Raw genomic sequence first — 61,411 nt, forward strand, 5'->3', positions numbered from 1 at the left:
TTGAACAGTTTTTTTGGATACATTATTTTGAGGCTTTTGTGCAAAAATGTTAAGGAGTTAAAGTGATGTCATCAACATTAAGTAAGGACTAAATGAAGGTTAGGTAAGGTTGCTAATGCAGAATGGACACAGATAAGATGCAACATCAAATTTGAAACTAATCCAGTCATCAGCAGCTTTGACCAGTTCCCAGTGATATAGTCATTTCCCCATTTAATTGCAAAATTTTATAACTAACAGTTTCAGCTAAGCTATCTGTGCCACCATCAGCCCGCTGTCACAGTATTTGTAATCATGTTTCATCAATATACACACAGCTGTTTATTAGATATACAAACTGCAGCATAAAAAACAATCATAAAGTTGACTCAGCACCTTTCACAACAGTTCCAACACTAACTAAACTTTCATGAAGGGTTTATTGCAGGACTGCTGTTTTAGACTGCTTTCGTTTTAGCTAGGTGTTCCTAGTAAACCGACAACCAAGTGTATGTTGTAATATAGTGAGGGTTTTTTTGGAAGTTCAACTAAGAAACTGTGTCTAGAAAAACCAAGTAGAATGCACTTTTTCATATTTTTTCTATAATATGATAAAGTTTGGGTATGAAAACTGAATGAATGAACCCAACCCTAAACCAAATGCCACTGTTTGACTTTAATATCCCCCAAGCACCAATACTGAAACACCACTGTCCAAGTATATTACCCAACTAAATTAAAAACAACATATTTCTTGCAGAATTGAAAGGCAAGGTTTCCAACTATTTCAGCTGTGGTTTTCTAGGGAGAAACAAATCAGGTAAGGATCAAGTGTTAATGGCCAGGGGTGCCTGTCTAATCCCATTTGGTCTGGCAATGTCGGGAGGGTGGGGGAGGTCTTCACCAGTTTAAAACGATACCATCACCACAGGTATTCCAACTAGGCTCAGATTGGCCTTGACAGAACAAAACATCGCCGCAGCAAACGATTCAAGCACCTCCCACTACATCAAACTCAAGAGGACAAGGTCAGATCAGCAGCAACATAAAGTTTAATCTTAGAAAACAAACTTCTCTTCAAACTGCACCCTTAAACGCAGTGTATCGTAGCAGAGGAGAGCGTTGCTAATACACCAAGTGGTGCATGGAGAGCTTAAGTCAAAGGACTGCTGACTAATGTGCCGAAATGGTTGAAAATACTCTGTGGTATTGCAGATGGCAGAGGTATTTGTTATTCATATGGCCCTCAAGGTGCATCCACAAGGCTTGCGTGGAAGTGTGTGTCTGCATGTGCATGTGCAGATGTCTATGCGTGTATGCTTTGTGTGTGTAGGTGTGTGTGTCTTGTGCTGCATCCGCAGTGCTGAGGATGCCATTAATGCTTGCTGCTGATCGCCCTCCCACATTTAAATAACAATAGTGCAGTCAGAGAAAGCATCGGTGTGAATCCAACCCGCAAAACACCCAGGAGCTGCAGGCCCCTCTCCTGTTGTGTGTGTGTGTGTGTGTGTGTGTGTGTGTGTGTGTGTGTGTGTGTGTGTGTGTGTGTGTGTGTGTGTGTGAGTTTAGGTGCACTTGCTTCTGCTCAAACATCCACATACATGTGAGTCTGAGAAAAGGTAGTAAGAGAGAGAGACTGGGAGGAGAGCAAGAAAGACAGCAAGAGAGAGGGAGGCAGGCTGCAGCAGAGTCTAAAATACAGAGTCACTGTTTTGTGCAGATAGGTTGTGTGATGAGAAAATACAGGTCCAGGGAGTTGCCCCATTAGCATGTTCTGGTGGTCCTGGCTTCTTCTGAGCTGCTTATCTTTTACATTAATATAGCACTGGGCAAGAGGTGGACTGAGTACTGGCAGTAGGGCTTGAGTTACAATTTTCACCTCAGAAATAATAGATATTTCAACTTTTCCTCTTATTGTGAAGTGGCTTCATCAATGAGACTATACCAGGTGCAGAAAGTGACTGCAGGACTTTCATTCAGCATTTCTGTCATTATTAATTCATTTGGACAGCTGATTATGAACAACATCAAGCACACGAACATTTGTGCAGTGATCTCACACAAATTCAAAACAGAGATGATACCAAGAAACTTGGAACAGGAAATGTCAAATTCCTTATAAATTCCAATAAAACATCTGTAAACACATTTAAAAAAAAGCAGCACAAGACGAAGCCGACCTACTAATTACCAGTTTTATATTTTAGCCACAATAAACAAACAGTATTTAATCCATCCACCCTTTTATCCATTATCTATGCCTGCTTATCTTGTGCAAGGCAGCAGAGACTAGGGACTATTCCAGCTCACACTGGACACATCACCAGTCTATTGCAGGGCTGACACATTTTCATGCATATACACAAACAAACCATTCGGGCAACCTAGAGTGGCCACCCACACAGGAGGAAAATGCAATTCCATACACAAAGGCCTCAGCAAGGCCCCAGCCAGCTGGTGAAACTAACATCCGAGATCTCTAAAAATTAAGCTATAATCCATTTCAGTACGTCCCCAAAAACACAAACCTATCATTAGCCAAACACATTCTCAAGCTCCAAGTTATAATTAATAAGATGTCTTTGTCACCACAGACATTTAAGTTGTTGCAAGAAAAAGCACTAATAACATTCATGGCTCTATTCTTCTCAGTAAGTCATGACAGTGCGACAGTGAGCCAGCATGCACACACCTGTGCTTCTCCTGCTGTATCGTGTCCTGAACAGTGGGGAGCACTGATTGTGAAAACTCAGCAAACAACATGGCGGACACAGGGACAAGTTTTGAGGGGACTTACCAAAGATGCATCCTGTCGCCTGCTCATGGATGAATTTGCTCCATCTCTCCTTCAAGCGACTGTAGTGTTGATAACTGTCCACCTAATGGATAAAGTTGTTGTTAGCCTATGAAACCGTTAGCTGTTCTTGAACTCACCAGCTAACTTCACTATCCACCACGTCTGCAGGAGTTTACTGAAAATGGACTCAAACTCACCGGGGGTCAGTGTAGTTCACTTCACACCACTGGTTCCGTTGAATCCAGGTCTCATTTTTGGCAGGTGGAGAGCAGGTAGCGTTAAAGTAAAAGTCAGAGTATAACGCACCAAATGGTCGTTAAAGTAGCTAATTTTCACCCAGGAGACGGTTTGTTGTTGGGCTAACTCGAGCCTCCATTTTTTTTTAACCTACACTTGGAACTTCACATTTTGGAAAATATTAACGGTTACAAGATTTTTAAGTAGGGTTTATTTAGAGATAATTAGCGTACTTTACATTACTGCCGCCACGGGCTGCTAGTGCAACACCTGCTGCTGCTGCAACTGTCGATTGTGTTGATGGGCAGGTAAAAGTAACTCACTTCCTGTGGATTTTAGAGCACCTGAAATGATTCCCCTCTTACACATTTCGTAGGTGTAAACTGTTCTAATGGTACAAAAAGTAACCCAAGTCATAATAACCCGCCCCAGTCAGTTTTAACCTGCCCAATTAAAGAGAAAGGAGCCCAATTGCAGCCACGAATAGCTGGAGGATGGTGGGGTTTTCTCGAATGCGTTTTTTTAGCAGCAATTTTGAAATATTACCCTATACTATAAACATATTGCTACAAACAGCCTGATTTCCACCACCTGTATGAGTGAGAGCTATGTGCCAACTCTGCTCCCTCGGTAGTTTATATAGGGAGGCTTATCATATCATAATTGATGAATCATATTATAAAACATTGCTCATGTGCTCTTGTAAAAATAAGCAAAAATGTTTAATTGGGGGTCCTGCAATGTAACATACATTCTTATTTGTTTTTTATTGTTATGTGTATTGTATGCGATTATATGTTATACCTTTACATCCACATTTACATAACATCTGAATAATGAGTCTTTCTGACCTTTAGACAAACAATAGCTGCACCTCTCAGCCCAGTATATGTCATGCATATGCTGTACATATAGCTGACTCATTGTTTATAATGTGTTTGTGGCCAGGAAGGTGTACCTGATCAGATGAATTCTGAATGCACATGTAAGAAGTGCAAACATTTGTGTTTCTGTGCCAGTGCTTCCTGTATTTAATGTAATACTGATATGAATCCCATACAATCCACTGTAACTGCTCTCCCTTTATAATCAAAGACACCATTCTGCATCAGCATCCTTCCATCCATTTTTCACCTTTTTCCTCTCCATCCCACACATTTCTGACCCTGCAACCACTACCATCAGGAGCACAAGCGCACACACTCACGTAGACAAACACACACAAACACTGACGCAGATACAGCTGCAGGATGCAGTCCGCCTCTTCTTGCCTCTCTGTTACACTTTCTGAAAAAGTTGGATGTCACCAAACACCCACTCACTGGCATGTACTGTACATTCACACATAGAAATATACACACTGACATATATAATGTATTGTGCCTTTATGAGCTTATGCACGTAGCCTGACTGATCCCATTCAGATACTTTCAAGTAGAAGTCGCATCATTGTGAAATAAAAGATTAAAAGAAATTCAGTTCAAAAAAGATAAAGCAAGGAAATTCTCTGATGTCCCTTTAAGGGCAGTCAGCAAATAAATTAAGAATACATATCAACTTTCTTCTATGTGCATCTTCTTTTATTTCTCTTGAGATAGGCCGCAATTTGATGCCTAACAGTCACAAGTGCACAGCACACATGACAAGTAGAGGAGGGAAGTAAAGAGAGGAGGGAAGCAAAGTAAAAGTGGGATGTGTCAAGAGACTTCTGAAAAAAAAAAAAAACACGGAGACAAAAGACAGACAAAAAGAGTGAGAGGCTGAGTCTAATAAGAACCAAGAGACTGCGTGCTGGTATCTTGTGGTGCCATTTGAATACAGGGCAGCAGCAGCTGGAGTCTGTGTCGAACAGCTCTGCACTTCACACAGCATCACCATCAGGAGAGCATAGCGCTGGTAGTACTCTGCTGGAGTCTTGCGCTGCTTCACACACTCCCACAGACCAGCCTGTGTGAGCGTGTGTGTGTGCATGTGTGTGTGTGTCTGTGTGTGTGTCTGTGTGTGTGAATGACTTGGAGCTCCATGGTTCTCATTACTCAGCCACTGTAATGTACTCGCCTTTCTAGCTTACCGTATTGGGGCTGGTGTTCCCACTGTTGGCTTACAGAAAAGGAAAGGACCGGCCTCACCTCTGTTCTGAATGCATTAGCACACATCACATTTTCAATCTGGACCTCAGCATAGGTTCCCTACTGAATAGTAACAGAGTATATGCATGCAGCTGTGTGTGTGTATGTGAGAGAGAGAGAGTGAGAGAGTGTGTGTGTGTGTGCAAGAGAGAGAGAGAGAGGTTGCAGCAGAGTTTAAAAATACCCATACTCCTGTTCGGTGCTGATAAGTTGTGTTATGAGAAACTGCCGGGGCAGACAGCAGGGTCATTAGCATGACTGCCAGATTGAGAGGTAGAGAGGAAGGAAGCAGGGAAGGAAGGGAAGAGGAAAGAGAAGAAGGAGTTTCCAAAGTTTTTTTGAGGGAAACAAGTGAACATTCAGTAATGAGTCCACACATATAATATAAGGACAAATATCATCCTCTGACCTTTCACGCTGTCTTTCTCAGTCACTTCCAGACTTGATGATTGGCACCGTCTGTGACATCTGCCTGCTTTCATCATCTGCCACCACCAAGGTCCACTGATTCCTGATGCTCATAAAGGTAAACTTTCTTTACATTTTAGGATCCATATCTGTGTCAGTGGTGGAAGATACCTGACTTTACCTGAGTATTTCCATCGTGTGCTTAAGATTTAATATTATGAAACATACAATAAGCTTATAGAATAAAATTGTTAACGATTGAAATGCTTGTTCCCAACCTTGGTGACCCCTTGAAAAAATATTTGTCTAGACTGGGTCTAAAGAGACAAAATTATCCAATATTCCCCCAAAAGATACAAGGCCAAAAAAATGGACAGAAATTCAATTCATTTCACTTCCTCTGTGACTCTTTGAAGGGCCCTGACCACTAGTTTGGGAACCACTTGACTAAATTAGCTCGAGCTCAACTTGTGTATTGATGCATGAGTAATAATCAAATAATCTGATCAGTTACAGACACATTTAATTTCATTTTCCTCGCCCTAATCAATGTGGCAAAGTTGTATGTGACCTAAGGATCACTGTTTCTAATGTTCTTTTGCATTATAATCCCCCTCAAGTCCACTCCATCATCTTTAAGTCCACTTCTGCCCAAACATCCTCAGAGGCCTTTTTGACAGCTATTACAACACTAGTCTACTGCCCAGAAACGTTCAGCACCAAGGAGGCTGTTTATTGTTTTAATAGCAGCTGCTTCAGTATTCTTTGAGCTGCTGTTGCTCCCTTCAGGAACAACAAATCAAGAAAAATAAAACTCGCATGGCTAAAGGACATGCCTGGGCTGTAAAGAGAAAACATAAAAAAAAAAAGAAAAAAAACGCCAAACATTACTGGAAAGGCTAATAAACTCAGTGTGTCCCAAAGTGTTGTGAAGGACTTATTGCTGAAATATCATAAGCTGGTTAAGGATGCAAGAGCAAGTTTTCCTCAGATTTCATTTAGAAGAATTGTCAAGGGTCTTTCTCAGTAATATGTGCTCAGTTGTTTAACCCCACTTCTACTAATTGAACTAAATCCTCCCCTGAGAAGAGTGAAGAATTCTTAATATTCTTTGACCAAAAAACGTACAAGACTCAAGATTTCGGCTTCCACTGACAGGGACAGTCAAACAGATTACAGGAAACAACTTAGGAAACTTAGTGAATACAGATGCTGCCATGAGGGGCACAAATGGTCACTGTATAGTTTGATGAGTATTGAAATGATGCACTATGGTCTTCACGGTTCCCAGATGTCAACCCGGTTGAGAGCGTATGGGAGCTTGTTACCGAGCGCTCTCCAACACCATCGTCATTCGTCCAGTAGTGAATCCAGAGCCCGACAAGGAGCAGTGGTGGCTCGTGATGGACCAGCACCATAAGATGTTGATATGTTGTTTTCCTTTATTTTGTCACCCATTAGTAACAGTCTCTGTAATTTGTGGTTGTTGCAGCTGCACAACCTTTTCTTCAATTAAGAATTAGCATTACAACATGCTGAGATTTACACATCGCTGAACTAAAACAGGTTGCACCACAAAAACTAGTCCTCACGCAGAGATTAGTTGTTGCTATGCACACTCAGTAACAAGGTGTAAGTGGAGCTAACGGAACCAGCTGACAGCTAACATTCGCTTGCTGATTTATTTCTTGTTTAGACTGAAAGACTGAACTGACCTGCCACTTATTCAAAATTCTTTTCAGTAATCATATACTGTATAATGGCAGGATTTTAAATTTTATTTTCCCAAGAATGGTCCATGTTGTGTAAGATTAATAATGTTGTTAAATAGTCAGTTAGCTTAGCATGAATAGATATTTACCACTCATCCTAAAATGTATGAATACTATGAAACAAATACACACATTTCCGCATGTATACACCTATAAAAACATCATAAAATGTAAGAAGTCATACCAATATTTACAAAAAGCTTGGCAGTTAAGTTTAATAGGCTATATCACTCTACAAACTACGGCTGTTTCCTAGCAACCAATTTACACATTACATTACAGTCATTACTAATGAAGACATCCTCTAAGTTTTAATAATGCAATTCTACTTAATAAATCACTAGTGTGAAATCTAGTAGTTACAAAGAAGGATTAAACACATAAATGTAGTGATCAATGAAGAGCTGATACAATCCTCATCCACTCTCACTTTCACTTCTCCACCGCCACAGTCTCTCTAGCTACTGGTGAATGTGCACAGTTTTCCTGAGGCCTTGTCAACAGCAAACCACAGGCCTGCATCCAAACTGGCTCACAGCATTTAACCCAAGTTTTGTTAAAATTTGGACAAGTCCAATTGAGGTTATGAATCAAAATAACAGATTTTATTCCAAATTGGACTTTATTTCCTACCAAGTGAGTTCTTTAGTGACTGAATATTAATCAGAACATTATTAGCATTTTTTAAATTTTTTTATCAATCTTTGAAATCCTTGGTTAAGCACATTTTTGTGTGTGTTCTTTTTTTTTGTTGTTAAAACACAAGCTAATACTGCTTCTCATGCCATGTGAGGGAACCATTAGAAGTAGGACACTGACCTGTTTTCAAGCACTGTAAAAACTGGGACTTAACACTCAACTCAAAACTCAAGCTTCTCACACCGAACACGGGTACAACAGCAAGACACAACGTCATTACAACGTCACAACTGTCTGGTTTCCTCTATAACACTAATGAGCAAGCGGGAAGGAGAGAGAGAGTACCCTGATTAGTCTGGCAGCATCAGTGTCAGACACTCAGCGGGGCGTCCACAGCTCAGTGTGTTTTTCTGTGTCTGTGTGTAATGTGTATATTCAAGCATTGGTACGGCTGCCAGTCCTTGCTTTCTCTGTTGGTTTGTTTTTTTTTTGTTGTTTTTTTTCATGCCATCCCTCTATTTCTCACTTTCTTCATCTTTTCTCTCGTTCTCTAAGCTCCAAAAACTCTGATCCCTGCATTCGCTCAGTCTGGCAAATGACTGCAGGGGCTGACAATCCACTGTCAGCACGCGCCGCCACAGTCAATAACGCTGTCCCATGTCACCGCACTACACTGGCTAAAGCTCACATTTCTTATCCCTCCCAAAAAGTGCTGCTTAACAGCGCTTCTCTGCCTTTGCCAATCCTGCTAAACGCATCGCCATATCCCCCTAATATGCCCCTTCCAAAACCCCACCCTGACAAACCCCACCCTGACACGTTTTTGGTTCTCCAAATGACCAGAACATCCTTGGGTGAAGCGAATTCTGCATATTTTAAGGCCAAGAGTAGCACCCAGTGAAATTTGGGACCAAATGTGATGTGCTTTTCACGATGCCCCTGAATTCTAAGCAAGTGATGGGTGACTGATCTAGCTGTCTGTCTGTAACAAGACGGGGTCATGTAGGCTATACTCAAATACACACAGGAATTGCATACACGCATATACACACATGCATGCATGGGGTGCAGTGGAGCTCAGACAAGTGTTACCAAGAAATTGTAGTCTCCACGATAATCCACTTCTCCTCTATCGTGTTCCATTAACCTCACAGCTTACACACACACACTCCTTGTCTCAGCCCACATGGACTTACACACACACACACACACACACACTCACACACACACACACACACACACACACACACGCACACATGCACGCATGTCTGTCAGTGTCAGGGCCTGTGTCGTCCAGATCCATTGTATCTGCATGAGGCTGAGATAATGGCATCTGTCGCTGCTCCTTTTGTCAGCGCTGTCCCTGGCCCCTGCTCACTGCTGGTCCCCATTAGCTGGCTGCTGGCCCGCTGGCCCCTCCACTCCACGCTCTGCTGCCTGAGCGAGAAAATACAGGAGAAGCCTGTCCCCTCTTCTAACTCCCTCTTTCGTTATCCTTCTCCCCCTCTCCTGTCTTTACCCAGCTCCTCCCACTGCTGCGGATTAAAGGTAGTTAGTTTGGTAAACTGGAGAGGTGCAAACCTAAAAAGGAGAACATCTAATGTCAGATGCTGGTTTGATAATAGATTATCAATAGCAACAGAAGCCTGCTGTACTGTTTCTGGTACTGTATGAGCTATACGGTAAAATGTAGGTAGATTTTTTTGAAAACTAGGTTTTCTTAGGGTAAATAAATTGTTTTGATACCATAATATGTCTTGAAATTACCCACCCTTTTTTTCCTCTAGCATTTACCAACAAGTATTTAAAGTGTGCATCACAGATCAATCAACCAATATAGATTATTTTCATTTTCAACTGATGTGCCCATAATTCTTTCCAATTAATTATTTGGCGTATTATATGTCAGAAGATAGTCAAGTGAAATCACAGTTTATTAAAGCCCAAGATAATATCCAAACAACACTGCATAAGATTTTACATTTATTATCATGTTTAACAAAGACAAGCAGCAAATTCTCCTAACTGAGATGATGGAACGAAGGAGTTTTAAGTATTTTTGCTTTAAACTTGCTTTAAGTCATTAAGGTGATTCATTGATTATCAGAATAGTTGACAATTACTTTCCTGCCCATCAGCTTGATTAGACAAAAAAAAAGCATTTAGTTTAAGTAAAAAGCAAAATGGAGAAGGTTCATAAGAAGATGTGTCACAGAAATAACTCAAAAATCCATCAAAAAACATCAAAAACACAGAGGTTTGTCAGATAATACCTCATTATTTATGTAAGACTGACCAAGCTAAATTTGAATATCTATAGAATATCTACTTTTATTCAATTTCCACAACCCATACCTTCACCCTCAGGCACATCCCTGGGTATTTGTGTACCAAGGTTTTATTTTTTTTTTAAAGTTATTTTGTGGATCTCTTGCAACAGACTCACGATTTGTTTTATCATTGCATTTTGTCACTTTATGACTTACTGGGAACTTCATAACTTTTCAGACGTATGCTGTTGAGAGCTGTTGTGTTTGCAGAGCGTGGCACAGTAATGTCAGACAATCTCTAAACTGCCCATCTCAGCACCAACTCCCCTTGTCTATGCTGCATAATTGCACTCACTGGAGCTGCATTGCCTTACAATATAACAAATGAAGTCTGTATTACATTTGTCACCTATCCGAGACGTCTCACTTAGTCACATCATTTTCCCCTCGTCTCTCATAAGCATGGCTAATAAAATGTAAAGATGGGAGATAATACACCACTGACTGGGTTTTATTAAGAACGTAAAGGCAATATCATTGTAGTAATGATAGTAAGACATCTAAGATGAAGGGCGGGCCGGCGGACGGAAGTGAGCGTGACATCACAGGCAAAACTATGTTCTGCTCGCGTTATTTCATTATTGGTTAAGCTTCCTTATTAGGGACAGGGGGCGAAGCAGTGTTGCCTTTGATAAAGCAAGGCAATTTCAGGAGCTGCTACAGTGCCAAATTACAGTTGTACATCATGCAGCTCGCTCTCTACTGCTTCCTCAACTTCACCTCAGTCTTCCTTCTCTCCAGCATACTCTGTTTCTGGAAGTACTCTGTATTTGATGTTGATCTCCATGTTGCCTGCACTGTGAAGCAGAAAGACTGAAAGAAGAGTGATGAGCAACAGCTGAAGCAGCAGACAACAGCCCCATCTAGAGACTGTGCTCAGTCACTGTATGACTGAGTGGATGTCTGATGATCCAGGTGCACTAATAGTCGATATTGTCAATATTAAGATATGATGTTACTGATTTCTTGTTCAGAATTTTGGCTTAAATCAGTCTGGACATTTATTCTAACATGATTCGTGTGTTGTGTTTGTGTTATTTAAATTCAACATGGGTTGCTGATATGACTCATGCCATTAAGTGAACGCCTTCATCAAGAATGAACAGACAAAGATAAAAGATGCTCAGGATAAAAGCATCTATCTAGTAATTAGTTAGTCAAGATCAGCTGGAAGCCAAGTCTAACCTTTTGCACTGCTGTCTTACACTATAATGTACACACTGTACACACTTAACTGTTCTGTAGGTTGGTAACGCTGCTATCTGCAGACACAAGACACTTCAACTTTAAGTTTTGTATTCATCTTTTTTAACTGAAACTTAATTGGGTCCTCATTTTATTTGTTGCACTTTATAGTATTGCTATTTATGTTGCTGTATAGTCTTTGGTGCCTTCTATTTTAGTTTTTTCATCCTTTACTTATATATAGTAGATGTTCATAATTTATACCATATTGTAGTTTTGTTGGAAGTCTTTTAAAGTTATCTATTTATGCATTTGTTCTTGCATTTCCAAGGCTGTGACACTCGAATTTCCCTGTGTGGGATCAATAGAATTTATATTATTTATCTTATCTAAGTTAAAAGGACAATGGAAATTACCCTAGAATAGTCTGAGTAATTTCACCTGCATCTATCCTAAGGTCTGCCTTGCACTGAAGTCAAATGACCTTCAAAACATCATAAACATGACCTCTCTCCTTCTCTGAATATGAAGTGACTTGCGGATAAACAAACCATCAGGTTGACAGCCTAACCTATCTGCCATTAGCCCGTCGAGATATCACACTTTGCTTTAATTCACCATCTTTCAGAGTGTCACACTTTATATTCCTTGGCATGGGTAGGCTACATGCGGATGCATAATTTATCTCAAATTAGCGCCTATTTGAGTAAGCATCAAAGCAAGGCGGCTAAGGTTGGAGGAGAGCTTAAGGAACCGCAGGGAAACCATCACCAGGATTAATGCGGGAGATTTTTATAAGAAATTACTGGCTTAATGAAGTGGATAAAAAAGCTGTCAGTGTTTTATTGCATCTAAATTGTGTGGAAGTGGTGTTTAGCTGTCTCGCCTACTCCCCACATAATGGGTCGTGACAGTAGCTGTGAGGCTTATTTAACTTAACTGGTGAATAACTTGCATGGCGAAGCTATTCACAGAGTTGTTTTTATATGCACTAAACCAGAAAGGGGATTTTTTTTTTTTCCTTTTTTTTTTTCGCCTCCCCATTCTCACTCATTATAACGCCACGTAAACAACAGCAAAATCAAGAGAACTGACAGTTAACAGTCGATCTGGTTTCATATTAGCAAAGGTTAAAAAGGTCACTTAGACTGTTAACATATAGAAAATATCCAGTCGACATGAACTTGACTTCTTCATAAATTAGATGTGAGCTAAAGCCTATGTTTCGTCAATACTGAGTAATCCAATTTACCCTACGGTTATGCTCATACTGCAGGCCGTTAATCAAACAGTTCTTCTTTCTTCTTACTAAAGCTTCTGACATTTATAGTCCAACTTGAACAGGGTGTGTAATTCAGCATACAGGTTCAGCAAATGTTGCATGCTTACTGTAAATTTTACAAGCATCAAAACAGTCGCTGAGGTTGGAGAGGAGGCAAAAATGAATGACAATACAAGCGAGGGGAAACACTTGAGCAGTCCTCCAGCGCCATCTTGTGTTTGATTGTAGGTTTGCATCATATTAAATGGTAAGAAACAGACTGCTGAAGAGAATCTGAACATGTTTCTGCTCCTATAATACCAGTGGTAGATGATTTGGTTACTGAAATGACTTTTTGTTCCTTTGGACCAATTATTACAATAACAAAAACAAAATTTAAATTTTCATTTATTTCACACAGTATAGCTCACAATACATGAAGTCAATCATCCATCAAGCTTTGATGTGCAAGTGTTTATTTGCAGGTGACTGATAATGACAAGGTTGAGAAGATTTTGGGGCATGTCTGAAGGAGCTGAGTTATTTGAATACCTTTGCCGAGTAAAAACCAGAACGCCTTAAAATCTGGAACATGAACTGCTCAGTTTTACCCTGCTAAGTTATCATGATAACATTTACGAGTCAGGTTTCTAGACAGGATGCAGCCAGTCTGAGTTCTCACATCTCACCCCTGATATAAACAAACAGACCAATGCGGGCACGACTGTCTTATCTTGTCACCCTGATGGCAAAAAAGCAAATCTGGTCTTTTTCTTCTCCTTTGTATTTAACTGTCTTGATTAGTTTCACTTCCTTACTTTTAAATACAATGAGAAGTGTTATGGTTGAGAACAATAGAAGTTGACAACACACTGATGTATGCATGCTTGGAATGGGTACATTTTGTTTTTTTTGTGAATCCTACTGATTAGAGCCAAACTAAATACAAAACATGGATTAATAATTTTGGGCAGGGTTGGAACTGTAGGTGGAAAAACATGCAAGTTTTTAACCAGTTCATACCATCATCCCACACAGTCAATCTGGAGTGTGAACCCCTCCATCAGTCCGCACATCAGCCAGACCTAAGACATTTTTCTAAGATGGCAACAAATGAGGGTTTAATCATGGCATTTTTTAAAATAATTTCACTGTTTAGGAATCATTTATTCATCTTGGCAGTGCTTTTGTAAAGACCATTTCCAAATTTCCAGCAAAACTCGTCAGAAAGTCAATCAAAAGCTTGATTTTCAGTGGAGCACACACAGACAAGTTACTTTCACTGATTGAAGAGTTTTAATTACGCTAAGCTGCTGTTATTGAGAAGAAGGACATATAGCTTTCCATAAACATCCCTCTCCAGTACAGACAAGGAGCCTAGTCTGGGATCTCATCAAAACCTTTCGTTGACACACACGCACACATACACACAGGCGCACACATACCCACATACATACACACACACACACACACACACACACGACCGAGTTAGTTATCGACAGCACAATCCCTTTGTAGACTGCTCACAAAACCTTGTTTTCCCTTCACAAGTGAAACCAAAAAGCGAGTTTTGGGCAGCATTCAGGTAGGGTGAGGTGAGTGGTGGAGAGAGAAAGCTTGCACTGCAGTCAAGCTTTATCTACATAAGGCCATCTCTGAACATGTGTGGGTTAGGACTAGCAGTTCACATCCGCCATCTCTTTTTTTGTGTGTGTTTTTTTTTCTTTTTTTTTCTTCTTTTTAAATCAGCACAGAAGTGGTCAGGGTGGATTCATCACTAGACAGATTCCTGCAAACTGTCATCACAGCTCGTCCATAGCAAGAGGTTACAACAAGGGTTTGTTTTCCCTCCTCACATTGTTCATACAGAGAGACCAGCAGCTAAATATCACAGTCTTTGACCGCTTTAGGAAATCCCAAGAGAGAGACTGAACACCTTTTCCTGTCCAAGTGCAGTTGTACTCTCTTGACTTCCTCACAGTCAACACGGTGCTTTGCATTCGCCTGTAACGGATGCTTGAATTTCCCTTCCATCCCAGCTTGAGAAGCCTGACCCCCTCGGTGCTCCAGTGCTGCTCCTACACTCTCCAGCCATCTCTCAGTGCTTTAGGTGCTGGGAGCAAGGGATTGTGATTGGCGCACCAGAGAGCCCACAGTTTAGTAGTCTGTCCTCTACAGGCTCCCTGGCTCTTCTCTGTCTTTCCTTCCCTCTACCCTCTTTTTGCGTCTTTTTATTTTTTATTTGCATCAGTGTCTAGACAGTGTTGCGCGGCGTGCCATTCAATGCAACAGCCTTGTTGCAGGGTGAGCCCACAGCCTGGGAGCCCATTGGACGCTGGGTGGAAACGCCCACCTCGAATACTTCATGGATGGCCTTCCGGAAACAGTGGAAGTTGTAGTCTATCAATCCTAAGAAAGCAAGAAAGATAAGAGTAGTTAATACTTTATTATGACGTGAAATTTCCTCTCTGTAATAATATCTGCAAACAAAATCAGTCAAAAGTCTGGTAGATCTAATTATGTCATGACCAGAACAAAAACACATAACATTTAGTGAAAGTTAAGAATTTTTCAGACAAATTGCACCACTGATTTAACAGATGAAGATCAGTTTGTAGTAGTGCCAAGGTTGTGAAAACAGTTTCTTTGTGGCTTTTAAGGGAGTCAGGATATCTCGGCCTCTGTTACTTCACTTTTTACCAATCTTATCAAAATCTGTCTCTTGTAAATTGTAACTTCCTAAATCCCTGGATTTTCCCTTCAATGTACTTAATTGCAACACATTACAATGTATAGATGTTCTTGTTTGGACTTCACCCACTCTACATACATGTAGATGCGACGCTAGAATAACGTAGGAGAGAGAAAATATGAAAAACACTTGACTCAAGCCACAACATCATTAGCCAAATTAAGCCAAATGAGGTGCAGAGGATCACAGATTTCCCTGACAGCTAACCTTTGCGCTCAAAACTTTCTTCTCGCAGGATGCAGACAAGGGCCAGGAACTTGGTGACCTCTTTCAGGTACAGCACAGTGGTGTTGTTGAGCTTGATGATGGCCATGGACTCCTTGTCGTAGGCACTGCCGCTGCCATCCTCCCTCAGGCTAGTGTGGCACAACAAAACACCATAGCATTTAGGGGAAAATGGAAAATAAATTGCAGCTTGCCAATGATGTCATTAATTAAGCAAATAAATGCATAAATGAAGTTATGCTTCAATAAAAGCATCATCAGACAACACATGGGTGAACTCTATATCTTAAAGCATTAACAAATTAGAGGGAGAGTAAATTAAACATGCTTTTTTATTTGTTTCAGTAGTTAACATGCAAATTTATACAGAAAGTTAATAAATCTACTCTATAGATACTCTTCCCTATGTTTGCAACTCATTTATTATAGAGTTCACTGTTAAATTGAATGAGGTTGTATGGAAAGCATTGGCATAACCCAACTCTGACCTCTCTGATAAATTGCTAATGTACAAACAAGCAAACAAAACGCACTCACCCATAGATGCAGGAGACGTCAATGACCACATCGATCATATCACAGCACAGCTCATAGGACTGCATGTCTACAGGAGAGCTGTCTGTGGCGATGTAGATCTTACTGACCACATCAAACAGAAAGGCTTTCTCTATCCCTGAATTCTGCCAGCGACAAAAATGAGGTGAAGGCCGGAGAGGAAGAGAGATGAAAGAGTGAGAGACAAAGACGAAGGGGAGTATTAGGATATTACATTGTGGTAAAGAAACACAGGACTACTATCTGATGTGTTACATTGGACCTGATAATAAAACTGTAAGGGTGGGCGATATGATGACATATGCGGATAAAAAAATTTGGCAACTGTCAAGAGACATTTTTCATCAGAAAATTAGGAAATTGTTTTATCATCTTATTGTTTCATTTTCCTATAATCTTTACACCATGGTAGTTATCCCTTTCATATCTCTGGGTGTGCAGTATTTAGGTCACAAATCAATGACAACGACCGCTTTATGTTGATTTTGGATTCTCATACGATTTTGGATCAATGTGATAATGGAAACACTTTGATTTGACAGGTAGTCAATTAGCTCGATTAGACAAAGACAGACATTTCCTGTCATTGATTTCATCCATTATCTCAATTAACTTTCCAGAAGTTTTCAATACACATGGTGAAATGTGCCAAAAGCTGTGTGAGCATATGGAAGCCAAGTCAAATGACGTTTTGTCTTATCAGTGATCGGTAAGGGTCTCCATAGGAACCCTCCCCCACCTTTTGGCACATTTTACTGTGACACATGTAAAGATATTGATATTGTGATATAAGGTTATATAGTCAAACTCAGTGCTCTTTGAAGTATTTCTTCATTGCTTAACCATGAAATATATCATCTATACTATGTATGTATGTATGTATCTATAAAGTCTATAATAGTATATAATTTATATACAATGTTTTGGAGATGTATTGAATCAACTTGAAGGATGTAGTTTGTGGTGCTGTTGAGCTACATGATATTATACAGAGGTGTTTATGTTTAGCCTGCCCTCATTGATATAAATCGAGTGGACAAAATAACAGAAACACCTGTCGCAGCTATGTCAACTCTCTGGATACATTAAATCTTGACAAACTACATTAAAAAAAACATACAATTATTTGCAGATACTATGTGAGGAAGGACTGCTTGTTCTTCCTTCATCATGTCCTGAGATAAATCTCTGCCAGTGGTCTTTTGGGTGTTACGAAGAGTGACACAATTCAAAATATGTTGCTAACAATGTGCGTGTTAGAAATCCTCCGCCTCATAAAAAGATTAGTGTTACAATCATGGCATCAAAACACTGTAAGAGAATCAGAGGAACTGTTAACCATGAAGTGGCATCAATGCTTTCAGTGACTCACATTCAGTCTGTCACACATAAATCATGGTGTCAATGACAACGTTACTAAAAAAGGTTGGTTGACCAAGAGCTCATGGTTGTCTACTTACAGAAATAAAGATGTTTAGGAGGTTCTCCAGAGTGGGGAGTTGAGGGATGAGCTTCTGCACCACTTTGCTGAAGGCCTCAAAGATGGAGTGGTCATAAATACTCGTCAGGTAAAAGCTGAATGACATAAAGATAAAAAAAAAAAAGAAGAAGAGGTGAATAAGCCGTTACTAAGCTGTCACTTCTCACTTCCTCAAAAAGCATATGGAAGCAGGTAAAAATACAGAAAGTCACAAGATCACATGAGAAACAGATGCTGGATGGTAGAAAAAAAAAGGGTCTGAAGTAAAACATGTAAACCTGATTCAGACATAAAAACACAGGAATGAAAATAAAATTAGCAAAACTGATCTCATATGACTGCAGCAAAACCGGACACACATGATTTATGGACGTTGGTTACTGGGATATATAAATAAAAGGCCAGTGTCTGAGGAAACCAGTGGCTTGAGCCAAATGGAACTGTCTGCATACACTTGGCAGAAGAACAACTTTACAAAGTACCAAAGAGCCACAAGGCAGAGCAAAAAAAAAAAAAAAAAGCCCTCTCAGCTCCGCTGTATATCCAGGACCGCCATGGCTGTCTAACCGGAATAAACAACAATCTCACCCCACATAAAACACAGTGCAGTATGTGCCAACAGAGCCCTAACATCAACAGTAAAGCTGCTGCAGAGCTGACCGAGCTCAGCCAGGACAACCTGTTTTATGCGCTACACAACACATTTAGACTCTACACACAGTGTCAGGGCAAAGGCTGTAATTAACGATCATTTTTAGTTTTTGATCAGGGCTCCAACAATTTATTTTATTATCGAGCAACCTACAGAGTACTTTTTAATCAATTGATCTTTTTGTCTATTAAATGTCATGAAACAGTAAAAAAAATTAAAATAATAATGATTTTCCCAAAACAGATTTAATTTAAAAACTTGTGCAATTAAACTTATTATCAAAATTGCTACCCAACTAATTCTCTTTATATCAACTAATTGGTTATTCTTCCAGCTTTATTTTCAATTAACTTGGTGATGACTTGTACTTTACTTGAAAAACTTAAACAATTACTGTATTATCAATACAGTCATCAATTAGCTTTCTGTCTATTGACTAAGCCATTAACCAAGTAATCATGGCTTTTGATTGGACCATTTCCTCTGGTTATATGACGCAGTAAAAGTGTCAGTATTTTCCACACAAAACAACAAATCAAATCACTAAATCTCCTACAGCAGTTAATGGTGTGAATCACTGCAAGTGTACGTCAGCCTTATTTCTACATCTTACATTTGTCCGCCCTTTGGAGCCCGAATCATAACAGCTATGGTATCTGAAGAACGGGTCATTGATTCTTCATTAGGATGTCAGGGAGGAATCTCACAGTAACGCTCAAGAGTATGCAGACCATACACATGCACAGGCTACTGTGTATGTAACAGAGGAAATTAGCATGAACACTAAAGGCCTTTCACAGGGTTTCTGTAGGGTTCATCAAGTTAAATGTAAGACTTTTTTTCATACCACATGGAATGCAACACCTCAGTCATGGTCACACACATGGCCAAAGTATTAAAGTCAAATGGAAAGACAGAAGGAGCAATATGGTATAGAATTACTTACTATCATAGTATCAGATAATGTCAGAATAATCCCACCTTTAGTTTGTAACTGTAATGTAACATAATGTCTCTCGAGAGCCTGCAGTACGGATACATACTACATTACTGCCTATAGAAGGCATGAGAAAAATATTGAAGCCAATAATTCATTTCTGCTGTGGTAAAGCAATTGTGATGAATTCCAACAGGGGGATCAAATTGCAGGTGACATGCATCAGATGTGACGATGTCGCTCTACATGTGCAGATTCAGGTTTTTTTTTTTTTTTTTTTTTTTAAAAAAGCAACATTTTAGGATGCTCTGTCAATACAATCTAATTTTCACTTTCAAACTTGACACAGATTTGTTGGGGTGAGAGTTGTGACTGGCTGGACTCTGTGCTGACATGTTAACACCTACACGTGTTACAGTAGCACAAAGTTGTTGAAATCCAGAGAACTGCTGAGAAAAAAAAAAGCTGAATGAATGTATTTAACTTAGCAACACTTACAAATAACCAATCTGCTTCCTTGTATGTGTGACAACTTCTTTCTTTTTCTCTTTCATCTGCATAAAGTTCAGGGAAGCCACTTACGTCAAACAGGTAGAGACAGCTTGTCTCTCACAAAGGGAACACAAAGACTGTATCACGAGATGAGCTATATCAGAGAATTCAATTCTCATTTATTATTAACATTCTTGGATAAAAATGTACATCGTTCAAACATGCCAGAGAAAAAAAAACTTGCACATAATTTTAGCACCAACTTAAAAAACAATAATAATTTCATCTGTGTTTGTAAAAAAAAAAAAGAAAAAAAGTGAGTGCTAATCACTTTTACATTTACTGCTCCTGCTGTCGAATATGTGCTCACATTAGGTTGGTATCAGTTTCCTTCATAGAGAGCTGGACCATCATCACATTCAGATAATTTTTTTAATCTGACGTTGCTGAACAGACCACAGTCTCAAACTTACTCTGCACTGTCACTCAGGAGCATCGTTTGGTGGCCTATGAGCACTGTGTTAAATTGTTTTGAAGTTACCTGTGCTGAATTCAGGGCTCCGTTATTTAAACCGGCAGAAAGTGAGCTTGACCTGGTTGATCTTTCTCTGCCACTGTGTTGTTCACATGTTAAAAGGAAATCAAACCAGCTCTAAAAATAAATGCACTCTGCCACGTAGGATGTTTGATCCTCTTCACCCACTCCATCAAGTGGAAGAAATGTCATTACAGCTGAGGAGGTTTCTCTGGAGTTTAGTGACATTCAGCCAGAGAAGCTAAAGTGAAGTTAGCTTCGTAAACAGACTGAATCTGGAAATGCTTATTTAAAGGGGATTTAAGGTTTCTGTTCAGCTGCTGTACCAACCTGTTAGAGCTCATTTCTAAGCTGCAGCTGTGTTTTTGATAAGATTTAGAAAATGTGCTGAACAAAAAAGCAGCAGTACTGTAAAGCTTTAATTCACTGTTTGCTGCGACTTAAAGTCCTGCTGTGCAGGTCTGTATCTGGTGCATTACTCAGCTGTTTTTTTTCTGATGTATGAGTTGCCTCAGTTTATGTAAACATCCCCACAATGGTGAGTTAACTGGATTTGGACCAACTTTTGTGTTGGTCCATTGTTTTAAAGTTTAGCTTAACCTAATTCAACCTACCTCTTTCTTGCAGTGTTACTTTGTGTGTCTGTGCTTTTTTCAAAAAGTATTTTAAAATGAATAATGCAATACAGAAAATGTGCAAATAAACAATACTTTATTGTATTTGCATTATGTATCAGGCCCTTGTTTATTATTATTATTATTATTAGTAGTAGTAAAATATTGTTATTTTTACCATTAACTTGAGTTGCTACATCTTACCCATGATTGTAGAAATATTTTTCCCTCTTTCTTACAAAATGTATATAATTGTGTATAATTTTTATATTAAAAAGGACTTATAAGAAAAGGAGAAGGGCCTGCTCTCATGGAAATGCAGTAATGAGAACAGTGTGTTTGCATGCACTTGCATGTCAATACCAACGTCTGATTGCACAGGTAGCAGGGAAGAAATCATTTCTTCTTTAGCCTTGTACAAATGTAGTGAAGTAGAAAATGTAAAAAGTAAAATAATAAAATGTGAAATGAAAACGTACCTGAGATGCAGCTTCTCTAAGCTAGCGTCAGCCAGATCGTCATTGGCTCTCTGGTGGATGTCTCTCTGGGTCTCGATCTTGTGATCGTCTGACAGGCCGTCCACTTTGTGGATAAAAACCTCAAAGTTAATCTCTGGATTTACCCTGTAGGCCCGCGACACAGTGAGGTGGAGCCTGCCCAGAGCCTCCACATAGTCATCCTAAGAGGAAGAAAGTAATATGTTAATACACATGTGAATTATGTACATCTTTGCACAAACTGAATCATAAAACTGCCCATAAATGCATTACAAAAATCTACCCTACAGTCCTTATTTTAGATGACAATTATCTTCTATGACAGCATTCGTGCACATAATCACCATATCATTAATTAATCGCCTTTGTTGCTGCTAAACTGTCAGCATAGTTAAAACAATTGAGACCAAAACAATTAAGCCTCGTTAAACATTTAGATACCTCACATCTCTCAAAACTGCATATGACGATCTTCTGCTCGGATGAACCTTGATAACGGCCATTTAAAGTGATTCATTGCAGCTGCTGCTTATACAACAAAAAATTACAACAACAATGCCGCAGCAGATTCCCATGAATAAAATGAACAAGAAAATCAAGATGTGCTGCCTATTAAAAGGTGTTACAGTCACAACTTGCTCTTCTGTGAGCTGAGCCCAGGGCGATTATTGTCTGCTGCTCCAGGACAGAGTGATGTGTAAGTCCAGGTATGAGGAAACGCACCACTGCATTGTCTTCCAAAACAGCAAGCAAAACAGTGAAAACAACTCTGCTCAGATATTGCTGTGTGACCAACTGCTGAAACTAATTTAATCTGATGCACCTCCTTGAGTAGAAATAAACCCTGCGATCAGATCAGCTGTGGCTTACATCGTGGCTGAGATTACTTCTTGAAAGCACTTATGGTCATGTGGATAGCATTGGCATAAAAGCCGAGGCGGGTAATTGTCTTTTATTCTGGCTATTCCAGCTGCTCATCACTGAGTTCATTCCTCAGGGTTGAAAGGGGCTTCTACAGTACTTTGCCTTACAGTAACAGTCAGTGACCACTAAAATATGTTGTTTTCTTCTTGTATGCAGTTATAAAATGGAAAATATATACATGAAAGTGAGCCACAATAGTGTCAGATTTCCTATTTGTGAAATGAAATGCCTAGTAACTGCCCACAAGGCAAGAGGAAAAGCAAAGATCAATACCTTTAGTCAGCATATTTGAAACACGACTCTGTTTACTTCCTATGCTCAGAGCCAATTGAACAATACAGTGCGTTGCTGTGAAACAACACAGTCACTTCCTGTGTTTATGGCTATTTCAAATGAACCATTGTTTTTCTGTTCTTCACCTGAGCATCGATGACAAATATCAAAGCCCCGGTTCCTCTGAAGATCATCTCGTAGTCGAAGGTGGGGTCGAAGAAGTCAACTTGGCCTGGGAAGTCCCAGATCTGGAAATTGACGAATGAGCTGCTGGATATGTCGTCCTTGTAGATCTTGTTGGTGCTCTCCAGGAACAAGGTCTCATTGGGAGACATTTTGTGGAAAACCACCTAAAAATAAGAGATGGGTTTATCTTGAAGTAGAACAAATCCAAATGACTTGTCCCTGGGATTTTGTTGCAGGGAGTCCAGAGACCTAATACCAACTTAGAAAGTGTGACACAAAGTAACACTGCATATACATGAATACAATTTGTTCTTATTATACAGTGTCACACTCATCCTACAATCAATTTGTTATCTAATCCCCAGACAAAGCTTTAGCCAAGTGAACATGAAAACATCGGACAGGAAAGTAATGATAAAACAGCTGAGCTCCTTATCACACCTAACGAAATTAGAGTTCCCTACTGTAATCATACTGTGCTAAGGTGAAGATTGGAAATAACACAATTTATAACAATTACCTATACGTCATCTGTTAACGACACAAACAATGACTATATTTATTTTAACATGTATTTAAAGCTGAAACAATTACTCAATTAGCAGACAATCGCAGGGTTTGGAGTGAGAGACCTAACTTGGCTTTTCAGACACACTGTGCGATCCCTTCAATGTGTCATCTCTAGCCACCTTTTGCTTTTTTGATTTGTATTGATATCAGTTAAGTTACTGTTCAACATTTGTGTTAAAATGGCTGAAACTTTAAACATTTTGTTACACATGCTTTTGAGAATAGTGAGAAATTAGTAATACAGCAAATAACTTTAACAAATTATTTTATATATAGAATACAACTTTTTGAAGAAGTGTTTAAGGGTTTTCTTCAGAGTTACACAGATAGAGATATATTGTAAATTATCATTTTGTGTTATGTCACTGTCACGCGTTACTATATTTTGACTGGTGCTATGATTCCGGCACAAACACATCATCCGGATGTCACATGCAGAGCAAAAGGGAAAAGGGCAAAACTTTGCAGACTCAATGGTCTGATGCAACACGTCACTCTATATTCAGCATTTTGCAGTGGCATGCTTTCAAACAGCAGAAGGTAAGACTGTAGCTGTAAAGCCAAGAGTAGTTTAGGGTTGATCAAAGTCTTGCTCTACTGGATACAGTAAGAGGTAGAAAATAAATTGCACTGGGTAATGGTGGAGGACCTGGGAGCGTTCGCTTCACCACTGCCATGTTGAATCAGTGTGTGGGCCACTGAGGTCACAGGCCAATGAACCAGCAAAAAGCCAAATCACATGTTTTATCAGCCCATACTAGAGGATTACTGGGGAACATTAATCAGGGGCTTGAGGGTGTGTGGATTACTGAAAAACAGAACATGTGTGCATGTGCACTTCAGTACAGAGAAGTGCAGTTCTTTACTTTTATTTCCTCCAGGCATTGTCTTTAGGATAGGCTCCTGGCATGTCACGCTATATCTAGCCTGATTCTACTTCCCCCTTGTATTTTAACATGAATAATAAAATATCATAGGAGGGAACAACTGCATCTCATCTATTATTCAACCACGGTGCTAGTCTGGAAGTGGCAGAGTTGAAGGATATGACGGAGACAGCTAACTTTGCTGTACGAGTTCGTGTTCAAATCAAGGCAGTAGGCAACAACCTCTATGAGTCAGTTGGTTTTTCGTAATTTGACTAATTGGAAAATTGTTAAGGAATTTCCACGACTGAAGTGCAATATCAACTATGGCTAATTTTATGACCATGTCATACCATTTTTATTGTCTTCACATGATGTATATTTTCAATAAAATTGTATTTTATGAAACTGTGGAAAAGCTAACACTAATTCACTATGATTCTAGCATGGGAGTCCGATTTTCCTGCAATGTTTTATAACATCATAAAAAATTATTACACTTTTATGAAATAAAACATTAAGCTTCATCTACTAAGTAAATTGATTACAAGACAAGCTGCTCCAGGATCTGCGTGATTGACCACCTCAGGTAAACACTTACCTGGGAGGAGACCCTGGGAGTACTGGCTGCTCTGGACTAGAGCTGAAACAAAACTAATCTGCAACTACTTTGACAGTCAATTAATTGTTTCTGTCAATTTTTTTTAATCAAAAATGCCAAACATTTGATGGCTCCAGCTACACCAGTGTGAGGATTTACCACTTTTTCCAGTCATATGTTGCAGTAAACTGAATATCTTTGGGTAGTGAACTATTGGTTGAATGCAAAAAAGCTGTTTGAAGACATCACTCTGGGCTGTGGGACATTATTACACAGACCAGACCAAAACACTGAAGCAATTAATGAAATTATTGCAGCGCCACTCTGGACTTGGGAACCTGGGACACATAACATGTTTATGTAGGAGGGGGGACTGTGGGGGCCCAACAAATCTGGCCCCCCCCCCCCCAGCGAGTTAATCCGGCCATGATTTACATGCATTGCAGAGAGGATGTTGTCCAAACTGAGGGTGCTGTACTGATTTGAAACTAAGTGTTAGGTTTTGAGAATGGAAGGTGTGGTCGCTGTGCTGTCATGTGAGAGCCACACATCAGACCTGCCCTTTGCCTCACAGCTGGGTGGGACTAAGATATATTTGGCATGTTGGACAAGTTGTTAACTTAATAGTCACATGCTGTACATCCACATATCGGTACAGATACACCAAGCGTCTCTGTCCACCTGGTTAATAATTCACTGCTACAGCTAAACTAAGCTACCTCTGAAGGCTAACTTAGCCATTAGCTGCAGGGAGAACGGTTTTAATTGCACTTCTTTCCTTCTCGTGTGCCCAGACATGTTATCTGCTGGTAGATAGCTATCATCACTTGCGACATGCTAAACTAACTCGCTAGCTCTTCAGGCTAACCTCTCATTGACTTGCGTGAAGCAGAGGAAGGCGCCGCTCGCCTCGAAAGGCTAACACTTTAACGCCTCTTCCTACCTTCTGTATCGATGACTTGCCACTTCTTCTCAAACCCATGAGGAGGATTCTGGGTTTGCTGTCGGACGGAGCCGGGCTGTCCTCGATGTCGGCCTCCTCTTCACCGTAACCGAAATCTTTGGGGAACGAGTCCGCTACCCCGTAGCTGTCAGCCAGCTGTTCCACATCGTACTGAATCGACATTTTGACCCAACGACGGTCGCTTCCCCTATTCCCCCCCGTACTTGTCAGTCACCACACCCGTGTTTATATCAGACGATCGGTATGCAACATAAACTAACGCCAGACAATGAAAATACTTTGTCAATAATGCCCTGGCTACTCAGAAACACAGAGCGTGATCCCACACATTTCCTTAGGATTTCCTCTCCCCTGAAAAAAACTCGCCCTTTGGTCCCGCCCCTTGATTCTTATTCGCTGTCTGTGTTACAATTCGAAAAGTGATTGGTCAAACCACCTGCCACTCTACCGATGTTTGTCGCTGTCACCTGACTAGTACTCAGACTTGTTTTGTGACCTATCACCCGAATAAGAAGCAGATACGCACTCTTATCACTGCTTTTCAAAATCCACTCAAGTATGTAGCAATAACACATAATTTATACATTTGATTTCCTTGAAAAATTGAACATTTCATAAAGGTTGTTTAAAACAAACCAAATAGAAAGTGAATAGTAATGGTGTTACGCGATATCAACAGCAGATGGCGACAGGCACCCACTACAGTTAGGTTGAGGATTTCAAAGTCTTTCCAAAATGTCGGAATTTATACTTAACATCAGCAATAAGATGCAAATATGTATTATTCGTGACAAATGTTTGGCAAGGGCTGACTATTGAAAGATTTTTTTAAAGAGATAACATTAAAGTGTAGAATGGCGGGGATATGTAAGTCCCATGTGCAGTGACTCTTTCCAACCTAAGAAGATAGCATGTAATTTGTACTTTGTACCCTCTGTACAGTGTCGTTACCAGGATCTTAGAATTTTAGAAATAAGTCCAGTTTGAGTCTAACACTCCCAACAAATAAAACATAAAGACCGATAAGGATTTAGCTCTGGCTTGTGTTTGACATACCTTATATTTTTTACGAGGAACGCCTGAATGCATCACCGGTTGCTTGAAGGAAGGTGATAAACGAAACTTAACTTTTCCGGCCCGGCACTTTACCTGGTTTTCAAAATTAACCACTGCGATATCAAGTGAGGAAGAAAACATAGTATCTACAAGAGGAAAGTCAACCTTAAAACCTACATCATCATGGCACACTACAGAGTAAGTGTGTTCGCTTTTCGCTTTATCTTCTTACACTAGTGTTCTTAAGAATTTGTTTCTTGTGTAGTAACTATAGGTTAGCTAAGCTAACATTAGCAAGCTGGGAGGAGAAGGAGTTGATTAGTGATTAGACAGTCGACCTATGAACTAATGTTTTGGTTTTTACAATGATTTGGGTTTTATATCTTCGTTTATAGAGCTAAGTTGAGATCCCATAACATAATGCGAAAAAATAACTACAAACGTCTTTGACAACATTTCCTGCTGCAGGTCTTAATTCGACCATGTTTACTTACAAACCGAACCTTCGGGATGAGTGGATTGCTGGTGTCGGGAGGCCCTGGACCAGATCCTCTGTATGAACTGACTGTTAACATTTCTTGTTAGAAAGTAAATCAAACGACCACATAGAGACGCAAATTTACGACAAAGAGACTCAACTCGACGGCAAAGAGACGCAAAACAACTACACAGAGATGCAAAACAAGTACAAGAGATTCAAAAACACCACAAAGAAACAGAGCAACTAAAAAGAGATCCTTAATGATCACAGTGACATAACATGATTAAAATATAGATGCAAAACTACCATAATGAGATACAAAACAACAACAAAGAAATGCTGAACATGAATGACTAGACACAAATCGATGCAAAATCCTGTGGAAATACATATTAACCATGCTGTTTGCCACATAAATGTTTACGTTATTGTCATTATCTAGACCTTACAGTTGATAGTTTTGTGCTCAGTTGATAATAAAATGCCTGACTTTCCACAGGCTTCGGACACCAAAAGGGAGCAGTTTCGGAGATACTTGGAGAAAGCTGGTGTTGTTGACAGTCTTACTAGTGGTATGCCACATTTTTTTCTGTAGAAATAATTTCTCTCTGGGCTTGGGCGCTATTCACAAACTTCACACCAAATCACCTAATGAAAAGTAAATGGAGCAAACCAGGAGAGCTGCAGACAAGTTTACAACAGAAACTTGCTATTTGTACTGAATCACTGATTAGTAAACAACATCAAATCATCATCTAATATGAGATTTTGGAACCAAATAAATCATCTTAATAATTGAAAAAGAGCATCATTTGAAAAATTTCAACACCACTACTAATATTATACTTAAGTTTCTGTACTGACACCACAAAAATACTGTTCAGTACCTCACTTTAAGGAATATATACGTAACCCATTTTTTCCATTTGACAAAATATACCAAACTTCTCAAATAGGTAAACAAGACCAGAAATGTGTCCAAATATTTGCTAACATCAGTCAGTTTTGGTATCACATTTAGGTCAGTAACTAAAAAGTATTGAATTTAGATTTTTAAGCGTATTAATAGCGTCTGTTCTTCTGCAATTTTATTTAACTCTTTTGTTTCCATTTGGTTTCAGTACTCGTGGCTTTGTATGAACAACCTGAACGGCCCAACAATGCTCTGGAGTATCCTTTTATACACATTAAGCTCTTCTTGACATGGCCAAATAATTGCATGGTCTGTAGTGAGTTGAGTATGTGAGTCAGGTTTGTGCCCCCACCCATCAAATAAAGATGTGCAGAATCAATCAATAAATGAAACACTTTCTCTTTAGATTCTTTAACCAACTCCCTCCAGATTTGTGAAGCAGCATCTCGGTGCCGCTGGACAGATTTCAGCAGACACTGAGGCTCTGCAGCAGGAGGTGATTGACCTGAGGCAGAGGTGTGCACGTCTGGCAGAGGAAAACAAAGACCTCAAAACAAGGGTAAACTTAATGCTGTAAAGAGGCCTTGGGTACCCTGAAAGACGCTATAAAAATCCAAGTTATTATTATTATTATTATTATTATTATTATTATAAAAAATGTATGTCAACTCCGTCAACATCATTTTTAAACATACATACATGTTTTTTCTGAATCTCTCTAGCTGCAGCGCCATGAACCCGTGTCAGAAGATGGATCCACAGCTGAGTAGACGACAGCAGAGCTTTGGTTTGATTAATGTATTTTTTGTTGATATTACTGGCACTTTGAATTTCAAGACGAGACGACACTGTTAAGTGAAAGCCAAGATTTTTTATATAACTGTGCTGTTTTTTGTAAATCCTAGTTTCTACTTTGTTTCTTTGAATCTAACTTATTCTGTACATGTGTGTATATATAAGTTTTTGTCTTGTTCATTAAGACTTTACCATAGCTTTACTGAGAAAGTGCCCTCTGGATGACTGGACAAGTCATTTCTTAAGACATGAGATGTATAATTTTTTTTTGAGAAGCCTATGAAAGAGTTCCATAACCAGCTGATAATTTTTTTTTTCTGGCATTGTGATAAACAAACACAATTTCCAGATCCACATGACATAGTATGTGATAAAGACACACGTACACTTTATTTTTGAAAGATCTGGTCTGAGTGAACATTTGTAAAAAAAATCTCAAAAATGTAAGTCACTTGCAAAATAAAGCACAGTATTGTAATTGGTGGTAAATTAATCTGTGAACATCAATATGTCAATCAGAACTTTTACTTTAATATCAGGATTTTGATAGTGTAGTTACCTTGGTCAGAAACAGCTGTGTACAGTCCGTATTCAGAGTATCTGCAGGACTTGAAAAGTCTTACAAAGCAGTGAATTCAGTTTCCTTTATTTAAAAAAAAAAAAAAAAAAGGAAAAAAAAGAAAAAAGTCCTAGAAGGTATTAAAAAGTCGTGAATATCCTATACAAAAGGTCTTGGATATTTTTCCTTTATTTGATTCATCCATTTTCTGCTACTTAAAAGCAATTCTAGACCACATTGTTTTCAAGGATATTATTTATAATTTTCACCATGCCTTCTACGTGAGTCTTTAACTTGGTGAACATTGCAGAAACCCTGATATTACACAGCAGTCATCACTTGATGATCTACACTTAAACTAATGCAAAATGAAAAAAATCCCTTAAGAAAACAAAACGAGTAAAACACTTGATACAGAAACAAATGAAGACGTCGGGGACCAGAGCACATCAGGTTTTCTACGGGGTTCAATCAGATTTAATAATTTTCAGTTATTTCATGGGGGACAAACAGTCAAAACTATCAAGCAGGACAGAAAACCAACGGTATTCTCTTTGGTGAGGACAGTGCTGCTGTGTTAGCTGCTTATTGATATGCTCAGGAGTCTGATGACAGTGTTAAACTCCCAGGGTGTATCGGTAATGCTGACATTTTTGTCATTGTGGCTTAAAAAGCAGCTAATGTTTCCACTTCTCTCTCGGTGCAGGTCGACAGAATATCTCCTTTCCATTTTGAGAGTTGACTTCAACCTCCCCATCTTTAAATCCTAGTTCATAATACAGATTAAATTAAATTGCAAACTTTAGACAAAATCATCTTTACCGCAAATACATCTGGAAGTTCTTTTGTTTAGCATCACTTTATGGTACAAATGTACACACTTCTTTTGGACAGACATGTTTGCCATACTGGAAATTTAAAACATGCACCAATTACATGACTTTTCACAGTGTCATTGGGAGTAAATATACATTCAGAAAACGCAACTTGGCAGTCTATAGAGCTAACATGTTAAATAAATAGACAATGTTTATATTGATTTTATATTTATATATTTTATTTTTTACATTTATTTTTCATGCTAATTTTGTAGCAGTACAAGTCAAAATAGGAAACAAAGGTAGTCCAAAACTGGTTTGAAATAAATATAAAGCATATAGTATAAAGTCCTCTGTCTTTCACCAAAAGCTATTTTTTGCATTAGTTGAACTGCTGTGGGTTTTTAAAGCATGCCACATTAATTAGGTTGAATTGTTAACTGTTTACGATTTAGGGCAAAAACAGAACAAACAAATATAACTCTCACCAGTTAGAAACCTGCTCACAATGCTGTTAAATCCATAGGTTCAATACAGAAATGAAAGTGAAATCTGTAACACGGACGTCTGTGTGAAGATAACGTTCAAAGTTTAGATTTGCAGGTCCGGAGCTCTTCTGCCGCTTGCGTTACTTGCCACTGATGTTTTGCAGTTGGAGGAAGGTGGTCTCGGGTTGGGCCCGGATCCTGAGCTGGAGTAATCCAGTGACTCTGGGGTGGAGGGCCCGCTTTGATGTTTGTCATCTGATTTTGACTGAGTTCGAGAGGAAGGAGGTCCACTACTGGCTTTTGCACCCCCATATGAATCTGTGTCAGAGCTTTTACCCTCTAGCACTGTGGAGCATTTGGAGGAGCCGTGAGCCATCCACGGTTTCCTTGATGCGCTGACTGGCAGCGTGGGGAAGGAGGAGGCGTGAGCTGCCCTCTGTGGGCGTTTCGGAGAGTCTGGGCTCTCTCTTTCACTGCTGTCTCCCTCAGTGTGTGGAGGAAGATGTAAAAAGTCCTCGGCCTCCTGCTTTGGATTAATCAGGGAGTCACAGCACGGTGGGCTGGGCTCATTGGTAGTTGAGGTACAGTTATACCCTGGGGGGCTTTGAGCTGAACATCTGCTATCATCCAAATCCTGCTGAGTGGCCTGCTCACCCTGAAGAGGTAGAAAAGTTGAAGGTTTGATAAGGTTTGGGTACATAATTGTGCCCTGCGCCCTCTCCAGCAAGAGGGTGTAGTCACCGGGTGCAGAGGCGATTGTTGCCTTTCGAGAAGCACCGGTGCATATTTGCACAACAGATTCTTTTTTATTCTTATTGGCATAGTAGTCATCAAATTCATCCCTCTCATCTCTCAAGTGAGGGTAGAAGTCTAGGATGGCCTTTTTAATCCTCTTGTAGCCCAGATGCATGATCTCCAAGATGTTTAGGAAGAGGGAGATCGCGGCAATGCATTGCATGAACACCATGAAGACACTTTTCTCTGTTGGTCTGGAAACATAACAGTCTACAGCATTCGGACAAGGATCCCGCTCACACTTGAAGAGCGGGTAGAGGTGAAAGCCATAAAGGAGATACTGGCCTGTCATGAAGGCCACTTCGACAAAAGAGCGAGTTACAATATGAGCCACGTATGTGCGGAGCAGAGAGCCTCTCAGAGGAGGTTTGTTGAGCTTCCCCTGATCAAGCTGCTTCATCTCCCGCTCAATCCTCTTCCTGGCTTCTGCCAACTCCACATCGACCAACTCCAGCTCCTTCCGCAGCAGTGCCTTCTTCTTCTGCCGTGCCTTCTCCAGCGCCCGGAGCCTGTAGAGAGCGTGGCCCATGTAAACCAGCGAGGGAGAAGACACAAATATGACCTGCAGCACCCAGAAGCGGATGAGGGAGATTGGGAAAGCCAGGTCGTAGCACACGTTCCTGCATCCAGGCTGCTCGGTGTTGCATATGAAGTCAGCCTGCTCGTCGTTCCACACATCCTCCGCTGCCACCCCGAGGACCAGCATACGAAAGATGAACAGGATGGTGAGCCAGATCTTGCCGACCATAGTGGAGTGGATATGCACCTCCTCTAAAATCCCCCCAAGGAAGTTCCAGTCCCCCATCTTCACTCTGCCATTGTGACTGGTCGAAAGTCAATAACAGAGAAAGATGAAATAATTAGGGAAGAAAATCTGCCGAAACAGTTGAAGTAAAATTGATAGATTCATAATGGACATTCAGTAACAAGAGGAACACCTTTGCAAGAAGTCATTCGGATTTTATACAGACAGCAAAGACACCAAATGAATTAAATGAGCTCAGTATAAAAGAGCAAAATTTGCAAAAAAAAAAAGCACCAAAAAACCCAAGTAAATTTTGTTGGTGAAAATATGAATATAGAAAATAATACACATTGTAAGTATCAAAAAAATGACAGTACCTCTCAACAGGAAAAATTAAACAATAACAAGTAGAAAAGTTCTGAAGTAAAAATGCACCGTGTCACATATTTGCAAAAATATATTATAATAGTAGACAGAGAGGTCTTGTGCATCCAGAGATATGTTTCCTAGTCTTGCCGGTTGTCCAGTTTTGTCATAATAAAACCATTCCCCTCGGCAGAGCCATTATATAAACCAGGACAGAGGTCTGTGTAGCTTCCATTTACCTTGCAGCAGCATGGACAGACTGCCGGTGGTGACTTAAATCTCCTCGGGTCATGCAGCCCTGACGCGGTCACCAAAAAGTTTTAAAAATCGTTAGCGCCCTCCACATGAGTCCCTGCACATCACCTAAACTTCAGTGACCCGCCTCTGCTTCAGGGTTGCCAGAGACAAAGTGGGAACAACTGAATTGTTGAGGGAAGAGTGCCAACACTACTCTGACCAGAGAAAGTCAATACCAGCAGCTTCACTGATGCATTTAGATCATGGCCCCACAGCGATGGGGTTGTAAACAGTTGTAACACCAATACTGACCTCAATCTCAATGGGTCAGGACGTGTTTTGAGATTGTCCTAATATAACTGCATCATTTTAGACTGTTTTGACCCTTCTACACAGCAACGTTTTCATGCATTCAGCAGCACCACATGGTGACAGCTGAACATATATTTTGTTGGTTCATTTAGGTGTGTGCATTAGGTGTGGGTTTTAATAACCAAGCTGTTTCCAATTAGATGCTTTACAAGTCCAGACTTTACACTTTGAACGTGTTAGCACTCAATTATTTGAGTCTGTTTGCTCTATATGTTCAAACAAAGAGAAAGAAACACAGATACTGTGGTTGGGATCCCCACATTATCGATACCAGTCAGTTATCTACACAGGCCTTGCGCGATCAATAGTTTTCTACTGTGGTGAAGTAATCGATGAGTCGTCATGTCCAATTTCATACTCTGCTGCTCCTCTCTGGATGTAATTAAGTTCTTATGCACATGACACATTATTTTATCCCATTTACAAGAAATTTATCACAATAGATTAATGTGTTCAGTAAGTGCTGTTCACCAACTTCACACAGTCCAATTATAAATACTATTAAATGTCTCCGTGTGATAAATATGCTTGTTATCTTGAATCAGTAATGATATTACAGCTTCACACCCATGATATGAAATGCTTTTTAAATGTGCTATTGTTCTCTAGATATAGACAGAGCATGACAAATAAGAAAGGTGGGGATATTTGTTAACCACAGGAAAACCAACCTAACCCCAGGACTGACCTAATTTGTTGTTGACAAGATTGAACCAACCGGCTCAGTGGTTCACTGCAAGACACTTTCCACCCATCTGTTAATTTCAAACTATCCTAAACTGAACTTTTCAGCTCCGACCTGAAACCTCTCATTCTGCCCAGCAGAGCAGGATTGATTCAAACCAGTCTGGTACAAACACATTAGGGGTACAGAGGGTCACACTGGGGTAACATATTGGGAAAATCCCAGTGCTATTTCCATGTTTTTTCTTCCAATCACAGCAATCAATTTTCACTTGTACTTCAGCACCTATATCAAATTTGATTGCCATCAGGAGGACATCTGCTGGTCTACTGTTTAGTAGCACAATTCACTGTTTCAACAATATAAAATTCAGTATTGATTCTGTTTTGTATGTTGGTCATTTGAACCAAGTCTTTATCTTCAAATCAAATCAAATATTGAAAGATGAAGATGAATTACAGAAATCATTTCATAATGATGTATATAGACATGACATCACACATACTTAAAGAGATATGTGTATTTCTTTAAGTAAATTTGCTTTGGCAATAAAATAGTTTATATTTGAGGCTGTCAAAGGAGATTCTGAGAAAATACTCTGTTTTTCGTGGAGAATAAAAACACTTCAGTCCACAATTAACAAACAATATATTCAAACAGATATTCACTTTGATGCCAGTTTGAATGAACTAAATGCAAGTCGTTCACAACTGGAGGGTGGGTCGTTATCTGTCGTCTTTGAAACCTCCATGACCAACCAAACTGAATGAAGGAAAAAAAAACGTAAAACCACCACAGCAATGACAGTTTAGAGGCAAATATTTTTATCTTGCAGATCAGGCAGCCATATTATCTAATGCCATTACATTTATCCAATGCAACTCTACATAAGGCAATATACCATTACCCACTGTTTCAGGATCGAGACAAACAAGTTTGTAATAATTGACTATTGATGGACTAAATGAACTATGGAACTTTCCACATACTGTAAAAGAGCAAAAGCAGTCACTTCCACAAGGGCACAATCAAATACATGTAACTGAGTCCCTGCAGCACCTTCACTGTTAATTCTGTTGATCAATAGACTTGTCCTGTATCAGCAGGAGGTCAGATTCAGTTTCACAAATAAATACATATAAAAACATCTAACTTCATTAAAAATACGATGAACATTGAGCTGTGGAAATGTACAACCACATGTCGAAGGTCTGTTTGGTCTTTGGTTGTAGTTTCCCTGTAAATCTTGGATAAATTAAATACATTTTCAAAATTAAGATCTGCTTCTGAATCCCAACTGGTAGCTGATACTCCTTGTTACATCAGATATAAAACAGTAATATTAAAAATTTTCATTTATAGACTTATGGAGCAGAAAATGTACTGTCAGTAAACTCTAACCTACACTTAGCCTTGGTAGTTAAGTAATATCAACCATCCTTTAATTGTACTAACAATTACAATAGATGGTTTTTCCAAAAGCTGGATGTTTATGTTAAAAGCTGATTTAATGTTTCCTGGTTTAAAGAAAAACAATAACAATAAGTATGACAGAAAAATTAATCAATATTTTTACAACTCGACATGTAATTAGCCTCATCCTGTCGACAGGATGTGACTGAAACAATAACATGGCGTTAAGCCGAGGCCTGATGGTAAACCAGCTCTAGTGGTTACAAAAGGAAATGGCAAAACCAACATTTTGGACATTCAGCCCTTTACCCCTGAGACTTCTTTGTTCTTTCTTTTTGTCAGTGATGCCATACAACACCCAACCAACATGACTGCATAAATGTGATACCTTTGTCAGATCTACTGTTTGAGGGATTTCATTGTGTTTCAGGCACATGTTCATGAATACTGGAAGTCCATAACAGACCTGACCTGATGATTCAACGGAAAATTAACAGTACAAAGAAGCATAATGTCATACCACAAAAGTCTGGCCATAATTTCCTTGGATTCCTTGGTTTTCCAAAGTTACAGCATTTTCAAAACTAGGACCAGTGTGTTCATTCATTATATTTATCATGAAAAGTACAAAAAATTCTAAAATCTTTCAAACAAACTAGACAAAGCAACAGCAAAGATCATATCTGGAATAAGAGAAATATTTATAAAAGGCACATTTCATTATCAACTTTGTTTAAAATCAAAAGATATGCATTTTGCAATGCTCCACATAAACAGCAGGGGGAACACTTCCACTTGAACTCATAAATTCAACTGTAGAAAGAGAGAAAATTGAAAAAAAAAAAACTGTACACTACACAAAACACAAAAGTACATCTGTAAAATACAGTTTCCTGAGTGTGGTATTTTGTTGTACAGCTGATGGAGCTGCAGCTTTATAGTCCCTACGGTGCTGGTGTGAGAAAGATATTGAAGAGCACAGCAAAGAGCACAAAGACTATGTAGCCCACTATGCACAGCCAGAAGCGTGGGTCCTTGAGTAGCTTCTTGTTGTAAGCACTGAAGAAGATGTAACCAATGGTCATCCCTGCCACAATTCCTCCAAAATGAGCCACAAATGACACCTGAGGGGCGAGAAGATGAAGTCAGGTCTCAGAGTTATGTGGTAGGTCTAACCTTCACAGTTAAATTGAACAGAGACCCAAACTACTGTCATCCGACCTCACTGAAATGTGGTCAACAACTCAAAAGCTGCAGGACCAGTTTAACAGCCAAAACAAATGAGTGGTCGGGGAAAAGGGGATGGAGATAACAAGGAAGGGGAGGGGAATAAGGAATCGGGTTTTTCGAGTGTAATCTAGTCATCAGTTGGAAAGATAAACAATATCCTTCAAAGTGAAAGACAATACTTATATCCGCTTTCACTTTTACTATTCAAAACTGAAACTAAAGACAAGGGTCAACATTTATAGAAGTGGATTACTGATTAAAAAAGCAGTATCTGTCTATTAGCCATGCCCGTACAGAGAGGTATGTATCTGCGTGACGTATCGGGTCCCAGCTAGATCTGTTGGATCCTGTCTGTAGCCACAAGCAAACAAAGCATCACCAAACACTGTCAGCTTGGGGGAGGTTAGCTGGATTAGCTGGGTCGACCGAGGCTCTTACAGTGTCGAAAATGTTTAGCAAGACTGTTTTTTTTTGTGGTTTTTCTCTACTGTACAGAAGAAGCTAAATCATACCTTCAAACCAGCCTCATCATTGACAAATCTTCTGTAGAAGGCAAATCCAAAATCTGTGCCGACTGGAAAGAGTCAAAGAAAACGGTGTCAAATAAAACATTTTTGAAAAGGTATGATCAGAGCAGTTAGAAAAATAATAATAATAACAGTGAAATCACACAGGTGAACTTACCAAATATCACTATGGCGAGGATGCGAAACACTCCAAGGAGAGGAATCATTTCTCGGAAATTCTGTGGATTGAAACGTTCACCAGTGGTAAAGACCACAACTAATATTTTAACTTTCAAAGTGCATAAAACAAAATCAGTGCCTGAAAACACAGTGAAGGTCAGTTTCATTACACAAAGCAGAAATGGCACAACTTCAGGACAATAGATGTGAAAACTAAAATATGAAGGAACTGAATGTGTGCTCAGTAGTTAAATAATACATGAATGTTCCTTTAAATTGATATTTAAGACCATTAAAATGACATGACTGAAAATGTGAGTGAACTGGTACTGTACACACACTGTGCTAACTGCTAACTGCTAACTGCGGCAGCAACTAATGATTATTTTCATTACCGAAAAAAAAAATTGTTGTTACAATTCTTCATTTTCTGTTCGACCTTCAGTCCAAAACCCAAACAGTTTACTGTTAAAAATGATGAAGAAAAGCATTAAATTATTATATTTGAGAAGCTGGAACCAGAAAGAGTTTGGTATTTTTGCACAAAAAAACAACTACCAGGGTGATTCAATCATCAAAATATTAGCTAATTAATTTATCAACTAATTGTTGGAGCTCCAATGCTAATTGAATTAGAAATGTATTTTTTTCCTTTTTTTCTATTTTTTTCCTTTTTTTCTTTTTTTTATTCTGTAGATATTCATTATATAAAATTTATAGTCTTGTCCAGTTTAGGTTCAAAATATCCACTAAAAACATAACACTTTCTTAGAACATAGAATTTAATTAAAAAAAAAAAAAACTGTCTAAAATGTTGAGCTGTGAAAATGCACGACTAAGTGCCTCTGTTCAACTACAGTCATAGCGACCCAGTCACATCTGTAAACATGGTGCGTTTTGTAAAATAAGATGTTTCCAAACTACAATCTGTATCTGAAATCATTCTCTAAACAAAACACAGTCAACACTTGAGACTGACATGCAGCACAAACTGATGTTTATACCAACTCTTCCTGTTACAGTGTATGTAAACTTACCACCACTGCATTCATAAAATAGCCTCCTATTAGGGCGTAAACACCCCCAGAGGCCCCCACCAGTGCACTGAGAGGATCAAAGATGGAGCTGGCCAAAGAGCCTGAGGAGAAACAGCCAAAGAAATGATCAGTTTTACCATCAGTGGCATTTTTGGCAGCCGGGATTCGCTCTAACAGAAACCGGAAAAACACAATGTTAATGTGAGCTAATGTGTGCAGAGCATTCACAAACACACATGAAGTCCAGCTAGTTTTGGGACTTTGAAAGCTTTACTTGAGGAAGAAAAAATGAGGGACAGACGGAGACGAGCGTTTCTTCTTACCAGCCAGGACGCCGGCAAGGTAAACCATTCCCACTTCAAACCCTTTATGGACCAGTTCCAGCGGGATCCCCAGCAGCAGCTGCATCACCAGGTTGCCCACTATGTGCTCCACACTGGACAGGCAGAGGTGGAGAATGACCAGGATATAGTTGACCATGAATGCTAAATGTCACACAAATGTACAGGGTGGTGGACAAAATAACAGAAACACCTGTAGCCCTGCAGTGAATACCAGCTGTTTGCTTAATATGGGGGGGGGTAGTTTTTAAAACAATGTGGGGTTTTTTAAAGGGTATGTTGGTGTAAACAAACCCCATGTAAAGACCTCAACCAGCAATGCATTTACAATTCCCTCCCCTGTCTCTGACACTAAGTCCCAAGACAATTTGTCTAACTGAAGATGTAAATATCTAACAATTTAAAAGACACTGTCCCACCCGCTGGATGCTTTACCCTCGGTAACGCTTCTTTAGGTGTGTTTTGGTCTGCACTGTAAGTTTTCTGATTCTATCTGTGCAAAGTGTTTTAGGATCCACATATCACTGCAAATGCTGTGGGGTTACACATAATTAGACTTTTTTATGCCAAAAAAATAGACAAGGCAAAAAAAACTTTTTTTCATTTCATTTTGTGCCTCTTATAACATTGGTTCATTCTTGGTTCATGGAAACAGTAAGAGAAATATAGAATATCACCAGACTTATCTTTTAAACAAATATCCTGTTTGGTATCTTTCAGTGACTGTTGGCGAGTGACTGTTACCGCTCTTCCTCTTTGCTAATCTAGTTTTCCTGCATGCTTCTGTGTAGTCATGATTTTTGGTTTTCCTCTGTGGCTCCTGTGGCTTACATATTCATGTTTTTTTTGTTTTTTTGTTGCTTTCCACATCACCTGACTTTGAAAGAAAAGTGTCAGCAACTCACGTAATAACTACCTGGCCTCACTGTACTTCTATAAATTGCTTGGAAAATGTACTTAGAAAAACAGATTTATTTAAAGGTAATAGTATTCAGCATCATATGACTCCGAAACTGTGCATCGGTTAAAAATCCCTGAATGAAATAATGAAGCAAATCTCAAAAATAATGACGACATACCAAACAGAGGATGAGCAAAGAGGTGCAGTGCTTACAATCTGAAGTCTCAGAAATGACCACAGGAATCAACCCACACTTCTGACAGCATCAAAAATAAAAAGCCACAAAGATTATGAGCTTTATCAGACTGGTGTTTACTGCAGGGCCATGACACTGTACTATGGGTGCCCCTGGGATTTTGACCACTTTTCGCTGTGACTCAAGGCTTTGATCATGTGATGACAGCATCTAAAAGCCCTGCCCCCGCTTACCCGGCGTGGACAAACATGTAGGAGAAGAAGCGCCATGCTTCCTGCCTGCTCTCAGGCTTGTAGGTTAGAGGGCTGGTCCAGATGCCTTCATCCAGGGTCACCCACTGTTTCTGAGGCTTCCACACAGCGTAGTAGATAAACACTGCCAACTGATGAAGAACAGAGAGGGGACACAAACATTAGGCTTGAAGTATGGGATCCAAAAAGTCCCTCAAACCCCGACCGCTTCTACTGTAGAAGGGGAGGGGAGGGGAGGGGGGAAGGCTGAATCACAAACAGCTGTTAAAATAATGAGAGGACTAAATTAGACATACAGATGTTGAAGTATGCTTTACCAAGACATGTATCCCACTGAGTTGACCCCCAGTGTGGTCGTATGGAGCAGCTCAGATGTCTGAATGCTTGTATTTGTATAAATATAAGTCGAGGGAACGCTGACAAAGAACACAGAAGCTCAGTCGATCTTCTCTGGGTAAAGTAAATGCCTAATCCCTGTGAATAAAGTATTCACAGCCATTCAAATGCACTGACACTGGACATCTGTGAGCTGGAAAGAGTGAGCTGTTCATGTATGAATAAGTAGTGTGCAAAGCGCTTGGTGATAAGAAAGAAAATGTGAGTATGAATTGACAGCCTTCAACTGAATCTGACATTAACATGGCACCAATTGGAAAACTGTTTCCAAAGATTTTAAATGTTATAAGCACATCAACACATCCCCTCATGGTAATAATATAAAGGGATTTTTTTTCTCAGAGTTTGAGGCAAAAAGCATAAACATGAAACATTTAAGTCTATTTAACATTTATAACCACTATACAAACAGTTAAATTGTTTTTAAACACACTATAATGTAGTTTAAGCAGCATATTTATATAGGCTATAGGATATAGGATATTTAAGTGTTTATTAATGTACAGTATTTGTCAACAACACAATGGTGTCATTCATTATCTGTTTATACATCAGCACTTATGGGTGCCCACAGGAAGAGTTATAGTTGATTACAAATACATTAATTAATAGATCTGCTTATTTAATTCTTAGTAAGAGTTTAATAAGTGTTGCCACAATATGATAATGTAAAGAAATATAAAAGGGTTAATAGTAGTGGTCAATAATACACAGAGTAAACTGACCATCTGTTGTATCTGGGCTGTTTAAAAGTCTTGTTGCTTCTTAAAAAAAAAAACAAACAAAAAAAAACTTCCCACTGTTTCACATACAGGCAATCTTACAACGCATTCCTGGAGGGGTTAGCTTAAAGTCATAATAAGTGACATGTGTGGGGGTCATACAAGCTACATAAATAACTCAGTATATCTGCCTTATAAGCCATAGTCATGGGGAAAATAAAGCCACAGCATCCCCCGTTTGGCTGTTTCAACAAACCGCCTACTGATTCCTCCACATTCCACCAGATGTGTTTATTTACTGAATCTAAAAGTCAAAAAGACACGGTGGCTTTCTGCTAAGGAAAACCCATCTCTGAATCCCACCAGTAAAGGTCAACTGTACACAGTTTAACCTAAATCTACTAATCATTAAAACTACTGTTTTCATTGACACCATGCCCACTGAGGTTTGCACTTGATGAATCAGGACATTCAGAGGAGGTGGCGCAGATGCCAGAAAACACAGAAAGAAAGAAAAGAACGCTCATGGGCTTATGAGAGCTGCTCAGTTTAAAGCTTGGCCATTGTGAAAACCACAAATTTTAATCAAAAACTGTAGCTGTGACAGTCAAATAAGACTAATGGCTTCGTGAATCATTTTGATTTGAAGATATTTGACCCATGCTTCCAAAATGTCACCTCAGTATCTGCTCTACTAAATACAATTAAAGCAAATCTATACAGTAATTAACGCTGTGGCAGCATATAAGCCCAATGTAGGCTGCATGCTGTATAATTAAGATCACAGAATCTATAGTGACTGTCCCAGTACTCATATGTTATGTGTGTCGGGTATATTCAGGGCAGCGCTACCTCTCCAATACTGATGAGGATGATGAAGATGGGGGGTGGGCAGCAGTTGGCACGTTCAAGGTACTTGCTGCGCAAGTCTTCTGGAAGCATCCACTTGGACACAGTATGCTGGAACTTCTCACAGCATCCCAGCTTCCTGTTACCATCAGCCTGGTCCTCTTCAATCCTAAACTCTCTCCCATCGCGGTCCACGGGTAACGGCTCCTGCTGCTCAACGTCATAGTCGTCCATCACTGCTACGGTCCTACAGAGCAGATTGTATATTCTGATATAGCCATGGGCCAAATGAGGACATTTATACCTTGAGATGATGTCTGTGAATGTTCTCATTCGTCCAGGTCATAGTTATCTCTCTCTCAAATTGAATCGAAGGCAACTGGACTTGTATTTGTCTGTGGAAGACGTTTCGCCTCTTATCCAAGCGGCTTCATCAGTTCATCATGTATTGGTCTCTCTAGTCCGCACTAGTCTGACCAGATCTGGTCAGACTAGTGCGGACTGGATAAGAGGCGAAACGTCTTCCACAGACAAATACAAGTCCAGTTGCCTTCGATTCAATTTGAGAGAGAGATACCTTGAGATGATACACATTAGTCAACCACCAGCAGGGGCAGGTAATAACCTTTAGAATAAAGGGGCCATGTTTGTGAAATTAGTAAAAATGTGTTAAGAATCAAATTTAAAGCCGTCATTCTTGACGACAGTGAACTGTACATTATTAATGGTTAAACTGTTTATTCAGTGTAATAAATGAATGCCAAATATACAACTTTAAATATTCAATAAATAACTGCTATTTGTAACCTACAGCCATGGACAAATACAAGGCAATTGGGCCCATAGACACAGAAGGCCTCCTTTGTGTCTTCTTGGTCTTACTGTGTCTCCTAGTAGCAGTTTTGAGTCTCTTTGTGGTTGTGTCACATCACTCTGCTGTCCTCATTTTAGTCATTTTTCATCTCTTTTTAGTCATTTTGCTTCTCTTCGTGATCCTTTGATCGACTTTCTAACAAGAAATATTAACAGTCACTTCACACATAGGTTGAGTCACACAGACCTGCTAGGCCAGTTCAATAATACATCCATCCATCCATCCATCCATCATCCATCCATCCATCCATCCATCCATCCATCCATCCATCGGCTTTTTTGCTTGAATAAATTACAAAAACTTTAAAACTATTTCAATTAAGAAAACAGTTGTCAGTTCAACTTTCTGTGGATCAATTAGTTGTTGCAGCTCTACTAACAACACAATCTTTTTTTTTTTTGTATTTTCAGATCACAGGAACCAAAGAGTCCAGGATTGCTGCAATGATTGTTCAAATGGAAAGGATGGGATTTGAACAGGAAACTTTTCTCCTGGAAAGACGTTCACTGTGCTGAATGCCACTATGTGATCTCTGAAGATATAAGGGACTAATTTTAAACATGATTTAAACTCGGGAAAACTGGAATCATTGGGGGAAATTATTTTTACCATAATATCGTACTTTAAATTTTTAATGTGCTCTACTTGAGTATTTCCATTTTGCTTCCATTTTATTTCCATCTTCCATCCTACTCCACTACATTTATTTTACTCTAGTTACTTACAAATAAAGGTTTTACATACAAAACATATGATCAGCTATTAAAATATAATCATTTCTGTAGATGAAACTAACAAAAAACTATATAATCAGTTTCACCTAGATTAGGTGCAATATAAAAATGGCGTTTACATCCGACTTCAGCGGTACATGCAACCCAGTAATTTAGAATATATGTATATAATAATATAGCATATAAAATGCCATTCTGCATAATGAGTAGTCTTACTTAAACTGCATTTACTGAACTACATTTACTAGTAATGGAGTATCTTAATCTTCTACCACTGAAGAGAATTAATAATTACACTCTTCTCTTTTTATGTTGCTTGTATGACCAACAACATTTGCAATCTGTAATAAATGTATTTCAAGTGCAATTACATACACTCCTTCAGCAAAACAATTAAATACACTCCTTCAGCAGAAATATTAAATACACTCCTTCAGCAGAAATATTAAATACACTCCTTCAGCAAAACAATTAAATACACTCCTTCAGGGAAACAATTAAATACACTCCTTCAGCAGAAATATTAAATACACTCCTTTGACAAAACCTTGTTTAAGTGAAAAAATGTACCAAAACGTACAGCAGCATTTTTATCAGTGGTTGGAGAAGTGTTCAGATCTTTGACTTCAGTAAAGACTTTGACTTCAATTTCTTTACTTAAGTAAATGCATGTGAGCATTAGTGTTACGTATACTCACGATGCAGAGTGGCCCATTTGAGAATATCTAATTGGATTATAACCCAGGATGCATAAATGTGTAAACATCACTAATGCTGCATCTGGTAAAGGTGGGGCTAATTCAAACTGCTGTTTAAACTGCTGAGTAGCTTTTTTTTGATAGATTGTAATTTATTAGTTGAAGTGTATTAATAATCTGAATCTGCAAAGTAACTAAAGCTGCCAGATACCTGGATTGGTATAATAAGTGCCACCAACTGTAGCACAGAGGTATTAAGTACCATGAAATGGAATTACTGAAGTGAAGTACAAGTACCTTAAATTTACTGTAAATCAAGTATTTGAGTAGATGTGCTTAGTTACCTTCCACCACTGCCTTTTACCGTAATTTACACATTGTGTTACAGCAGCCGGTAGCGTTTCCTGTTTACTGGGCGTTGTTGACTTTGCTGGTTGGTTATTTCAGGCAAGTCTCCAAAACCAACAATAAAATCTAACTGAGACTCCTCACCACAGAGGAGTAAATTTAAATAATATATGTTTTAGTTTTCAAGGAAACGAACGTTAACTCTGGCCTACTCACCTAAACCTTCAACAGGAAGAGTGCAGATGGCTCCAGGCGGTCCCACGCATAGACACTTGATCCGGCTAAACTGACTCAAACAGCTCAATGTGCTGAGCTGAAAAGTGCATGTTCAAAAACAGGTTCTGAGTTCAAAATACTGTACAATGGCGTTTTTAACACCATTCCTCCACGTAGTCCGACAACCCGATGAGTCTTCTTCAAACCCCGACCGTCCCCGTGAGACCGGGATAAAAAAAGACCACTTGGGGATAATTATAGCCCTTTCAATGCTTTTTCCTGCAAGAAACTTCCTTCCCCGGCCCAAACAAACCTCTGATGCCTCCCCCGTCTGCTCAGCCACTGTACACAAGTTTTAAGAACTGTCTGTGAATACTGCCGTCTCTCTGCAAGCCGAGGACTACAACAGCCTACCTGTTCCCTCCTCTCAATGTGCCACACCTGAGATCAGTGACGTCACCAACACAATAGATTCTCATTATGAGCAGCAGCATCATTCAGAGCCCTCCACCCCCTCTCCACCCACATAGCCCGGGAAAGAGGCAATAAAAAGGGGCCATCTTTGATCCAAAGTGTCATGTATTAAAACAGAATAAACAGTGTTTCATTGAGTAATGTGCACTGAGATCAAAGTCCCACTTTCAAATTAATGTTGCATTACCTTACATGTATCACCAGGTGGCACTAGAGCCCACAATTAAGAATAATGGAACTGCATTAAATGTTGACATGGCAGGTTGGTTGCAAAGATTATACAAGTAAGGAAATATACAACTCTCCCAAAACAAAAAAAATTTTGTTGTCATCAGCACCCCGAGGTTGCCTGCCTCTCTCAATCAAAATGATACTGTGCTTGAAGAATAAATCAACAATTGTCATTACAATGAACCTGGGTCAGAACTCCTTTTGAGGTAACGATTTTTACACCAAAATAACTATTACCCCATAACCCATGCAGAACAAATACTTCATGGACATTCTGGTGAGACTTGAGAGATGGAGGGCTGCAGCTGACAATTACATTAATTGTTTTGCATAAAATGTCAGAAAATAATAAAAAATTCTCATTGTTATCTTCCAAAGCCAAAAGGTAATGACTTCAGATATCTTCTGTCTAAACTAAAGAACAAGGCCCAAAGTTATTCACTTTACAGTGATACAGTTGCTTGAGATAATGACAGAGACTGCCTTTTTCAAAAATTTGATGCAAGGGTAAAAAAAAAAAAAAAAAAAAAAAAAAAAAAAAAAGTGTCCAAAGTAAAACTTTCTCTTACATTAAGGTTGCAGCATTTTAGAGAGGGCACACGGTACGAGTTAACAGAATATAAAGGAATGCTGTGGTGCTGGAGTTGTTCTTTTTTACTCTCATGTAGTTCTCCATTTGGGGTAAAGTGCTCAGAAAATGAAAATGTGAACATCTAAAGTGCCATTTCATTTGAGCCAACTCATCTACTGATGAAGAACGTGATACAATCGAAATCCCAAGAATAGCTACCACTACTGACCTTGTGTTGATATTGTTTTTGCCATTACCCATATTGCTAAAAATACAAAGCTCTATTTAAATCAACATGCCAGACAACAGATTTTAATCACAGAACTTTTATTTTTTTCAAAAGGGAGAAAAATCCACATTCTCGGGTAAAGAGTTGTGAGGAGGGAGTGGGGTCGAGGTGGGGGGAAAGAAATGTGGGACAACGTGAGAAGAAGGAGCCATTACATACAGCTGCTGGAAGGTTATACAGAATGATCATATGAGCCAATAAGCTTTTTCTACAGCACCGGCAAGAGATTTGACACAGATCTGCTTTAGTCAGGATTTTAAGAAAGAGCATATCAACAAGAAAAAGGGCAAAAAAGGGAGGGCTTCATACATAGTTTATCTTTCCGATTCTAACTTTTGGCCAGCAGCAATAGTTTTGAAGTAAGAAATCAACTTTTGGATTAAAAACTGGATAAACCATGGCACCCAAACAGTTTGAGATGGAAGGGAAAAAATATGGGAGTAAAATGAAAATCAAGTGGAAGAGGGCAGTGGAAGAGCAGCCATCTTGTGGGAGGAAGCTGGGATCTAATCCACGCGAGTTCAGGAGACATCTGAAACACATGAAATGATTGATATTGTAAAACCAGCAGATGATCCTAAACTCTGAACACCGATTAAACAAAAAATATTTATGTTGAAGAAAATGGTTTATGATACTCACAACTAGCAGGCCGGGCTCCGTATCTTCGCATGATCTGGTCTTGTGTAAATTTCACAAAAGATTCATATTGTTCTGGAAGGAGAAGGAGGTGGAAGTGAAGCTGTGTCTGTAGTTTCAAACACCAAATGAAGCAGAGGACTGAGTGTATGTCCACACTAAGCCGACTAATTATCAAAACAGTTTTGTGTCAAAGTGACTTGCATCCACAGCAGTGGTACCAGGTCTGCATAGATCTCTGTCCACACTGAAACATGTGAACAGGAAAATGTAAATCTTTTCTTTCACTTCATCCTCTTTTCAGTTGGCAAACAACAAGACAGCACATCAGAGTCAACATCTGGTAAGGCTCTCAAGTCTCAGCTTGTTAAACCTATGATCAGTCTCCTCCGGCTCTCTGAGATTACCTATACTCTGTTTCCATACAACCAATCCCATCATATACAGTAGTTGTTCTTAATTACAGTTTTTTGTTTCTGTTGTCAGAAAAAAGAACAATTGTGGCTAATAAATGATATTGACCAGCAGCCATGCTAAAGTTGCTGTGCTGAAGTCATTTGACAAAATCAACAAAAGTACAGTTTAATGACAGATCTGCATTGACATTTATACACTCTACAATCCATTTTGGACAGGTTCTGTTATTGGGTAAGGAAAACATTAGCTTAGTGCAGACAGAAGGCTTAAAAAGAGATAAAAAAAAAATAAAGATTATGTTTTTAAAAATATAACTGGCTTAACATGGACGTACTCTCAGTACCTACAGCTTTGCGTCAGTGGCTAAACAAAATTGACTTATTTTATGGCACTTGTTCACTCCAGCTGCTATAATTCATTCCCTGCCCATTTACAGACTTGGCATTTAGAAGCTCATATAAACCCTGAGGAAGCCATGGATGCCAGCACTGCAGAAGTTATCAGATATGATGTGAAAAGATTCTCAAAAGGGAGGGGGAAGGATGTTTCTCATTACAGTCACACTTTTACTGATCTTCACTGCCAGAATGTAAAACATTTGGACCAGGTGAATTGTGAGTTTTGAAATAAAAGTCCTGGGGTTTTTTATATTTTATTTATTTTTAAAACAAGAATGATTTTTACCTGCAAGTTTTGTGTTAAGGATCTGTTCGTACTCCTCCCGGATCTTCTCCTCATGATCTTTGAGCAGGCGCTCACACAGGTAGCTCACCTGCCTCAGTGTGAACGAAGGCTGGTCCTTCCTTGAGGCACCTGTGAAACACAGAATCAGATCTGCTTTAAAAAAGCTGAATTACAAACCTCTCCTGTGCAATGATAAGTCACCTTAGCAGAACTGTCCTCTCTCCAAAAATAGGTGCTCGGCCAGGTGCACATTTACAGCTTTGTTCTGCGTTGTCCCTCAGCTCTGCAGGACCAATGGGGTCATGCAGCACTAATGTTGTCCCTTTCCCTGAGTCCCATCAATGTGTCCATCACAGCACACCTGGAGCCACTTTTAGTGAGGTGATTCATTACCCAGTGGTCTTTGAGGTCTGCTATGAGTTGGTTAGACTAAAATGTTTGTAAATCACAGGCAAGGATGGCAGGGCAAGGATGAAGGTTTAACAGCAGTCTCAGAGACAGAAAGAGGCAGAGTTAGCAACAGTCCAGTCAGTGTGATGTATGAGAGCGTTCTGGAGAGTGAAAGGAAAGAAGCACAGGATTCTGAAGGCCTGGGATTTGCATTACATCTCACACCTTAACTACAAAATTGTGCTTCACACATCAAACTGCTCCACTGTTATTGCAGCACAAATGTGTTTACAATGAGGAGCAGAAGCAAAAAGAAAATATGCCATCTTTGTCAATATGAATGATCAATTATGCTGTAGTTGGACCGCAACAGTGGAGCCAGCGCCTAAAACGTGAATGTCTGCAACTGACTGAGTGCTGGAGTTTCCCCATTTGACGTTGCTTGAAATTAATTGGTGCAAAGAGTTTATTATGTCATCAGGGGGTGTTTCCAGGCTGTGTTGCAAACTTACTGGCTTTGCTGCTTGAATTACTGACTTTTCAGAGCCCCTTTCTTCGGCGATTATGTTGTTACAAATCTGAATGTTTGTAAATTGTCAACAAATGACTAAAATGTTATGTTACTCTGCACTCAGCAGCAAAAGAAAGGGAATTCTAAACTGTATACATGGCCCTATTTCAATCTACAACTGACCTTAAAGAATCTATACGTTTGGAATGGTGATTCCTTACATTTGAACCAATATAGTATGTATGAGACCAGAAGACATGGCTTCTGGAGTTGTAGTCCTCATAAAAAAAAAAAATAAATAAATAAATAAAAAAGTGTATGGATTTGTGTAAAGTCTACAGTAAATTCTCCTACCTGGTGGGGAGCTGGGAGCGTTAAGGGATGAACTGGGGCTGGGAGCGTCACTGGAGCTACAGGCCTCAGCCTGGTTGAAGGCCCCTTCCAGCTGCCGCCGCCTCTGGATCCGGCTGTACTCCTGACGGAGGTTCTGGAAAATCTGCTCTGTAAGGAAGCAAACAGGAACAAGGTCAAAAACTAAATGGACAGAAAGTGCTCACTCACGTATGTTCCAGCAAGAGTTGCTCCGACTCTGATACCGGTATTGGAAATGCCTAAAATACTGGACCAGGAATTGGTGAGTTCGCAAGTCTATATGCACCAATCTGATATTTTGATTTATTGTTTCACCCAGATAAAACAGCAGTTTTCCCTGAAATCAATTATTTTTCGCTGGTCTAAAACAGTAGCCTACACAGGAAGCTGCTCTTGCAGCCAGTGGCAGCTACTGTTATAGAGCGGTGGAGAAGAATTGATTTCTGGCAAATAGAGTAACGTTAGCCATTGGCCAAAGTCACTAATAGGTGGACTGCAGTTCGCGTCCAGACCCAGGTGCTGTCCTATCCAGATCTGAACCTATAATTTTTTGAGAACTATTACATTTTGACAGAGCTTTTCCCTTCTAACGGCGTAGCTTTTCTAGCTTTTATGGCACTGGTCACATGATGCTACTCAGCCAATTATTGCGACTCGAGTCAGTGAGTGAGAAACACACACAGGGAGATGATATGAGAGACAGTCCAAGAAATAAGTCAGAGCGCCTCATCATATGACAGCTTGCAGAGACAGTTTCAAATTCTTTTTCCATATGTTGTCAAATATGAAAAGACCCACAATGATCACTGTAAGTGAACTACTTCATTAGTATAAGCAAATAGTTTAAACAGCATTTGTATATACTATGATCACTATAAGCAGTTTCAACTGTAAAAAAAGAGAGAGAGAGACTCTATGGCATTCATGTATTAGATCATGTTTTACAAGGGGTTTAACTTGAGCCATGCCATACAACTATCATATCACGGCCATACTGGGTTAGTCGTATTTAGCAGATTAAGCTAAGCTAAAAAAAAACAAGAAACAAAACTTTGAACACATTGGTACAGAATCGGTATCAGCCGATACACAAGTCCAGGTATCGGAATTGGCAAAAAAAAAAAATGACATCTCTAGTTCCAACCAGTGGGGGCCCAGTGGACTTGTACACAAGATGCATTCCAGGCTCTCTCACTAGTTTCAATAATAATAAATAAACATGCAAACAATGTTGTGAACCTCTACTAATTATAATACAACCATCATTAAGAACAAACATTTTAGGGTTTCAAGAGCCTAATGTGCAGTGCTCTGTTTAAGTCTTTATTTTGATCATGAAAAGCTACTATTGATTAAAGCCATTTAAAATCTATCTTGTAGTGATTGTCCCAGGATATTGCTTTATATTCAATGAGTTGACCAGTGATTCATTGAAGGAATGAAACTACCAGTATTTTCAAATATTAGTCTTCAATGTATGTTCTTTCAATACTACACCCACCACAACCACATCCATACAATGTTGAATGTATTCTAGCATCAACCGGGACTATTGCAGGAAGACTTAACTGTCCACAGTATTTTTAAGATAAACTAGAGTGATGCTCACTTCCTCTGTGCTATCTGACACTTAAAATGGGCTCCAAAACAAAACATTCATTGACAGGAAGTAGAGGTCTGACATTAACATACCAACTACAGCTGTAGCAAACACAAACGCACACAGCTGACTCAACACACTTTCTGATCTTGTGACTGTATTACTTTCACTTCTCTTCTGAAGTTTTTCATGACGTCGACATCATGCCAAGCTGCAGCTGGTGAAAAGGCTCATGTCTAAGCTGCAACTTAAGTCAGTTCTTTACTAAGCTGTAACAAAGTAAAAGCCTCTCATTCTTCTGAGGCCTGTGTAATGGTTGAACAGATTCTTGAAGTTTTTGTGGATGTACATATTTGTTTAGAAGGATCTATGCGATACTCGACTGCAATGGATAGTACAACCCTGATATATTCATATGATAATCGCAGCTCCCGTTTTCCTGAAAAAAGTGCATACCTGTAAGTACATGTACTTAAGAAGATTATCTGCTCTTATATTTAGGATATACGGAAACTTAAATTTGTTTAATGTTACTCTGACTTTGAAGTTGGAGCTTAACAATGTAAAAAACAGCAACAACAACAGGTTTGATAGTCTGTTGTGCATTCAGGGATGTGATTGAGGGTTGTCTTCTTTCCAAATTTGCTTTCTATATCTGGATTCATCTTGGTGTCACAATTATTTCATCTACCCAAGCTGTAAATAAGGACAGAAAACAGAAATCAGGAACTGGCCTCAAACCCCTCACTTAAAAGCACTACATGGCACTGTTAACTAACATCAATATAACAAGTTAAAGTATAATGGGGCAGTGAATAAGGCTCTCTGAAAATGTTGCTCTTTATGCCCTGCCACAGGCCAAATTACCTTCGATAACAAACTAAATTTAAATTTTACTTGAAGTGTACTGCTGACTCTTCAGCAATCATCTTGTCATCAGTCATCCATCCAAGATTTGTGCTCTGGCATTCACATTTTACAGTATGTTGTCAGAAAAACCAAACCCAGTAGCCCAGCCTTAAACACAAAATATGAAAATTGTCATATAAATGTACTTGTTTCTTGCATTACAAAGATGGTGGTTTGCAGGTAATGCTAAGGTCTACAAAGATGTCACTGTCTTTCATGCATTTGGGCAAACCAAAAAAGATTTGAAACTGTCCCTGCTCACAAACGTACTTCCACCATGACATTATAAAAACCACAATAAAATGAATGAGACAGTGGATGCCTGTGAGGAAGGATGTCAATTTCAAAACTTACAAAGTGCTTTAGAAAACAGTTATCAGTATGGTGAAGCATGTGCAATTGGTTGATTGATAGAATTGGCTAAAAATAAACAATTTTGATAACTAGTTAACTGTTTTGCAAGCAAAAACAGCAAAACTTCAGGTTCAGATTTTTAATTGTTAGAATTTGCTGCATTTCTTGATAGTATATTTAATATTTTTGGGATGTTGGACTTGGTTGGACAAAACAATACATTTAATAATGTCACCTAGTACTCTACTGTGATTGTGATTGGCATTTTTCACATTTTTTTTTAATGTTTTATAAACCAAAAAATGATTAATCAAGAAAATAATGGTCAAAGTAACCAATGATGAAAATGACTGTTAGTGACAGCCCCGTAATTTTCAGTTGATTTTTTTAAATCAATGTGAAAATTCACAGGTATGGACTTAAATAAAATACAAAACAACACAATACAGGTGATGCATGTGCATAAAGCTATGATGGGTCATGAAAATGTGGTCCCTGCACATTGGTTAGCCACTTATCTCTAGATCATGTTCATCATTAGGCTGAATCTTATGCTGCCTTGCTGTCCAGTGTCAAAACAGCTTAAACATGGGTCACAGACTGCACCACACATATCTGATTATAAAGGTTAATGTTCAAAAACGTCCTTGGAAAAACAACAGAAAAAACACCATGGCCTCAACCAGAGCTGATAACCAAATGTAGAAGAGGGACTTTATCTAGCTCAATTCACACGTGAAGTCGCTATACATGTTGAACCTCTATCTAGGAACTGTGCCTCATTTATCTTGGGTGGGGAGAGAGTTAGAGGCCATGTTGCCACTTCAGCCTACTCTCCAGTAAGCTTGTTTGGCTAGCTTCTCTTATGCCATTTTCATGCCATTTTCATGCCCTGGAAAGCACTCCTAGCTTGAAATGTGCTATAAAAATAAGATAATTTCTCTCATTCTAGTCATTTTAAGAAAGCTGTTATATGTGGTCATGCATTACTGAACTGGTGCCTTCACTGAGACCCTTCCTCTTGCTGCATGTGGCCTCTGAAAGCTTCCAGTATCAACAATACAGGGTCCTAATCCAACAGACTCTGTTTGTTTAGCTACCACTGGGCTTTTCACTCTTAATAGAACTATGTCACTGCACAGATCAACGTCATCCCCAACCCACGAAGGGGCTCCAACTAGAGCTGACAATGATGATTAGCAGCTTACTAGATTGACAGAAAATATACAGCAATAAAGAAAAATTACCAAATATTCAGTTTACAGCTTCTCAAGTATGAAGATTTGCCTTTTTTCTCAGTTTTATATTACTGTACATGACATATCTTTGGGTTTTTTAATGTAAATCTGGCAAAACAAACAATGAAGATGTGACCATCAGCTCTGGGAAATTGTGATGGGCATTTTCACTGTATTTGGACATTATATAGTCTAAGCAATTTCCTGAAAGATTAATCAGCAGGTTAATCAATAATTACAAGACGTGACAGGTGAAGCCCTATCTAAATCTAACCCCGGCTTTTCAACGGAAAGAAAACAACAAGAAGAACAACAATTATATAATTATACAGGTATTTTTATAGTAAAATAAGATCAGAGAGAAATTAGGTCTATGTCCCCACAATCAGCCCCCAAGTATCACAAACCTAGAATTCAGGGGTTAATTGAGTAAAAACAAAACATCACACTGCTAGTATCTCCTAGCAGTGTGATGTTTTGTTTTTTGATGATGTTTTTGTACAGGGAATGGGTATGGCAGATCTTACAACCTCTGTTTAAAAATTTCCTGGGGGAAACCCTGTATTAGAAATGGGAACCCAGTGTGATTGTTGTTAAAACACAGACTGTATAAGCAGGTGAGCAAGAGAGAGCATGGTGGCTCCAAATCTAACTTTGTTTGGTACCATAATTCTGTGTATTTCTGTGATTTAGTGTTGATAAAACACTAAGTATAAACACAGTTGCAGACTTCAGTCTCTAAATGCAGACAAGAGATTAACCTATGACAGCAGTCTCATGAATGGGTTGAGGTGGCTGAATGTTTATCTCCTGCATAGTGAATGTAGTAAATTCAGATTTCTGATTTAAGCGAGTTGAACACTGTTAGACATTCATGACCGACAGACGATTATCAGTACTCCTGGCTTGATCTGACTTACAAATGAAAACCCTCTCCTGCTGCCTGCCACTTCCAGTTTCTGCCAACTACTGGTAGCTCAACTCTGGGCGTTGCTTGGCAACAATGACCCTGCCACAACCAGGCCAAGTAATCAATCACAGAGACTTCCGGGAGCCACAGGAACACAGTGGAGAAAGCCTTGGCTAAAAAGCTTAGGCATAGGCCAAACAGTGAATACGACAGGAGATCGGCCAGATAGATTGGACATGGTGTTGGAGAGAAAACAAAGCTGACTCATTTCATTTCACCCTCCCCTGCTACATGATTGTCGGGGGAGGTGGGTTTCAAATATCCCAACTGCCAGGAAGGAGGTTTGATGTATTATGGGTCAGTTTAAGTTACCAATCTGCAGTAAAAGATTTAAGAATGACGGCTATTAGTTTAAAAACAGCAGAAATATCAACCCTAATAACCCTAACCATGGGCTATCAAGACACTTGCCACAGAAGAATAAATTATTTCCAGACACTATTGATTAACTTGGGTAGGGCTAGCATTAAGTGGTCTAAAATCTGATAGAGAGTACTTGTCCACTTTTAACAACAATATCCACTAATGATGTATATGGTTTTTATTAGCAAGCTGCCCGCCTCTACTTATTACATGCTTGATAAGCTACCACTGAATTGTTTTTTGGAGGAATAAACTTCATATTATATTCTGAAATGATGGTAACCTTGATTTAATCCACATAAGACTGGTCAAGAGTATACAAGTAGATTGTTATACACTATATTTCTACCATGGTAGCTGCCCCTGCACCATATTTTGCACACATGTAATGACTTGCTTTTATTGATCATGTATTTGTTTCACTGGAGGAGAAAAGAAAGACACTGACATCTGGTTATTTTACCCATCAACAGGGTATTGAATTTCCAGAAACTTTAGCAAGGACCACTATTGCCAGGGATGGACACAGTGAGAGATATAAAATTTAAATTTGGAAAAAAAAAAAAAAAAAAAGAGAGCAGAAGCATCAGTATTGGTATGCAGTATCAGGAGAGAAAGCGTTGAATCGGAGCATTCCCACCAATTGCCACTGCTAAATGAAATTACCTTTTCACTGCTAAAAGATTTCTCTGAACTGTATTTTAATAATTCATGTACAAATTCCATTGTTACTGCTTCCTGACTTGCTGACCATAGAGCAGGCTATGTTTAACCCATAATGCTTGAATACTTTTGCATGACCCAGGTTTTAGGTCTGAACTATGACCTGCACACCTTTCTGTCCAAGCTGTAAACCAGAGAGGAGTCAGCCAGCCTAGCCTTTCAACTTTCAACATCATATCCAAGGAAAACACCAGGCTCATCTGTCATCTGGGGGAATTTTTACCAGAGCACAAGCCCAGACTGGCAGCATAAGAATGAGGTAGAGGAAAATGGAGAGAGTGATCCTATCTATACAATGAAGAAATTACCTAATATTGTCATATCCCTGTTTTTCGCCTACACACACAGCCCTGTTCACCACAAGCAAACCTGACTAGCTGGAAAGCAAGTGTATGTAGAGACAAGTGGGCGGGATGACAGCTGACCTTTCGCTAAAAACAAAACTGCTTTCACTTGGCAAACCACAGCAGAAAGGCAGGCTCACAGCACTAGTCCCATGAGGGGCCTCTTTCTGGGTGAAGGTGAGCATAATACCTGGTTTCTGGACCTCATGTCTACAGCAGATAAATCTACATTACTTTACCCATGCAGCTGCTGCGCTATAATTCAGCTAGGCATTCAGGGCCTGAAAGAAATGGAACACACTGAAGGCCTGTTAGATTCTTAACATAAAGTCCAGTCTAGATAAGCAATGTCAGTCCAGACAACCTCAAATAAACTGATCCTAATGATTCATTTTGTGTACTAATACGCAACATAGCTACACTGTCAACACATCCCTGTAGAAGAAACATAATAAGCAAGTCAGATTGCATAAATTGCATGAACAATAACAGGGGCAAGAAAATATGTCTTCATCTCCAAGCAAGAGCAACTTCATGGGACTGCCTTGCACCTTTTTTGGAAACAAAATGCACTTACACAGATCACCAGAAGCAGAAATAAATGCTTTTTACATGAAGCCAATTGTGATGACATCAGTATCTACATCTGTGTGTATATCTAATGCTCTCAGCAAACCTTTCCTGGCTTTCTCTGCGAGTAGCCACTTTTATACAGAGATCCCACTATGTTGCTGTTAAGATGACTCCTCGATACGCCGCCTTTGCTTGTTTACACTGAACCAAACAAAGCTGGCCCGATGCCACCTCAGAGTGTGATTTTAGATCGCATGCCGGCTTTTCGGAGTCAGAGGTGTGACGTGTAATGCAATAGCTTTGGCGTCTGTCACATCATGCCATGCCTTTTTTTTTTTTTTTTAAAAACACATGTGGATCTGGCTTTGCAGCTACCATTGATGCCAGCTTGATGCCAGAACAACACTGCCCGCCCATTCTGTGTTACCTTTAATGCAGAATGCCAAAGCGGAATAAAGGCACAACATTCCCCCCTTGAACAGACTGTGTAAGAGGGGATAGGGATGTGCACCGCCCCATTATCATCTTGCACTGATGTGCACCATGAAGCACATTTTTTCTTACAGTGCTAAGCCAGAAACGACAGACCATGCTTTGCCCTTTGTTTTAATAAATGATGCCACAGATACACTGTGCAAATTGGGAGTGTATGGGCTCTTATTAGTTTGTTTCAATGAAAATAATCTTGACTGACGGCTTACATTTCACTTTCTTTTTTCAGGTAACACAAGTCATTCTACCTCATCACTGCAGGTAAATCTTCCATGAAGAATGACAACAGAAACCAAGTCAAGGAGCACAGAATTAAGGGGGGTGCTGCCTGACAGGCATTGATAATCTAGAATTTTAAAAAATAAAGTTAGAAATAAGGAGATTTAAACCTCTTTCAATTTAACCACTTGAAGTAGGAGGAGACATGCAGCTCAACACAGTCACTGGGTGCTTATTAGGGATGGAACAATTCTCCAAGCAGTTACATGCCTATAAAAACTGGTTATGAGGAATGCATCTATGCATTACTGATTTCTTCACTGTCATTGGAATTGTTATTATTTGGTGGCAAAATGGAAGACAAACTTCACAACAACAGGAGGGTTAACAGGGATCCTGAGGTAAACCTGCACTTTATGATACGCTGTGCAATAGGCACATAATGTCAATGTAGGAGTTAACAACAGGGCTTAGTACAGTTAGCAGAGCTTTCTCAGTCTTGTAATCCTCTCACATTTTTTTCTCTCAAATGAATTTGAGGACTTCGAGCAATTGCATTAATTAGAATTCAAAAAGTCCAAGGATTAGGCATCACTACTGTCATGCTGCTCATATCTCAGTGACTGGCACATACAATAAGCTACTGGATAGCAGTGGAGACATCTATGTAATTATCTTGTGTCTACTGAAGCTAGTGTTATATGCGACCCACAACGTCTGATGCTCACAGCGGAGCTGCACTTTCATGTCAATGGTAGAGAAGAGTGCAGGCATAAAGGAAATGAACAATGCTTTCCAGGCCTTAAGAGGAACAGAAATGGTTATGGTGCATAATGATAACCCCCACCTCAATGCAAGACGATTGTGGTGCTAAAGCAAAGGTACATTACCCAGACAGTTCCTAATTAGCTGCCTGTGATGATTTGCCTGCTGCTGTGATGCCATTTGTCTTGTCAGGAAAGCCAACAGGCTAGGTTGTCACCCAAGTGTTAAGAGTATAAGCAGGATCTTTTGTTAAATCCAGTTTTCAAATTAATGTTTAATGAAATATATCAATATATTAATTAACCCACACCAAAGCTGCAGATGGTTACGGTAAAGCTGATTATGGCAGTAATATAGGTATATTCAACTTCCCCAGTGCTAGACATAGTATTTGGTTTAACTAAGCAAAAACTTCTCTACGTTAATATTTTCATTAACGAATCAACATTAGCCTCTGTAAGCTAACTCAGCCAACTGCCACAATACAATGAGCTGGCAAGAGGCCACCAACAAATACCTATAGAGCCACTTCTACCTTTTGCGTCTACTGATTTATTACGATGATTAAAATTGTCTGCATCGGGAACTAAGCGACGACGTTCGCCTTCCTGACGTTAGCTTAGCCGGGCTAACGTTTAGCCTCCAACCCCCATTCTGATTCTCTCAACAAGCTAGCTATCCATTCCACTCCACCCAAACCCCCTCCCCCATGACACCCACCCTGAAACGCAGAAAAAGACGCTAAATCTGGTTTAATTTCATACCTGGGGTGAGCCTGTGTTCGCCTCCTAAGGCCGGAGGAGACATCGAATGCGTTGGGCTGTCGACTGGGGGACGGAGGTTGCATCTTTGCGGGGACGGAGTGCCAGGAGTCCCCGGTAGTGGATTGCACCTTCTCCGTTTGGGAGACTGGGGACTGAGGAGGGCCTCAAACTCCATCGACCGTTTTAACGTAGCTCCACAAGCCATGTTAGCTAAACAAAACGGGGAAACAAAATAAGTTGGAGAAAAAACGACCCGCAAAAACTGGGGTTTAACGGTCGTACTTTGTACGTTTAACGTTCCTCGAATGTGTTCAGTCTTTCTTCCTCTCCACAACAACGGATTTTCTTCTCTGAGTGGTGAGCCAACGACCGAGCCTGCTTTCTGAATTTTTAAAACGTCACAATGGCAGAGCCTACCATTAGAAGAAAGAGGGGGGTTTTAAATATTTAAAACATATTATTTTGATGTCCAATTATTTGAATTACAGTTGTTATCGACTATTACTTTTCTTTCACTGAATACGTAATAAATACTAGAATCAGTTGTGCTTTTACGATCTCCTCTGCCATTTTTACGCCGTATTTTCTTACTGCCCAACCCTATTGTTGTTGCTCGCTTTCCGTTGAACTCAAATTGAAGGTTCACGAGACGTCTGGTGGTGGTGGTCAGGTAACTCAGGTAGATTACAAGTGACCTCCAGTGATGTTAGACTTTAATCTCCTTAAGAAAAAGATTTTATTATTTATTTAATGTCTGTCAACAACAAACATCCCCATGTTCTATTTTTGTCGATTTTTGACCCTTGAAAACCAAACACAAGGTTTGTGGATACATTATTGATGGATATTAGCTAGCTGAAAACATGTAGCACACTTGGTAAGTTTGAAATAGTTAAATGTTTAAAAATGATTTATTGAACAGATATAAAAATGTATGATCAGAAAACCACATCAGTGTAGGTGTGAAATGGTACAGTATACTGTAGCCTAAGTTTGTTTTTGTGCAATTGTTTCGAAATGCATTGTAAAAGGGGTAAGCACAGTAAGGTGCAGCTGCGCTCTGCATCTTTTCAGACTGCAGAAATCGCGTGTTATATGTTGTATTGTTTTTTAACTGTGGCATTTGAGTAACTGCGTTCCCTATCCGTGCATCAAGTATAATTCTTCTGCAGTTGCTCATGTTATATAATGAAAAATGCCAGTTTAGGGGGTATTGCCTAATTTCATTGTCTTGTGCTTAGTGCAAAAATATGTTGACGTTTGTGAGCTCGTTCTTCATTAGCCAATACTGCCTAAACGCTGTTAACCATTTGCGTGTGTTATTGCCCCATTTAATGAAGGCGTGCAATTAAATTCAGCGCACCAAAATGTCAGTTTGTTCAATTATCCAACTTGTACCAAAGGTCCTCTAAACAGAGTTTCTCTACTGTCTCTGCTTGAACAATGAAAATTGAACAAGGAAGTCCAGAGCTGGAAACAGTGATAGCTCTTCTTCAAAGTAGCCCAAATGTTGAACGAGAGCAAAGCTAAATAAATAAACAAACTGTCTAAATAATGAACATTATTCATAACTGTTATAGGTTTTTTCGGCTAGCCCACAACTGATTGGGAATAAATTTCCATTGAACACTGGAATTATTATAGGGTCTTATGATAAATGTATGTAGCTATTCATCAATTTATTAATTTGATTAAGGTTACTTAATCTGTTACTTTGGGCTTTTTTTTTAAATGATTATTCTTACTTAAATAATAATGCATACTGTTGGAAGTGGGGTCATGTGACTGCTGGGCTGAAGAGCAGCAGGAGAACAGGGCCCAGTTCACCCCCAGACTCACAGACTTGGAGGCGTGTTCCCGGTAAATTCGTGAGGACATACGGCTGTCTAACTAATGACTCTTAAGTGGGAGTTGGTCATAAAGCCGTGCTAGCTGGGCAAATGGCCAACTGGGGGCAAGATAGCAAATCAATTAATTATCAAATTACCCATGGAAAGGAATTACTGAAAGGAAATACTACTGGGAAGTATTTTACAATTATCAATTAGATAAGTTGCATTTTAACATCTCCTTGTAAAAATGATAGAAATCTATGAAGATTTTCACTGATCAGATGTTTCTTTGTAGAGTTTATTCATTTATTTATTAATTCATTTGTTTATTCATTTATTTTCTGGGGGGGGGGGTGATTACAAAAGGAGGGGAAATATGAACTACTATTTAGTCTACCATAAATTATATAAATAATTAATGGTTGGATAATTGATAACAGTCATTTCCAAAATTAAGACATTGACATATTTATAAGACATAAACAAATTCAAGGACAATTGCAACAATTTTTAGAATGCAATAAATATTAGGCTACATATTACAAACACAAACTCTCCACCTCTTAGTGTAACACATCTTATCACATCTGTCTATAGTTTCTACAGAATCTGAACATTATAACCT

The 61,411-nt window shown here is 39.3% G+C and overlaps 5 protein-coding genes across 5 annotated transcripts; 1 reads left to right on the plus strand and 4 right to left on the minus strand.

Annotated features, from left to right (window-relative positions):
- Positions 1–13,128: 13,128 nt before the first annotated feature.
- Positions 13,129–26,199, minus strand: rragc (Ras related GTP binding C). The gene is made up of 7 exons (XM_022764380.1): positions 25,840–26,199; positions 22,820–23,023; positions 21,459–21,658; positions 17,730–17,844; positions 16,252–16,394; positions 15,697–15,845; positions 13,129–15,146 (listed from the first exon to the last, which is right to left on the minus strand). The coding sequence occupies exons 1-7, from the start codon at positions 26,020–26,022 to the stop codon at positions 14,992–14,994; spliced, it is 1,149 nt and encodes a 382-aa protein (XP_022620101.1). The 5' UTR covers positions 26,023–26,199; the 3' UTR covers positions 13,129–14,991.
- Positions 26,200–26,952: 753 nt separating this feature from the next.
- Positions 26,953–29,716, plus strand: LOC111235759 (C-Myc-binding protein-like). The gene is made up of 5 exons (XM_022764287.1): positions 26,953–27,114; positions 27,897–27,969; positions 28,519–28,567; positions 28,740–28,869; positions 29,033–29,716. Exons 1-5 carry the CDS (start codon positions 27,100–27,102, stop codon positions 29,078–29,080), a joined length of 315 nt encoding a protein of 104 aa, XP_022620008.1. The 5' UTR covers positions 26,953–27,099; the 3' UTR covers positions 29,081–29,716.
- A 1,174-nt stretch (positions 29,717–30,890) lies between these two features.
- On the minus strand, positions 30,891–32,570 carry LOC111235760 (gap junction alpha-9 protein-like). Its single transcript, XM_022764288.1, has one exon. The coding sequence runs from the start codon at positions 32,568–32,570 to the stop codon at positions 31,074–31,076; it is 1,497 nt and encodes a 498-aa protein (XP_022620009.1). The 3' UTR covers positions 30,891–31,073.
- A 3,866-nt stretch (positions 32,571–36,436) lies between these two features.
- On the minus strand, positions 36,437–45,468 carry rhbdl2 (rhomboid like 2). The gene is made up of 8 exons (XM_022764300.1): positions 45,063–45,468; positions 42,196–42,439; positions 40,208–40,356; positions 38,860–38,972; positions 38,537–38,637; positions 37,498–37,558; positions 37,326–37,387; positions 36,437–36,707 (listed from the first exon to the last, which is right to left on the minus strand). The coding sequence occupies exons 2-8, from the start codon at positions 42,424–42,426 to the stop codon at positions 36,528–36,530; spliced, it is 897 nt and encodes a 298-aa protein (XP_022620021.1). The 5' UTR covers positions 42,427–42,439; positions 45,063–45,468; the 3' UTR covers positions 36,437–36,527.
- A 1,186-nt stretch (positions 45,469–46,654) lies between these two features.
- Positions 46,655–59,339, minus strand: akirin1 (akirin 1). Its single transcript, XM_022764254.1, has 5 exons — positions 58,955–59,339; positions 49,623–49,769; positions 48,368–48,496; positions 47,270–47,341; positions 46,655–47,159 (listed from the first exon to the last, which is right to left on the minus strand). Exons 1-5 carry the CDS (start codon positions 59,157–59,159, stop codon positions 47,149–47,151), a joined length of 564 nt encoding a protein of 187 aa, XP_022619975.1. The 5' UTR covers positions 59,160–59,339; the 3' UTR covers positions 46,655–47,148.
- Positions 59,340–61,411: the final 2,072 nt, after the last annotated feature.

This window comes from Seriola dumerili, unplaced genomic scaffold (assembly GCF_002260705.1).
Source record: "Seriola dumerili isolate Sdu_G_001 unplaced genomic scaffold, Sdu_1.0 BDQW01000533.1, whole genome shotgun sequence".
NCBI classification, from domain to species: Eukaryota; Metazoa; Chordata; class Actinopteri; order Carangiformes; family Carangidae; genus Seriola; species Seriola dumerili.

Bases quoted from the DNA above. Each gene is read 5' to 3' on its own strand.
- rragc (XM_022764380.1), bottom strand. From the start codon at position 26,022: ATGTCGATTCAGTACGATGTGGAACAGCTGGCTGACAGCTACGGGGTA. The intron at 15,846-16,251 runs GTGAGTGCGTTT...GTGCCACACTAG, and splicing joins GACGTCTCCTGCATCTATGG to CCTGAGGGAGGATGGCAGCG. The intron at 15,147-15,696 runs GTTAGCTGTCAG...TTGCTTTCTTAG, and splicing joins AGAAAGTTTTGAGCGCAAAG to GATTGATAGACTACAACTTC.
- LOC111235759 (XM_022764287.1), top strand. The intron at 27,970-28,518 runs GTATGCCACATT...ATTTGGTTTCAG, and splicing joins TGTTGACAGTCTTACTAGTG to TACTCGTGGCTTTGTATGAA. The intron at 28,568-28,739 runs GTATCCTTTTAT...AACTCCCTCCAG, and splicing joins CGGCCCAACAATGCTCTGGA to ATTTGTGAAGCAGCATCTCG.
- LOC111235760 (XM_022764288.1), bottom strand. From the start codon at position 32,570: ATGGGGGACTGGAACTTCCTTGGGGGGATTTTAGAGGAGGTGCATATC.
- rhbdl2 (XM_022764300.1), bottom strand. From the start codon at position 42,426: ATGGACGACTATGACGTTGAGCAGCAGGAGCCGTTACCCGTGGACCGC. The intron at 38,638-38,859 runs GTAAGAAGAAAC...GTTTCTCCTCAG, and splicing joins CCTTGCCGGCGTCCTGGCTG to GCTCTTTGGCCAGCTCCATC. The intron at 37,388-37,497 runs GTAAGTTCACCT...GACTCTTTCCAG, and splicing joins CCTCGCCATAGTGATATTTG to TCGGCACAGATTTTGGATTT.
- akirin1 (XM_022764254.1), bottom strand. From the start codon at position 59,159: ATGGCTTGTGGAGCTACGTTAAAACGGTCGATGGAGTTTGAGGCCCTC. The intron at 49,770-58,954 runs GTATGAAATTAA...GCTTCCTTACAG, and splicing joins CGAACACAGGCTCACCCCAG to AGCAGATTTTCCAGAACCTC. The intron at 48,497-49,622 runs GTAGGAGAATTT...TGTGTTTCACAG, and splicing joins CGCTCCCAGCTCCCCACCAG to GTGCCTCAAGGAAGGACCAG.